This window comes from Bos javanicus, chromosome 14 (assembly GCF_032452875.1).
Source record: "Bos javanicus breed banteng chromosome 14, ARS-OSU_banteng_1.0, whole genome shotgun sequence".
Classification (NCBI taxonomy): Eukaryota; Metazoa; Chordata; class Mammalia; order Artiodactyla; family Bovidae; genus Bos; species Bos javanicus.
Window position 1 is genome coordinate 21,468,039 of NC_083881.1, and position 72,089 is coordinate 21,540,127.

At 43.1% G+C, this 72,089-nt stretch overlaps 1 pseudogene; it reads right to left on the minus strand.

The window, feature by feature from the left end:
- Nucleotides 1-14,670: 14,670 nt before the first annotated feature.
- Nucleotides 14,671-28,731, minus strand: LOC133260414 (S-phase kinase-associated protein 2-like; annotated as a pseudogene).
- Between the last annotated feature and the right edge of the window lie 43,358 nt (nucleotides 28,732-72,089).

The following is a 72,089-nucleotide window of genomic DNA, read 5'->3' on the forward strand; positions in this document are numbered from 1 at the left end:
ATTTGCCTGCAAGCTTCATCCTTTTCTGCCAAATGCAGAGATGACCTTGAACATCATGCAATGAAGATGGCAGAGCTCCAGTCAGTCTGAGCCCTGAATGACTGCATGGACCAAAACCCCCAACTCCTCTTAAAAAACAAGAGCTTTTGAGCCTATTTACATGATCAAAATTAAACTATTCTTGTATTTGTGCTATTGTACATTTTTGTGTGGATTTCTTAGACAGCTAGAGTTAGCCTAATAAAGACATCCTCTGCTTAGAAACCTCTTTGATCTGCAGGACTAAGTCCAGCTGTCTCAGTACTATTAGGGTTTCTCAGTTTGACCCCACTTTGCCTCTTCAGCTATTTTAAGTGTTTCTCTTTACACAGAGTCTCCACAGGTAGCTCCTCACCATTTCTGGAAATGTCATGCTCCTTCCTGCCCAGGGATAACTTAATTTAATCTCCAGCATCATTTGTAAGAGACAATGGTAATCACATTACAGTGATACAAAAGTATCAACCTTGTAATGTAAATGTATACATTTATCAAATTAACACATTGTATACTTTAAATTCATATAATGTTATATGCCGGATATGGGCTTCCCAGGTGGTTCAGGGGTAAAGAATCCGCCTGCCAAGTAGGAAACATGGGTTAGATCCCTAGGAGGGGCAGATCCTCTGGAGGAGGAAATGGCAACCCACTCCAGTATTCTTGCCTGGGAAATCCCATGGGCAGAGGAGCCTGGTGGGCTACAGGGCATGGGGCTGCAAAGAGTCGGACACGACAGAGCACAGCACCATGTACCGTATGTCAAATATATTTTAGTTTCAACAAAGAGGCACTAAAAGTGATTCCACTTCCTGGAAGACTCTTCTCAAAAGGGACCCAAACTTTTCTCACTGCTGTCCTCAGAGTAAGACACTGCTTGTGGTTTTTTTCCAGAAATCCAAATATCTGGAGCAAAACTGAGGTCTTGGTGCTTCTCGGAAGGGCTTCTTCTACCTTTGTCGTCACTCTTCACTGTGCAGGCTAAGTCACTTGTCCTTCTCACTGTCTGTTCCTGTCTGAGCCTTTGCGACCTGGACTATAGCCCTCCAGTCTCCTATGTCCCTTGTATTCTCCAGGCAAGAATACTGCAGTGGGTTGCCGTGCCCTTCTCCAGGGGATCTTCCTGACCCAGGGATCGAACCCGTGTCTCTTATGTCTCCTGCATTGGCAGGCGGGTTCTTTACCACTAGTGCCACCTGGGAAGTCTGAGTTCTTCACTGTGGTGAGGTGAGGAACTAAGGGTTTAGGGAGTTAGTGTGGTTTCTGCTTTCTGTACACATTCCCACTGGGGAAATGACAGGGGACAAGAGTGTTGTGATTTGGGTAACTGGATTCTTCCATCTCTTGTGGGGAAGAAGTGTCATTTCTGTCTCTTCTCCTCCATCTAAATCAGCCCCTAGGCAGACCTATAGATGGCTCTGAAATACTTTAATCTTTGCAGAGAAAAAAGCTAAACAAATAAAGCCCAAAGTGTTAAGATAGACCTGTAAACCACTAATGTTAGAAGATATTGCAGTTAATTCTACAAGCATCTGGTTTATGGAGGTTATATTGAGATGTTGTTATTGTCGTTGTTTAGCTGCTAAGTCATGTCTGACTCTTTTGAGATCTCATAGACTGTATCCTGCCAAGCTCCTCTGTCCATGGGATTTCCCAGGCAAGAATACTGGAGTGGGTTGCCATTCCATTCTCTGGGGAATTTTTCTGACCCAGGATCACACCCGCATCTCTTATGTCTCCTGTATTGCAGGCAGATTCTTTACCACTTCGCCACCAGGGAAGCCCTAGAGTGCGACACCTGTTTTTAAACTTTATGGATGCAAATACTTGACGAGTACTTGTCAAGTCTCTGCACTCACGCCCAGTGGAGGATGAGACCAGAAGTTCCCATCTGATCCTGTTATTTAGTAGTTAAGGAGTGCTGGGGTTGGGAAGGCAGAGACTCCATGAAGTCAGGTTTTCCAGCCCTGCTAGGGTGCCTGGGCGCAGGCACAGAGCTGAGGAGGATGCTGTAGGCTGGTGAGTGCAGGAGGGTGCAGGTGGGGCAAAGGAGGGCTGCCACAGTGCGTAAGGATGGGCTGTGGCACCTGCATTGTACAAGAGAGAAAACAGTCAGGAGACAGGGTGCTTACAATACCCACTCTGCCAGGTGGTAGCTACTGGTGATGACAAGGTCATGAGTGTCACGTAGGGGGTTGAATGGACCCTGAGGGGGTTAGAGGGAAAGATCACTGAAGGTGGGGAGGACAAGGAATCAAGGGGCCAGTACAGAGATGGTGACCGTGACACCAAGAGCAGCCTGAGGAGTGAGGTGAAGAGGAAGCAGTGTGGGGGGCTGGAACTTCTGTGAACATGCAGGGACCACAAGGAGCAGTAATGGGTGGTGAGGATCATGTCAACGTCACAAAAACTGGAATTTTCAAAATTTGAAGGAGAAATTAGTGGGAATTAGCCATGGGGCCAAGGCTACTAAGTCTCCCTCAAACTCAGAGGTGAATGGGAAACCCCACAACCTCCCCAGAAGGATTCAGGGAAGATGATGGACCAGAAGGCCCTCGTCCTCCAGGGCTTCTTGGTCTAGTGGGAAGATACAAAGCATCAACTCATCAAACACACAGCAGAGTGGTTACCACACAGCTCATATTGAAGACAAGTGTCTATATGCTCTGTGCCCCTACAGATTGTAAGCCCCCTCCACCTGGAATACAAGGAGCACAGGCTGTCAACCTCTGTGGCGAAGAGCAGAGACATCCTCTGCTGCTGCCCCGAGTGGATCTCGGATGCATCCTCCCTGGGATTCCCTCAACTGCTGTCTCGCTCCTACCTTTCATCTCAACATACAATTCATCTTGGCACTGACAGTTGAGATCAGAGTGAGATGAAGAAGAAGCAGGTATGAAAATATTCAAAACGAGCCTAGCGCACCCCGATGTAGAAATTTATGGTTGCTTCTTCATCTCATTTGCAAGTTCCCTTTGGACAGAAGAGAGTGAGCTAATGACCCTTCACTCTGTATTCAGAGTGATTATGACAAAATTCAAATATTGGGGAAGAGCAGAGAGCATGTGGGTCCAGTGTGAACGTGTCTGTCCATGAAGAATGTATCCCCAGCCCTCTTCATCTCCAAACATCAAGTGTCAATTGGGATAGAAACCACAATTGGGATAGCAACCCTCCTGAGACTCCTGAGTCAACTTTTTACTGTCTCACCTACTTCACAAAGTACTAAGATAGAGACCAGTTCCTTCCTTGAAAAAAAGTGAAAGTGAAAGTCGCTCAGTCACGTCCAACTCTTTGCAACCCCATGGACTATACAGTCCATGGAATTCTCCAGGCCAGAATACTGGAGTGGGTTGCCATTCCCTTCTCCAAGGGATCTTCCCAACCCAAGGATCAAACCCAGGTCTCCTGCATTGAAGGTGGATTCTTCACCAGCTGAGCCATAAGAGAAGCCCAAGAATACTGGAGTGGGTGGCCTATCCCTTCTCCAGGGGATCTTCCTGACCCAGGAATCAAACTAGGGTCTCCTGCATTGAAGATGGATTCTTTACCAACTGAGCTATCAGGGAAGCCTTCCATGGGGTTGCAAAGAGTCGGACATGACTGAACGATTTCCTTCTTTGGCTGGCCCCCAACTCTGGAGCAGACTAAGGATATGCATGAGGCTAGAGGCACCTCTGAGCATCTCCCCCACACCTCCAGATCACTGGGTAACCAGGCTGGAGCACAGAAGACTGCCAGTCTATTTTGTTATTGTTTAGTCGCTGAGTCGTGTCCAACTCTTTGTGTCCCCATGGACTGCAGCACACCAGGCTTCCCTGTCCTTCACTATCTCCTGGAGTTTGCTCAAACTCATGTCCACTGAGTCGGTGATGCCATCCAACCATCTCATCCTCCGTTGCCCACTTCTTCTCTTGCCCTCAATCTTTCCTATAATTAGAGTGTTTTTCTAATCAGTCAGCTCTTTTCAACAGTTGACCAAAATATTGGAGCTTCAGCTTCAGCATCAGTTCTTCCAATGAATACTCAGGGTTGATTTCCTCTAGGATTAACTCGTTTGATCTCATTGCTGTTCAAAGGACTCCAAGAGTCTTCTCCATCACCACATTTGGAAAGCATCAATTCTTTGGTGCTCAGCCTTCTTTATAGTCCAACTCTCACATCCATACATGGCTACTAGAAAAATCATAGCTTTGACTATACAGACCTTTATTGGCCAAGATGATGTCTCTACTTTTTAATACACTGTCTAGGTTTGTCGTAGAGTTTCTTCAAAGGAGCAAGTGTGATCTATTTACTTACTTGCTAGTGTGATGTGTGATGCTTGTTACAGAAGGAACTTAAAGCAGCATATAAGAACTCACAAAAGGCAAGACTGTCATAATAAATCTAACGGAGGAGTAAAGGAAGGAGAAGCCAAGCTGCAGAATATAGAAGGAGGCAGGGAGATGGCTGAAGGAAGCAGAACAGAAAGCCCTGTGCCCTCACTGTGCATGTGGCAGGGACCCTGGGCAGCAGTGCATGGTCTGCAGTACCTGAAACCTCACAACAGACCCCTGCCCTGAGAAGTGCAGCCACCACCAGTGCTGAGGCCAGCTGGACTGGAGCTCCATCAGGAAGAATCTTCATCCCGGATGCACACTGCACTCAGCCACATCCTCCCTGACACACACAGGCTTCACGCCGTCACTCAGGACAGGCTGATGACATCAACCTATAGACTCATGGACTCCAAGCTGGATGGAAGCTCCATCCAGCTGTAACTGTAACTGCTGCTGTAACTCAGTCTAGGAATATACTTTAGAATATCTAAAATATCCTTTAGTGACCTTCATCATATATCATTCCTAGGAGGGAGGATTTAGACCATGGCTGGCGGCATTGCTCTCATGATCCTCCCTCCTGGAGCGCAGCCCTGTAACATCATCAAGGCAAATAGAGACCCCCCTCTGGGAAAACCCATGCCCCTAACCAGGGCTGGACACTGTCAAGGCAATCCTTTAACCTCTATTTATAGATGGACTGGGGGGTTATTCCCAGGAAACCTATAGGTTGAACTACAACACACAGGTGAACAGGTGAATGCATTCTACAAAGCACAACTGATGATCTTCTCCAGGAAAATAGCTTAATTCCATCAAACTGAATTCCATCAAATATCTGTCCTGTGGATAGCTGTCTTCCCCCACTGCGTGACAGGAGTGTTATCTGTTTCTCCATTATAAACAATGCTGTGGTGAACATCCTTATTTGGAAGTATTTTTTTTCCCCTATTAGGGTTTTTTTTTTTTTCAGAGAAGATTCTCAAAGATGAAAATGCTTCACTAAATTGTCTAGATATGTTTAAAGGATTTGATCACCTTCCAGATGGCATTCCCCTGCAGTGACACTGGTGTACTGTCACCTATCACTACTGATGCAGAAGTGTTCTTGTCTATCCTCCGATCCTGAGTCAGTAATTGGCAAAACACTTCTCCTTAAGGTGCTGTTCCCTATGCACTCACTGCTGCTGCTGCTACTAAGTCGATTCAGTCGTGTCTGACTCTATGCGACCCCATAGATGGCAGCCCACCAGGCTCCCCCATCCCTGGGATTCCCCAGGCAAGAACACTGAAGTGGGTTGCCATTTCCTTCTCCAATGCATGAAAGTGAAAAGTGAAAGTGAAGTTGCTCAGTTGTGTCTGACTCTTCATGATCCCATGGACTGCAGCCCACCAGGCTCCCCCATCCATGGGATTTTCCAGGCACTCCCCACTGGAGTGGGGTGCCATCGCCTTCTCCAAGGGGCTTATCAATGGACACTCAACATCACTTTATGTCTTTTCCCCCAACCCACTCATCCCCCTAAAGTCCATTGATTCATGACATCAGAGGTTTTTTCTGTTTTTAATTTTACTTTTTTAAACAACACTTTATTAAATGAATAGAGAAAAGAATTCTATGAGCTCAAATACAACATGCATAAGAGCAGTGGGATAACTATCCATCAAAGAGAACTTAAAAAAAAAAAAAGGTCCTCAAAATTATAATGCAATCTTAAATCTAGCAAATAAATAAAGATGGATAGAAATGTCACATATAATAGCACATGGAATTCTGCTCAATGTCATGTGGCAGCCTGGATGGGAGGGGAGTTTGGGAGAGAATGGATATATGTATATGTATGGCTGAGTCCCTTTGCTGTTTACCTGAAACCATGACAACATTGTTAATTCGCTATAAGTAGTAGTGTGCCTGCTCAGTCATGTCCAAATCTTATGTGACTCCATGGACTGTAGCCCACCAGGCTCCTCTGTCCATGGGATTTTCCAGGCCAGAGTACTAGAGCAGGTTGCCATTTCTTACTCTAGAGGATCTTCCCGACACAGGGATCAAACCCAGGTCTCCTGTATTGGCAAGCAGACTTTTTACCACTGTGCCACATGGGAGAAGGCAATGGCATCCTACTCCAGTACTTTTGCGTGGAAAATCCCATGCACAGAGGAGCCTGGTGGGCTACAGTCCATGGGGTCGCAAAGAGTCAGACACGACTGAGCAACTTCACTTTCAACTTTTCACTTTCATGCATTGGAGAAGGAAATGGCAACCCACTCCAGTGTTCTTGCCTGGAGAATCCCAGGGATGGCAGAGCCTGGTGGGCTGCCGTCTATGGGGTCACACAGAGTCGGACACGACTGACGTGACTTAGCAGCAGCAGCAGCAGCAACATGGGAAGATCCCAGTACAAAATAAAAAGCTTAAAAACAAAAAAGAAAAAGAAAAAAGAAGTGTCACACATAAACATATAGATGTGACACTGACTTTTTAAACCACAGCAGTAGGGACATCCCTGGTGGTCCACTGGCTAAGACTGTGCTCCCAATGCAGAGGGTCTAGGTTTGATCCTTGGTCAGGGAACTAGAACCCACATTCTTCACCTAAAACCATTGTAGCCCCCCCCCCAAAAAAACTATGGCAGTATCCACAGATGACGCAGTGAAAACTGAACATGATGCGATACATTTTTATGGAAGGACAAGAACATCTCAAGACTTTGTTTGAAAAGGTTGTGAAATTGACATGGGAGGTTTTGCAGGAAATGGATCCTACCTAAGTTATGTGAGTGAGTCTCTCTGTCATTCACAACAAGCATTTTCCTTTTGAGCTCTCTGTTCTCCACTCATGTGCTGTGACTACCTCCAACACCACTCAGCCCCCTGTAGCTATCTTTTCCCCCCTCCCGAATTTACTCCCTGCTGACTCATCCTCTTTCCTGAGAGCAGAAAGCATCTTCCACACAACCCAGCACATACAACAGCATAGAACATCCAGCCAGAGATACCCCACAAACATGTGGAACACACACAAATGAAGGACAATTGCTTTCTTGGCAATGTTGCAGGTAATTTTCAAACAAACTTCTGGTCTTTAACTTCTTAAATGCTAAATTTGACTTTCAGTTCAGTTCAGTTGCTCAGTTGTGTCCGACTCTTTTCGACCCCATGAATCGAAGCACACCAGGCCTCCCTGTCCATCACCAACTCCCAGAGTTCACCCAGACTCACATCCATCGAGTCAGTGATGCCATCCAGCCATCTCATCCTCTGTTGTCCCCTTTTCCTCCTGCCCTCAATCTCTCCCAGCATCAGAGTCTTTTCCAATGAGTCAACTCTTCAAATGAGGTGGCCAAAGGACTGGAGTTTCAGCTTTAGCATCATTCCTTCCAAAGAACACCCAGGGCTGATCTCCTTTAGTATAGACTGGTTGGATCTCCTTGCAGTCCAAGGGACTCTCAAGAGTCTTCTCCAACACCACAGTTCAAAAGCATCAATTCTTCGGCGCTCAGCTTTCTTCACAGTCCAACTCTCACATCCATACATGATTACTGGAAAAACCATAGCCTTGACTAGATGGACCTTTGTTGGCAAAGTAATGTCTCTGCTTTTCAATATGCTATCTAGGTTGGTCATAACCTTCCTTCCAAGGAGTAAGCGTCTTTTAATTTCATGGCTGCAGTCACCATCTGCAGTGACTTTGGAGCCCCCAAAAATAAAGTCTGACACTGTTTCCACTGTTTCCCCATCTATTTCCCATGAAGTGATGGGACTGGATGCCATGATCTCCGTTTTCTGAATGTTGAGCTTTAAGCCAACTTTTTCACTCTCCACTTTCACTTTCATCAAGAGGCTTTTTAGTTCTTCTTCACTTTCTGCCATAAGGGTGGTGTCATCTGCGTATCTGAGGTTATTGAAATGTAGTTATTGAACAAAAGAGAGAAAAGATAAAATACCTAAATTATTTGCAAATTCAAGCAGAGAAGAGTTCACTGTATGTTTGAATATATGACCTAAAATACTCTCCGAAGAATCTCAGTATGAGAGAAAATCTACAAAAGTTGTAAATGCCTAAAAACAGAAGATTATCAGGAAAAGCATTTTGAGCCTGGCACTCAGTCCCCCAGCTGTCGAAACAGCGTAATAAACAGCATTTCTACAACACAGTGCAATGAGTTAAGTGAAAATATTCCATGATTCCTGGTGTCTAAGAGTTTTGGTTCAACTCTAACACTGTCTGCCTAGAGTTTTTAAGCTTAAAAGGATATAAGGTTCTGCCAACAGAAGCCCTTTATTTCTTACAACAAGAGAATGTTGCTTACAATGTGACACCAGCTGCTCGGACAAAATCGGTTCTATCAGAACTAATTTAATTTTACGTAAGTTGATCTATTTGCATCCTGAGTCCTGGGTTAGATGACTAGATACTACTTTAAAGACTAATCTTGTTTCCAGCTCCAGTGTGTGGACAATGCTTAATCAGTGTGTACATCAGATAATACACATAATCATCAAGTACACTAATTAAGCCTAGAACTGTTGAAACACACATACTGTGTATGGATTAACAAGGCAATTCATTAAAAATCTTAATGACAAATCCTTTATTTCTCATATATTTTATTCCACAATGCTTCAGAGGAGTTCAGCACTTCTGTAACCCATTGACATGCCTCTCTTCAGTGAATTTCTTTTGAATCATCACACATCTGGGTACCCTCTCAACACTGATGGCCTCTGTAGAAATAATACTTCTCACCTTAAACCAGACAACTTGACATCTTTCCTGACAGCAGCTAAAGAAGGATAAATCAACCACTAGCAGAAGCATCAAAAGTAATTAAAATTAAAAGACGGAAACATATCAAATGCAATCATCACAAAGCAGTATTCCACTTCTACATATTCATCCTTGAAATGTGATAATGGATGTTTATGTGCTGGTCAGGTTGCCTTTAGAAGAAAATACATCAAAAAAGGTTAAAATCATATATGTATGTAGGTAAAACATTCGTATCTATATATACATGTATGTATATACTACATAAATGTGTATGTTAAATATATTAAAATATATGTATGTGAAATATGTATGCCCTTTACCTCCAAACTTAGTTTTCAGAAACCAGCATTTCTCAAGCAAGATTTTGTTCATGAATGTAACAAAAAATAGACGGAAAAAAAGAGTTGCATGATATTTCTGTGATACAACCTATTTTTCTGCCATAAAACAGATAATTTTCAATAATGTACAATAAGTAAGGGGAGAAGGTGGGAGGTGAACCCTGTTCACTTCATCTTGTTAAACACCTAACCATAAACACAGAAATGGAAAGCAGAAAACCCTGGTTTCATGGCAACACATTACATCCTAATGGCACATAGCTTTGATACGTAAGAAATCAATTTCCAAAAAGCCATCGAACTAACAAATAACAACCCAATTTTTAAACAGATGTACACTCATACTTTGAAGTCTGTAAAAACACCATCCAGTTAATTTCATAGTTTAATAAGTGGTGCATTATTTTCTCTTCTCCCAACTTTTTGAATTCATAGGAAGCTATTTATTTATTAATAAGAGAATGAAATTTTACTTAAATTTGACATATTTACTTGTCTAAATATGTCAAATAAACAGAGAAAAGTTTTTTATCTTAAGCCAAACCATATACAGTTTTATAACATTTAAATCCTGATATTCTTTTACTAAAAACATTACTTATTTCGCCAGGTCAAATACCACCAGTATTGGCAGGTTTGGTTTCTCTATGATGTTTAGTCAAAATCCTAGATACTAACTGATATAAAATTTAAATTAGAATACTTAAAAATAATTGGAGGGGTACTTCTATGTCTTTTTTTTTACTACAAGTAAAATCTTAAGATACACCCAATGAACTTGGAAAAGGGGAAACTACATAGGTGAATAAAAGCTTTTTAACCTTGTGAATAGAAAATTGCACACCATCTTCTACTATCTAGATTATAATATTGTCTATTATGTCCTTTTAAAAAATAAATTATAACTGAGATGATGACTTTTGTTAAAGTTCACTTCAAGTTGAAATTCATTTGTTTCAGTTTATCAACTTGGAAGCAATTTCGTCTCAGTGCATTTGGTGTGTCATATCATCAAGCTTTGCCAAATCCAATCCATCACAGTTGAAGGGCCAAACAGTCATAGTTTCTTCATTACTGAAACGTAAGGACAGCGCAAGCGGATGTTTATCAGTGGTAAATTATCATCCTTCTAACTAAAAAGTTGGCGGAATCATAGAAAAGGTGCCCTGAATTCTAGCAACTAAGCAGACTGATCTGTAAGGCAGGCTGTTATAATATATCATTTAATATGTTTTTAGGAAGAAGGTATCAAAAACCGTTTTGTGAAGGTGATAAAAGCTGTGGTCCCTATTGCTGGGCAAATCACACGCAGTTATAAACACGAGATTTTTCATAGCACCAGAGCACGATGCTCTCACCCATTGACCACAGAAGCTAGATGAAAGAGAGGCTGGAAGTTCATAAATTTGGAAGGTCAGAGCCCACCAATGGGGCAAGAGACCAACACCAGATGCTCTTCTCCAGGGAGTCATAATTCTGGAAGAAACACACACACACGTATCTGAACAGGATGTCCTCCAAGAAGCCCAGAAAGATTTTCCCAGTTCTTGTAGATAAACTCTGATTGACATCTGGGACCCTGTATTTCCCTTCTCCAGGTCCTGACTCGGAATCTGCACCCAGAACCCCCACCATCCCCCAACAACCGGCTCTATCACTGTTCCCTAGACCAAGTCCAGCCCTTCTAACTCCACAGGGACTAATCTACTTTGAAAGTCAAAAACAAGAAATTATTTGTCCAAATTATGTTCAAAGCTAAGAAACGCCTTATGTTTCAGCTGTGTTTGAAACTTCAGATTATCTGAGGATGGATGAGGGCAGAAGGCAGTTTGTGAGCAAGCCTGCTCAGAGTGGCTAACACTTTCCCATGTGAAGGGGGCCAGGGTCTGACACACTCAATTTTTTCCCTGCTCATCGTGAGCCCTATTTCTTAATGGGTCACCTTACATCCTCTCCTGCTTCAAGTCCCTGAAATCATGAAAATCATGAATATCTGTTTAATATTAAAATAATACTCAAAACAGCAGAATTTAGTACTTTCCTCCACTGCAACATTTAGTACTTTCCTCCTCCTTGGTTTGAGATTTCAAACCAAGGGAAGGAGTTCCCATCTCTTGATGTTCTTAGACCTCAGAAGAAAGATATTCAGTCTGTGTGTGACTTTGATTATATAGGCTATGCCTTGTCCCAAAGAGAATTTAAAGTAAGAATACATATGCTTTTTAAAACATGTTAAACATGTAAACTAGTGTACTTACCGTCAAGGTTAATGCTAGCAAATTGCAACTTTAAGAGTAGAATCCAGGACTTCCTTCGTGGTCCAGTGGGTAAGAATCTGCCCGCCAATGCAGGGGCACAGTTTCAGTCCCTGGTCAGGGAAGATCCCACATGCTGTGGAGCAACTATGCCAGTGAACCACAACTGCTGAGCCCACTCTTTCTGCAACTACTGAGCCCGAGAGCCTAGAGCCTGAGTTCAACAAGAGAAGCAAGGAGACACCCAAGCACCACAACAAACAATAGTCCCCTCCCTCCAACTAGAGATCGTAGAATCTGCCTGCAATGCAGGAGACCCGGGTTCGATCCCTGGGTTGGGAAGATGCCCTGGAGAAAGGACTGGCTACCCACTCCAATATTCTTACTGAAGAACCCCCTGGACAGAGGATCCTGGTGGGCTACCGTCCATGGGGTCACAAAGAGTTGGACACAACTGAGTGATTAACACTCTCACTTTCACTACAACTAGAGAAAGCCAGCTGCAGCAATAAAGACCCAGGGCAACCAAAAATAAATACAGGAATTAATTCATTTTAAAAAGATAGAATCAGAACTAATAGGTTATTAACCCTACTACTAGCAATACTTAGAAAGTGTTAACTAACAAAAGCATTTTAAGGTCATCTCTGAACTCCAGGATTCCTTTTAAAATTCCTATTACGGTTTTCAGGCTTTGTTGCGGGCATGAATTTATTTCCCTATGAGGAAGCGGTGATCTTTTGTGACCATTTGTATCTCATAACCCTTAACTTTCTCTGTTTCCAGGACAACCACATAGACTTGACAGCAATCCCATTATTGAAGTGAACATGACACACTGTCACCTCTTGCACAATCTTATAAAAATTCATAAAATACTGTAAAAATTACTTATTTTGCAAAGATACACTAGGTAGATAGCATTTCCAAGCCAATACCAGCAATACCACATCTGCTAATGACGGTGACAGCCACGAATTTTCGATTGCTTATGGATTTTGATCTAAACGTTGCCACTATCCTACTAACTGATCTCCAGCCAGAAATGAGCATAATAATTGTCCCCTGGCATCAGAAATTCAGAAAACGAGGCTTTTTCATAGAGAAGAGGCATTGTGTAGTTTTCATTTGCTGGCAATATTTAGAGTCAATTGTGTAATTAAAAAAAAAACTTTCCATGAAAAATAAAAATACAGAATGTTTTTAAACATAAACAAAATGATGAAAGAAAGAACATTAATCTATGAGAAAGACAACCAGGGACATCTGCCCATCCCTGGTTCCCAGGAGCTTTGGTTTTAGTTAGTTCCGCAGAAATACGACAGAGAACCTCTGGCTGTACAACTCAGAGAGGTGACTTACCAATATTACACCCGCCTCAAACCATTAGCAAAGCCTGGACCAACAGATAGAAACACCCTAAATGAAAAGATTAGTAAAAATATACCTCATCAAGGCCGTGTGTGTGTGTGTGTGTGTGTGTGTGTGTGTGTGTGCTCAGTTGCTCAGTCCCTCAGTCATGTCCAGCTCTTTGCGACTCTATGAACTGTAGCCCGCCAAGCTCCTCTGTCCATGGGGATTCTCCAGGCAAGAATACTGGAGTGGGTTGCTATGCTCTTCTCCAAGGGATCTTCCCAACCCAGGGATCAAACCCAGGTCTCCTGCACTGGCAGGTATAATGGGAGTGAACTCCACTGCTCTGGGCCTGACTCTGAGTGAAGGTGGGAGGAAGCCACCAATCTGACATCCCTGGTGAGCACTCCCTCCTCCAACAAGGAGGAATGAGGATAAGCAATAGTAAGTCCCTCAAGGCAATGGCACCCCACTCCAGTACTCTTGCCTGGAAAATCCCATGGACGGAGGAGCCTGCTAGGCTGCCATCCATGGGGTCGCTAAGAGTCGGACATGACTGAGCAACTTCACTTTCCCTTTTCACTTTCATGCATTGGAGAAGGAAATGGCAACCCACTCCAGTGTTCTTGCCTGGAGAATCCCAAGGACGGCGGAGCCTGGTGGGCTGCCGTCTATGGGGTCTCACGGGGTCAGACACAACTGACGCGACTTAGCAGCAGCAGCAGCAGCACGTGGGTTTGGTACATGAATCCCCCCACCAAATCCAAGTGAAGACTTTACAGCGGTCTGGTTTGCTGCCTGGGGGAAACAAACACAACTTTTCCTAAAGGAACAGATCTTTAGTCAAACCTGAACTATAATTACATACAAGATTTAAAATTAAAGTGTAAAATATTTTCAAAAATGAAAGTCTGACATGCAAAAGGATTAATGAATTAAGAAGAGGGTAAATATACAAGCAAACTAAATAAACACTGACTTTATAAAGCAGTAATAATAACATCTAATGTGGGGAAGCTCCACTTTGAAGTCAGGAGGAGAGGGTTTGATTTAAAGAAGCCTGTAGCTATATTATCCGAGAGGATGGTAAGGGTACTGATTAATTTTAAATGTATTATGTAAAACATGTATATGAACATTTCTAGGGTAACCAATAAGAGAAAGAAGTATTGATTGAGGGAAAAAAATTATCAGCTTAAAATAAGGCAAGAAAAAATAAACAAAAATCATATAACTTGCCATTATATGACAAAAAGTCAGTTTATCAGGAACACACACCACTTCTAGTCTTGCAAGCATCTAATAACACAGCCTCAAAATATATAAAGCAGAAATTTAGAGAACTCTAATATGAATCAACAAAGCTCTTATCATGATGTAGACTTTAATTTCCCCAGTAAGTGACTGATAACACAAAGATCAGTAAGGCTGTAGATAATTAAAAATACACAAACCTGAGCTAACAGACATATATAGAACCCAATTTTTAAAAAAACATACATAGAATATTATGAAAATGACAATATACTGAAAATAAATACCAAAGAATTAACATCATAAGACCATGTTTTTTAAGCATAAGGTAGTTAAGGTAGAAATCAATAAGAAAGAATAATTTGAAAGACAAATATTAGAAAACTAAAATTTACAATGTGTTTAAATCACTCACTGAGTACATGGCAATTGAAAACAACATCATTACAGAAAGATAACAAAAATACAAAGTCTTAAAACCTATGGGATATGAAAAACATTATCCACTGAGGCCTTAAATGTAGTAGACTTTACATGAAAAGGAAAAGCAGTGAGTATACAAGTATACAGCCAGTTTAAGAAGTTAGAAAAATAAACAGAATAATCATAAAGAAAAGAAAGCAACTAATAAATAGCAGTTATTAATGCAATAAAAATAAAGATAAAATTGAGAGGCTCAACAGAGTCAAAGCTGCCTTAAAAAGCTTCTCTAAAAAGGGAAACATCAGGTAACAATAATGAACAAGAAAAATCTTGCAAATAAACAATACTCAAAATGGGAATTACTCATAGAAGCATTAAGAATGTAAATAATAGAAGCAACTTTATGCCTATACATTCGAAGATTAGTTAAACAAGCAGATTCCTCTAAAGATGTAAATATTCAGCCTGACTCAGAATTATCTAGATGTCTAATGGTCTCATAGCATTAACTAAATTGAGATGCTACATAAAATTCTCCCCTGAAAAGCAAACCAACAGTTCCAGAAGGTTTAACAAATGAATTTCACCAGAGCATTAACAAACAGATGATTCCAATCATATGCAAACGCATGTAGAGAACAGAAAAAGAGGGCACACTCTCCAATTAGCTTTATGAGGTTAAGTAGAATCACGATATCAAAACCAGGGGAAAAAACAGTGGGAGGAATAAAATTCCAGGATAATCTTATGTCTGAACTTAGGCACAAAATCCTAAGCAAAATATTTGTAAACTTATCTCATAAAACACCAAAAAAATAATCTGTCATGAGAAAATTGGGTTAATTTCAGTAATACAAGGTTGATTCATATTAAACATTCTAATCATACAATGGCTTAAAATAGGAAAACAAAGTCTATGCTGATGACTGAATTACCACTATGGGCATTTGAGGTTCAACTCCATGGGGGACTCAGAAACACACCTGGGAATGGCCACACCAGGGCGTAAGGAAGCTGGGGTATTGCTCTCCCCATCAGGTGAGGTCCCTCCCGGCACTTCTGATAAGCTCTGTGCAGGCTAAGCCCAGTCCCCCAGCCACAGGACAGCCCTCAAGCAGAGAAACTCAAATGTTTGAGATTTGAATCCCTGGTCTGTACCCGTTGTTGCTGTTCAGTTGCTCTGTCATGTCCAACTCTTTGCGATCCCATGGTCTGCAGCACACCAGCTTTCCCTGTCCTTCACTGTCTCCGAGTTGGCTCAAACTCACATCCATTGAGTCGGTGATGCCATCCAACCATCTCATCCTTTGTCACCCCCTTCTCTTCCTGCCCTCAATCTTTCCCAGCATCAGGGTTTTTTTTCCAATGAGTCAGCACTTTGCATCAGGTGGCCAAAGTATTGGAGCTTCAGCTTCAGCATCAGTCCTTCCAATGAATATTCAGGGTTGATTTCCTTTAGGATTAACTGGTTTCTGAACTAGTTTCCCTGATAGCTCAAACGGTAAAGAATCCGCCTACAATGCAGGAGACCTGGGCTTAATTCCCAGGTCAGGAAGATCCCCAGAAAAGGAAAATCCTCAAAGCTGAGGAGCCCTCAAGTGGCTGGTGGGTAAGGATGCGGCTCTCTCAGCATCTGCTATAGGTGCAGGAGAGCAGCTCACAAGAGCCCCAAAGAAGCGGAGTCCATGGTGCATTCAAGGTTGGGACAGTCTAAGACCTGGTATGTAAGGAATTGGCCTCCACTCCCAAGGAAGCAGAGGATTTTGAGCAGAGAGTGACATCTTATTTGATTTTTTTAAAATGTATGCTCTGGCTACTGTGTCATGAACAGTGTCTGAGAAAACAGGGGTAGAAGCATGAAAACTAGTTAGGAGGCTCTGATCCTGGCAACAAGAGAACTCCACCTGGACCAGAACACCACAAGGAGCAATGAGAAGTGGTCCCGCTCCGGGTATATCTGAAGCTGGAGTTGACGACTTGCTGATGCGTCAGATGTGGAACAGAAGAGGAGAGACCTCAGGGTGGCTCCGAGTGCTTGAGTCAACAGCCTGAAGTCTGGAGCTGCTCTGTACTGAGACAGAGAAGGAGAGGGGAACATGTGGGGCAGGGGGAGACAAGGTCCTGATGACCCAGAACCCTGAGACCCAGGGAACCAGCAACAGGGCCTCAGGAACTGAGGCTGCAGATGGGGACCAAATAGGGAATTTGAAAACTCTCATGGGGATTAGAACGAAGGAGGAATTAGACTCTTCTCCCCACAACCAAAAAAAAAAAAAAAAATCAAATGTCACTTTACTTATGAGTTGGTCTGTTCTCATTTGCAAGTATCTTTAGGAAACTTGGTTATTGTACCTTGAGGTTTTGGGGGTTTTTTTCTCCCATGTTCACATCAGAAGACACAGTTAAAACAATTATTGTTGTTCAGCCACTCAGTCATGTCCAACTCTTTGGGACCCCATGGATTGCAGCACACCAGGTTTCCCTGTCCTTCACAATCTCCTGGAGCTTACTCAAACTCATGTCCATTGAGTCGGTGATGCCATTCAATCATCTCATCCCCTGTCGTCCTCTTTTCCTCCTGCCTTCAATCTTTCCCAGCATCAGAGTCTTTTCTAATGAGTCAGCTCTTCGCATCAGGTGACCAAAATACTGGAGCTTCAGCTTCAGCATCAGGTCTTCCAATGAATATTCAGGACTGATTTATTTTAGGATTGACTGGTTTGATCCCCTTGCTGTCCAAAAGACTCTCAAGAGTCTTCTCCAACACCACAGTTCATAAGCAACAATTCTTTGGTGCTCAGCCATCTTTGTGGTTCAACTCTCACATCCATACATGACTACTGGAAAAACCATAACTTTGGCTAGATGGACCTTTATTGGAAAAATAATGTCTCTGCTTTTTACCATGCTGTCTAGGTTTGTCATAGCTCTTCCTCCAGGGAGCAAACAGCTTTTAATTTCATGGCTGCAGTCACCATCTCCAGTGATTTTGGAGCCCAAGAAAATAAAGTCTGTCACTGTTTCCATCATTTCCCCATCTATTTGCCATGAAGTGACGGGACCAGATGCCATGATCTTAGTTTTTTGAATTGCAATAGATAATAGGTAAAAAGGAAGTACATGGTGACCAGTCATAAGGAAGGACATTCCTAGCGGTCAGACACATTGAAAAATGGAACAAGCTGGTTCATTGCTGGACATGTGGGCAGGAACTGAACGACTGTCTGTGGCAATGTGTCTGAGGAAACTTCCCATGAGGAGAAAACTGGCTGGGACGGCCTCTAAGATCTTTTTCAATTCCAAGATGCTCAGGACTTAGTTTCCATGAGAAAGATGAGCATCTATCCTTGTGTCCATTGTCACTGTAAGGCTGGATTCTGGTGCGACCTTGTTCATCTCCCCCTTTGCAGCCCTTTACTGTCAGAACTAAAGGCTAGAAACATGACTCCTTAAATGTAATAAGGATAGAAAACTTTATCCTGTGTACCCAACACGTCTTTCTAATTTAATCTTCCATTGCACATGGCAACCCACTCCAGTATTCTTGCCTGGAGAATCCCATGGACAGAGGAGCCTGGCAGGCTACAGTCCATGGGTTTGCAAAGAGTCGGACAGGACTGAAGTGATTTAGCATGCTCTCCACATTTCCACAACAGTCACCTTGTCTTTTCCTTCCATCCTTCTCACCTGGCTCCACCCTCTCCTGTGAGAGGGCGAGGTCAGACACCAGTCTCTGGCCCTGACAGATCAGAATGAGGATCGTATGGCAAACACAATGTGTTTCCGGGCCCTTGGTAAATGTGGCTGCTGATGACAAGAAACACATGAATCTTCCAACCTGAGAGAGCAGGGACAAGGTCAACTTTGAAGGCACAAGAGTGGGGGATGAGGAGCCCAGGGCCATCACCCAGCACGACTGGCTCCCCAACTGGGGAATGTCCAATCTCTGCTGCTCTTCCCGTGGGTCCTCACCAGCTCTTTCCCTCAAGAAGTATGCTTTCCCCTTCGTATGTTCATGTACAAATCAAAATGATGCCACCTCTGGGCCTCTTTGTTAACCCCAACAATGTAAAGAATCATATATAACTGAATGCTCCTTCATGTGAAGCTAGTTTTAGTCAATTTCAAAATGCACACACTTAAAAATAGAAACCTGTGAGTACTAGGCAGGGTCTGAAGCCTTCACAATGTCAGAGTGCCCCCCACCCACCCATCTTCTCTTTCCATCTGAGCAGCCAGCTGCCTTCAACACAGCATCCATCTTTGCACTGCCTACCTCATCTCCTCCCCCAACAGTGTAAGCTCTGAAAGATCAGAGGTGCCTTCCCAGTGCTGAGCACCCAGTTTCTGTTATTTAGTTTCTCAGTCGTGTCTGACTCTTTGCAACCCGGCGGACTGTAGCCCGCCAGGCTCCTCTGTCCATGGGATTTCCCAGGTAAGGGTACTGGAGTGGGTTGCCATTTCCTCCTCCAGAGGATCTTCCCCACCCAGGGGTCAAACCCATGTCTCCTGCATTGGCAGGTGGATTCTTTATCTCTGAGCCACCAAGGAAGCCCTGAACACTTAGCAGGTGACACCAAACATCTGCCAAATAAATGCAATGTTCTGGCAGATGCCATCTTCCCGGCAGGCAGGTCACACGTGCTGTCTCCTTGCTCTGCACCCACGGTGGCTGGTAAGACCTGGAACCTCTTACGAGCTCACTGACTGCGCTGGGATCCTGAATTATTGTTGTTAATGATTGTTGTTGTTGCTGTTATTTGCTTTAGAAAAGCAGAATTGATCTGCCACCACCTTTAGCTTAAGCTCATATCAGGAAAGTTTTAGATTGTTGGAAATTGTGAGTAGAGTAGTATTAGTCTCAGTTGTATCTGGCTTTTTGCAACCCCATGGACTGTAGCCCACCAGGCTCCTCTGTCCATGGGATTCTCTAGGCAAAAATACTGGAGTGGGTTGCCATTTCCTCCTGCAGGGGACCTTCCCAACTGTACATAAAGGAGACTTCATCAATGTGCATTAGAGGATACCCCAGGTTAACCTGTTATAGAAAACTGTCTTTTGAGTCTTTAAATTCTATACCAATTCTATACCTCTGGTTGGCAGAGTGTTTGTTTCTTTATTTAGGTATTAAGGTGAATGACCTGGGGCTATTTGTTTCCATCAACCTGACTGCGAATCTAAAGGCACAGTTGAAATGTCTATTTTTCTTGCTATCCTCAGAAGAGATTGCTGCAAATCTACTCTATGATTCTCGTTCTTTTTAGCTTACAATACAAATAGCTTATTATTTTTTGCAACCTATGTCTTATAATAAAGCAGTGCTGAAAAATTAAATAGAAGAAAGTTCAGTTGCCATATAGGCCACGAAAATGATTTGCTGGTAGTGATTTTTAAGCTTGATTCTAAATAGATTTACGAAGAATGGCAACTTGGAAGACATGGTTCAAATTTTGCTATATAAGGTACCTTGAAATTATAGGCTCACTCTCCCTAAAATTTCAAAAAGCGTAGAGCTTAGACTCTTAAAGGTATAGCAGTGATAAAAGCTTTCACAGTCATTTCTAAAAAGCAACACTTCATAGTTTTCTCTCTTCAGTGGTTCTCTAATATACTTGTAGAAGGAAGGCAATGGAAAGCCAAGAATAAAGATAGCTGAGCTCTCCACAACTGGGCTTCCTGCCTACTTTCCCTGCCCAAAGAAAAGAGGAGACACCATCTTGCAACAGAGGCTTCATATATAACTGGGCAAGTCCAGTGACAGCATTTGATGCCCCATATCTCTTGGTTCTTCTTGTTGCCAATGGTTGGTCTGGTGATGGTGGTGAAATGGGAGCAATTAATCTGTAGATGAGGGAGGGCTTCCTTTAACAGTTGAAGGGTACTGTCTGGCATGATTCCAAAGACTTGTAGTGTTTTTAATGTGGGAATTTCTGCAAGTTCAAGTAAAGTTTCAGGTATTATGTCATACTGCTACTGCTAAGTCACTTCAGTCGTGTCCGACTCTGTGCAATCCCATAGACGGCAGCCCACCAGGCTCCCCCGTCCCCGGAATTCTCCAGGCAAGAACACTGGAGTGGGCTGCCATTTCCTTCTCCAATGCAGGAAAGTGAAAAGTGAAAGTGAAGTCGCTTAGTCGTGTCCGACTCTCAGCGACCCCATGAACTACAGCCCACCAGGCTCCTCCGTCCATGGGATTTTCCAGGCAAGAGTACTGGAGTGGGGTGCCATTCATAGCACCAACTGAATGATAGGTGTTAGAGGTAGTTGAGTTGGTAAAATTCTGGAAAGCAGTCATTTTTCAGCATGACACTACCGCTTAAGTCTAGGTGGGCAAGATTGGGACATCTTCCAGCTAAGGTAGAGACATCCGATCTCTGCAGGTTCTTTCAGTACCCGGTGAGGTTCAGCTGGGTGACGGTCTCTGACACAGTGTGCAACAGCCACCTGTACGTGTTTTTCAGGGAAGTCATAGCACCAAGAGAGGTTCAGCTCATCCAATCTGGAACAGCTGTTCAGCAAAGTCTTCAGGGCAGATTCAGAGAATCCAGAACACCCAGAAAGGTTTAGTTGCAGTAAATCTGTGTTCTGAGCAAGATTATTGACAATGGGATCTGAAAGCCGGAGGCCTTCCAAGGCTGAGATTCTGCAACTTGGAGCAGTGAGACAGAAGGCTGTGCAGGGTAGACACATCGATCACAGAGTTTGACAGGTCCAGGTGCTGTAGACGAAAAGGGCTGAAATGTTCAACTAACGGTTGGTCCATAAATGATCATGGACAGCAGAAGGCAACCACCCCTCGGGACAGCAGCCAACCAACCACGATCTGGGTAGAGGTTTCTGCCCACAAGGTCTACAGTTTGCCAGAGAAACTCATCAAACACTAGATGATATCATCTCTTACAAACACTGGAGACTTTCAGGAGTTCAGGGAGGCACAGACAGGAAAAGATTCCTAATAGCAGCTCATCTAGAAGGGAGTCCCAAGAAACACCTGGAAAGTTCTCTCAGTTTAGCTTAGGTCTGCAGACAATCACAACGTCCTTGTAATTCACTTTGCTTTTCAGCCATTTTCGTGGGGAACTCTGTGGGTGGCTCAGGTTTGAAAGCAGTTCCTGGGGGATGTTCTCACTGTCCACCTCCTCCTTCTCCAGGGCTGAGACCCCCATGCCTGAAAGCATTTCAGAAGTCTTGCTAGAACCCCATCCCCATGTGAAACTGGCAGTAACGTTGCTACTCTGGTCAGGTATCTCCTGGAGGTGTTTCCTGTGAATGGCATCTGCAGGTTCAGGAGTTTTAAATGCGTGCATTAATTGCAGAGGTGCCTGCCTCCCAGATTCCCACTTTGGTGTGCAGTGAAATTGTGAAGTTGAAAGCTGCTGCTGCTGCTGCTGCTAAGTTGCTTCAGTTGTGTCCAACTCTGTGCGGCCCCATAGACGGCAGCCCACCAGGCACCCCCGTCCCTGAGATTCTCCAGGCAAGAACACTGGAGTGGGTTGCCATTTCCTTCTCCAATGCATGAAAAGGGAAAATGAAGTCGCTCGGTTGTGTCCGACTCTTCTCGACCCCATGGACTACAGCCTACCAGGCTCCTCCATCCATGGGATTTTCCAGGCAAGAGTACTGGAGTGGGGTGCCATCGCCTTCTCTCAGTTGAAAACTAAAGTGATCTTAAATGCTTCTCTTCTACTTTATCATTATAACAACACAGCAATGAAGACTTTACCTTAACTATACTCCCAGATGGATTTAGCCACATTTAAGAGCCACAATGGCTCCGTTTTGTTCAAAATAGATCCATATGTTTTCATGTCTGGGTTTACTAATAGCCCTTGTTATATACAGCATCTCCTATCTCACCTTTCATTTTCATTAATAGGTATATTTCCCACTCTTTCACACAATATTCATACAGAATATGTACAGAAACTTGACTATTATTTGCTGAAAATCACTAAAATAGATGTTATTAACGTCTCTCAGGAAATTTTACTTGCAAAATTTAGAAATCACTCGTGCCACTTCCAGCCCTTCATGCATTAATGTGAGGGAAAAAAAACATTTATTTTTGCACTGGGCTGAAGAACCACGTGTTTATATGCTTTAATAAAGTAGTGTCACCTCACTTACAGGCAGAAATGCACCGAGGTAAGATGCCTGAGTTCGGGAGCCAGACGGTTCCACATCAGATGATGAGAGCACCGAGGCAGAGAGAGCGGCGACACTGTGATCACGTGTGTGTCTCAATGGAAGAAACGTCTGATTAAATATATTCCTTGAGCCTGAAGTATCTGCTCGGAGACTTGATGGCCACAGAAGACACCCATCTAATGCCTTAAGCAGCCTCAGGTGTGTGTCTATCTCACAGACCCTTCTCACTCTGGACCCTAACATGCTATTAACATAAAATGAATAAACTCCAACAGGGTGTCCTGTGGGGACCCCTCTTGTCTGCATACCCTTGCAGCCATCTCTGGGAATATGAGGAAGGCATTTAACTCCTGTGTGTGTCTACTGAGTTTAATCGTTTTTACTTTTATTCAGATTGACAACTGAGTGTTTTTAAATGATGGGGCTCATTGACAAAACCTCATTCCACAGGCAGATCAGCACAAAGCCTTGGTTTTGTAATTCTGAGACACTAAGACTTAGAAATTAAGTTGTCAATCAACTCTGTCTCTTCTCTTCAAATAAAGGAGGAAAATCTCTGATATGGGATCTGTGTATAATGAAGTTATTCTGGCCCCTTTCCTAGGAAAAGCAGGTACACAGAACTCATCAAATTAAATATCATCCTACAACAGCCCAGATGATGTCTGTGGAAGGTAGAAGATCAGAAGAAATCCATGAGTTGCCTCTTGAGCTTGACTTGTGTGTGTGAGGATTTCTGCATCCATACAGACCCCAGGAAATGTGGTTTTGCTACATGTGTGAAGTAGCAGAAGCCTCAATCCTTGCAACATCATAGATGAAGATTTTCAGTTCTTCATCTCAGTGTAAGGGCAGAGTCAGAAGGCAGGCTTAACTTGGTTCTGCAGGCTCTTGGGTAACATAGAGGCTTGGACCAGAGCATGGACCGGAGCTGGCCATGTAGATCACCTCAAGGCAAAAACGTCAAGCCAGGGCAACATGATACACACACAGGACGCACACCACTTGTGGCCAGTAACTTACCGAGCATGTACAGCGTCGTACCTGCCCAGTGGTAACACTACTTCCTTTACTCCATGTTCAAAGACAAAGACAGGAGCTTTTGGCCCCAATTTCCAAACATTGGGTCAGCTGCCATGGCTGCATTTGTCACAGCACTTTGGTCCTCATTTCTTGAGAATATGATTTTTGATGAATTCTTTACATGGAAAAAGAACTTTTCCTTTTTTTTGATGACATGACTTTATTTTATTTTGTCTATAAAATTTGATTAAACTAATTAGAGACTCAGTTTCCTTACTAAGTGGCAATAACATCTTCCTCATTATTAACAAGTAAGAGATTGTTTTTAAACTATAATGCACCACACAAATGTTAGCAATCTTTTGAGTGGAACTCCAAAATCATATCAATCATTTCCTGTCCTGGAGTGGAATCTGAAGCTTTTTCTCAAAGTGAAAAGGGGCTGTTTCCTTTAAGATCGGATTTAAGTAGCATTGCAAGCTGACCTGGGTCTGGCCAGTGGTCCAGAGCCTGGCGTCTCTGCATGTTTGCCCATGGCTGCCTCCTCACTGCACACAGGTGTGTGTGACTGTGACCATCCACATGAACTTGCCTGCGACATCACCAGGGGCTCCAGCCCTGCTACAGCTTCCCTGGCCTTTAGAGAAGGACCTTTCCACATGGTAAAAGTGTGATAACTTTAAACAAATTTGCTATAAATGAAGAAGGAAGCATCACTTACCCCAAATGAAGCCAATCTGAGATCCTTCATTTGCTTCTGACCCTGAACCAGAAAGGAACTGAAAAATGGACCGGTTGGACTCCCTGAAACAAACGATGCTTGAGTGGTTTCATGCATACTAACTGCCTTTGATGTAAATGGGGCCATCCGTCAGCAGCCACTGGCACAGCAGTGACCTCCCTCACTGCTGCCAGCCCCACACGAGAGGACCAAAGCCCATCCAGGTGCCAGGAGGCCAGCAGACTCCCTCCACCCGGAGACACTCTCTTCAGAGAGGATTCCGGTGGGGACTCGAGGAAGCTGGTAGGCAGGAGTCTGGCAGGGGACTCTCTGAACATATTATTAGGGAATTTGAAGTCTTAGCTATTGTGGGCCCACTCCCTGCTCCTACAAAGAAAGAAAACTAAATATAGAACTGCCACATGATCCAGCAATCCCACTCCTACACGTTTATCTGGAGAAAATCATAATTTGAAAAGAAGCATGTCCCCCTATATTCATAGCAGTACTATTTACAATAGCCAGGACATGGAAGCAACCTCAGCATCCATCAACAGAGGAATGGATAAAGATGTACCACAGACACACACACACAGGAATAGTACTCAGCTATAAAAAAGAACGAAGTAATACCATCTGCAGCACCATGTATGGGTCTACAGATGATCACACTAAATGAAGTAAGTCAGACAGAGGAAGACAAACACCATATGATACCACTTATATGTGGAAGCCAATTCAAAAATGAGAGAAATGAACTTCTTTACAAGACAGAGACAGACTCACAGATCTCAAAATCAAATTTATGGTTACCAAAGGGGAAAGGTGGAGGGAAGTGATAAATTAGGAGACTGGGATTAACATGTACACATTACTATATATAAGATAGATAACCAACAAGGATTTACTATAGAGCACAGGGAACTCTACTCAATACTCTGTAATAACCTAAATAGGAAAAGAATCTGAAAAAGTATGGATACATGCATATATATAATTGATTCACTTTGCTGAACACCTGAAATTAACACAGCATAATACAATACCAATTTTTTAAAAAAAGAGTAAATTAGGTGCCATCTTCATCAAACCCAAGGACAGGTGATGCCTCCCAACACCATTCTCAGAGGTAAAACTAGGGGAAGGCATCCCTGGCCTCCATCCTCCCATGCACCGGGTTGGTGCCCAACTTCACATCTGTGTCAGGACTCAGCCCTCCCATCCCTGTACCTGGCATGTGGTTCTTGACAGGGCAGGGCCCCCACGTGTGGACTCCATCCTGGACTCAAAGCTCCTGTGCAGAAGGAAGGGAAAGGCCCCCTCCCACAGATTAACAAGTTGCTGCATGCTGTTGCCCTTTGTTTCTTTTAAAACAAATATATGCTTATAGACTTGCGATCTGTGTGATGAACTTAGCATGCAAATAAAAGGAGATGGATTGGAGTCATTTTCAGACAAGATGCACCTCGAAGGAGCCCGCAAATGGCCATTCATTTCCTCACCTCTAGGCTGACAGAACACTGACATTCAAGTCAAAGGCATGTCCTAATCGTCACGCATGTAACCACTTTTTTCTTTTTTTCACATTTGTATGCTAATCACGAGAAGCAAAAATAGACTTAGATTGGAAATCAAAGATGGGCTGTACACAGGTAATAGAGTGCTGGAGCACTTTATTTAAAGATAGAAGGCTCTCGGACCAGGCTTTATTATTGAACTAAGACTATCTATCCGTTTTGACACTTTTTAAATTAAGTTCTTCCTCTAATTTATGTTTTTGTCAGCTTTCTTCCCTTACCTGGTTTTAAACTGGCTTTTTTCCCCCTCTCTCTCAAAGTAATAAACTACTCCAGAGCAGAGGGAAAAAAATTTTAATGACCCTAGAAATTCAGATTAACAAAATGGATCATTTGTACACAGCCACAGAATTATGAATCCTTCTGAAATATTGGTGAGGAAATTCCGCCTGATGCAAAATTTCATTTTCTTGCTCTCTGACATCTGACTCCCCCGCCCCTTTTCAAACGGAATGGTTATGGAACCTTTTTATTAAGGTCAAATCCTAAAAAGTAGAAGGGCTTGGGGGATCATTTTGGGGCACAAGGAAAAAAGCTTTTTTACTTTTCTTTTGAATGAAAGTCGACAAGCTCCAGCAGCATATTAACACAGCAAACAGAAAATAGCTTGAAGAAGCTGGACTTCACCCCCATCCATCCTGCCTCCTCCCCGGATGTCAACCCAACCCCCTATCATTGTGATGCCTGCCTTCCTCCCAGGATGTCCTGCGTGCAACTGAATTCACAGAGTTCAGGGAGCTGGAGTCAAACAGAACAGGGAGCAGCTGCACGACCACGCATGTGGCAGTCAGATCATCTACTCTGATGCCTTGTTGGAATAAACTGGGGACAACATAATCAATCTCCCCAACTTAACACAACTCCTACCTGGAAAACGCAAGCCAGACCTAATATGCAAATCCTTCTGCTGCTTGGCACCATTTTTGTTGTAACATTGTCTGTACAGACAGAAAAATATATATATGTACTGCAATGCTAAGTGGAATTTTTAATTGCTTAGACTTGATAAAGAATGCTTAATCTAAACTCAGTTTCAAAATAGCAATGACTGGTTTGTAGCATATTCACCCCCCCTCCCAAAACTATGTGATTTCTCAACAGAATCTCCACAAACAGCTTGTTTCTGCTTTTCCCACATGAAGCAAGTTGTTTCTTCTGTGGAGACCAAATCCATGCCTCCTTGCAGCCTACCTGGATTCTACCACCCATCCAGTGGGTGGAGACCACAGGCCTCTGCAGGAACTTCAAATACCACCCATCTCTCACCATCTAACACTCCAGTCATTGGGGACCGAGTAGCATAGTAAACACCAAATGTGTGGCAGGGCCAGCCGGCTCTCAGCTGGCCTGTGTTCCTACCCTGCCAGGCTGTGTGACCTCTCCTGGCCTCAGCTTCCCCACCTGTAAAATGGGGTAGTAATCACTCCTGCCTAACCCAGATGTCCTGTGCATTAGAACAAAGCCTGGCATGTAGCAGGAGCTGTTACAGTGTTACTATGTATAGGTGCTACATAAACTAAACTCAACCCATGTGATCCATTTGAAAAGAATTAAATCACACTTTTATTGAATGGCCACTAGAAATCACAGTGTAGGTGCTACAGGTAAATATCCTTGTCTTAGGACTTCTTTGGTGGTCCAATGGCTAAGACTCCATACTCCCAATGCAGAGGGCTCAGGTTCAATTCCTGGTCAGGGGACTAGATCCCACATGCTGCAACTAAGACCTGGTACAGCCAAAAAAAAAAAAAAGTTATTAAAAATATATCCCTTGTCTTAAAACATTGCTGTCTAGTACAAGATCTAAGACAAGTGTGCAAAGAAGTAATCAATAAAACAGAATGAATGTTAAACTTTTTCCTAGAATGAATTCCAAAAGAAAATATCAGTATTAAATGAAGTTCAAAGAAAGATGAAGCTGCAAGTCATTGAGGAAAGCTAAAAGCTAATGTAGAATGGCATTTAATATGATTTTTTGAGAATTACTAAAATTTTAATAATGAGATAATAATGCATGAGTCAGAGAGATCAATAGAACAGAACTGATAGCCACGATGAGACCTTAAATTCCTATAGGAATCTGTGTACAATGAGGAGTGTCCCCTCCACTCTATGCATGCCCCCAACACCTGCATGAACACAGTACTGCCAGCACATATATAGCACCCAGGCTGCAGGCTTGCGGGTGTGGAGTTGGCCAGCTTGGGTGCAAACCAGGGTCACCAGTTCTGAGCTCCATCATCATAATACTTAAGGCTCCTCAGCCCCCTCTGCATCTCTAAACTAGGACACTGATAACAGTACTCTCTTCCTACATCGTTGCAAGGATTAAATTAAGCTGTTAGCACTTGTTCAAAAAGCACAAGACAAATGGCACAATTAAGTTTTCGTTTACTACAATTATTTTTTTTAATTTTATTTTATTTTTAAACTTTACATAATTGTATTAGTTTTGCCAAATATCAAAATGAATCCGCCACAGGTATACATGTGTTCCCCATCCTGAACCCTCCTCCCTCCTCCCTCCCCATACCATCCCTCTGGGTCGCCCCAGTGCACTAGCCGCAAGCATCCAGTATCGTGCATCAAACCTGGACTGGCAACTCGTTTCATACACGATATTTTACATGTTTCAATGCCATTCTCCCAAATCTTCCCACCCTCTCCCTCTCCCATAGAGTCCATAAGATATATATATATATCAGTATATATGTATATATCATATGCAAATATATATAATAACTTCTCATTTTGTGTCCCAGCAACCCTGGTTTTTTCCCCCATTTTTTTGTTTCTCCTTTGGCTGCATTTTGGGTGATGCTTTTAGTCTGTCTTCTATTCATGGATTCAATTATGTCTTTGGTTTTGTCTATTTTGCTCTTTACCAGTAGTGCTGAAATTTTTTACCATATTTTTCATTTTCAGTTGTTCCATTTCGTTCTTTTTCAAATTTTCGATGTCAGTTTTCAATACCATGCTTCATTCTTATATTTTCGAGCCTCTCTTTTCTCTATTAAAACATATTAAACCTACTTAGTTTATATTCTAAATCTGATCAGTATACTTCCCAATTCTGTTCAGGCTGAGTTTTGCTTTATTTCTGTTCTTTCCTTTGGAGGCTTTTAAATGGTGAGTTCACGTGTCTTGCAGATATTTTTCTTTTCAGATCTACCTGAAGTAGCATCACTTCCATCACCTGCAGACATTATCAACCTGAGACCACTTTACAGGAAATTCTCAAAGTCAGCTTTTCAACCCCATGGTGTGAATTCAGGCGACAAGCAGAGTGACAGCTCCTCAGGGTTACAAATGGTCGTCAGTCCAGCCCAAGTCATGCAGCTTTAATCCCGTTTCCACCCTTCCCAAGGTGGGGGGAACCCCAAGGCCCCCAGCTCTTTGTTCCAGACACGGTGGGAGCCTGCCTCCTGTCCCATGTTCCCTTAGGAACCACAGCACAAGTTCTGGGTCTCGAAGAGCTGGCAGCTAACCCTCTGAGAGCCAAAGCTACTGTGACACTATTTAATCTGGCCTGTGAGGTCCCTGATTTTAAATTGTTTTCAGCCTTCTGCTGACTCCTTCTGTCTATCCAGCTCAGCGATATATTTCAAAACAATTAATCCAGCTTTTTTTTTTTTTAATGGTTTCCATTGGAAGGGTATGAAAGTTAGCTTGTCCACCAGGCTGCCAAGCATAGAAGTGCTTTTCTCTCTTTGTAATCTCTTCCTTATTAAGAATGGTAATGAGGATACGGTTGTTATACTATTATACAGACTGCTGTATACTTAAACATTCATGAAAAATAGTAAAAGGAAACCTAAACATTAAACTCAAGAAGATAGTAAAAATAAATACTAAAACAGTAGATGGAAGGGATGACTAAATTCTTAAAATGTTAAGTAATTTAAAGAACAAAAAATTAGCTATCGATATAATAAACAAAGTTAAGTGTTTTTTTGTTTGTTTCATCTTTGACCAAATCTGTAAAATTGACGAGAGGTTGGAAAACCATGGCCTGCAGGCCAGATCCTGCCTGCCACCTGTTTTTGTATGATACTCGAGTTCAAATGGTTTTTAGATTTTTAAATAGTTATGGGAAAATGAAGGATAATATTTTGTGACACATGAAAATTAAATGAAATTCAAATTTCAGTGGCCATAATAAAGTTCCATTGGAACTGAGTCACATTCATTTATTTATGTCTCTGGCTACTTCGCTGCTACAAGTGCAAAGCTGAAGAGCTGTGATTGAGACGGAATGGCTCACTCAGCCTATATATTCACTCCCTGGTCCTTTACAGATAAATGTGCTGAGCCTCAAAATAAACCTCAGGTAAAATGGCCAAAGAGAGAGAGATACAAGAGAGAGAAAAAATAGAAACATGTAGCACACATTAAAAAGGCAACGTAAACACAAATACAGAGGAGATGTTAAACTTTATAGTTCCCTTTGAAAGTGAACTTGAAAATGTTGATTAAACATATTATTTCTAGAAAGACGCCCATTACTGGCATGTTATCAGGATGAAGTAGAATGCCTGAGTAGCTGGCTGATGATGGAAGAAGTGTTTAACCTTGTCATGGAGATAAATCTCCTTTTCTTCAAACTGGCCTTATGTGCTAATGTTTTACAAGGCAGTTACCTCAAATCCAATAATTTCTATTTTATTTCACTCTTTTGAATCATAAATTAGAACAGAAATTTTAACATATGGACACCAAGGGGTGAAGGAAGGCATAAATTGGGAGGCTGGGAATGACATGTATATACCACTATATATCAAGCATCACTACGAACACAGCTAGTGGAGGTGATGTAATTCCAGCTGAGCTATTTCAAATCCTGAAAGATGATGCTGTTAAAGTGCTGCACTCAATATGCCAGAAAATTTGGAAAGCTCAGCAGTGACCACAGGACTGGAAAAGGTCAGTTTTCATTCCAATCCCAAAGAAAGGCAATGCCAAAGAATACTCAAACTACTGCACAATTGCACTCATCTCACACGTTAGTAAAGTAAAGCTCAAAATTCTCCAAGCCAGGCTTCAGCAATACATGAACCATGAACTTCCAGATGTTCAAGCTGGTTTTAGAAAAGGCAGAGGAACCAGAGATCAAATTGCCAACATCCACTGGATCATGGAAAAAGCAAGACTGTTCCAGAAAAACATCTATTTCTGCTTTATTGACTATGCCAAAGCCTTTGACTGTGTGGATCACAATAAACTGTGGAAAATTCTTCAAGAGATGGGAATACCAGACCACCTGACCTGCCTCTTGGGAAACCTATACGCAGGTCAGGAAGCAACAGTTAGAACTGGACATGTAACAACAGACTGGTTCCAAATAGGAAAAGGAGTACGTCAAGGCTATATATTGTCACTCTGCTTATTTAACTTATATGCAGAGTACATCATGAGAAACGCTGGGCTGGAAGAAGCACAAGCTGGAATCAAGATTGCCAGGAGAAATATCAATAACTTCAGATATGCAGATGACACCACCCTTATGGCAAAAAGTGAAGAGGAACTAAAAAGCCTCTTGATGAAAGTGAAAGAGGAGAGTGAAAAAGTTGGCTTAAAGCTCAACATTCAGAAAACGAAGATCATGGCATCTGGTCCCATCACTTCATGGGAAATAGATGGGGAAACAGTGGAAACAGTGTCAGATTTTATTTTTTTGGGCTCCAAAATCACTGCAGATGGTGACTGCAGCCATGAAATTAAAAGACACTTACTCCTTGGAAGGAAAGTTATGACCAACCTAGATACATATTGAAAAGCAGAGATATTACTTTGCCAACAAAGGTCCGTCTAGTCAAGGCTATGGTTTTTCCTGTGGTCATGTATGGATGTGAGAGTTGGACTGTGAAGAAAGCTGAGTGCCGAAGAATTGATGCATTTGAACTGAGGTGTTGGAGAAGACTCTTGAGAGTCCCTTGGACTGCAAGGAGATCCAACCAGTCCATTCTGAAGGAGATCAGCCCTGGGATTTCTTTGGAAGGAATGATGCTAAAGCTGAAACTCCAGTCCTTTGGCCACCTCATGCGAAGAGTTGACTCAATGGAAAAGACCCTGATGCTGGGAGGGATTGGGGGCAGGAGGAGAAGGGGATGACAGAGGATGAGATGGCTGGATGGCATCACTGACTCAATGGACATGAGTTTGAGTGAACTCCGGGAGTTGGTGATGGATAGGGAGGCCTGGCATGCTGCGATTCATAGGTCGCAAAGAGTCGGACACGACTGAGTGACTGAACTGACTGATAAAGTAGATAACTAATCAGAACCTACTGTATAGCACAGGGAACTCTATTCAGGGCTCTGTAGTAAAGAGGGGATATATGTACATGTATGGCTGATTCACTTTGCTGTACAGCTGAAACTAACATAACACTATAAAGCAACTATATTCTAAAAAATTTTTAAATCTTTCCCTGATGCTGGGGAAGACTGAAGGTTGGGGGAGAAGGGGACGACAGAGGATGAGCTGGTTGGATGGCATCACCAACTCGGTGGACATGAGTTTGAGCAAGCTCCAGGAGTTGGTGATGGACAAGGAAGCCTGGCATGCTGCAGTCCATGAGGTTGCAAAGAGTTGGACACAACTGAACTGAACTCCAATAAAAATTAATTTAAAAAATTTATAACAACTGTTTAAAAAAATAAAACTAAATGAAAAATCAAAAAAGGAAATTATTTTGATTTTTTACTTAGTTTTTTATTTTTTAACAAGAACAACAATGGTAATAATTGAGCCAGGAAGCATCAATGGATCCTAAAAACAGGTGAATAAAAGTTTTTAAGGACTTCCTTACTTAATCTCAAAGGACTCCCCAAGGGAAAAAGAAACTTATTTACTATAAAGGGGAAAACTAATTTTATTGTAAAGGAATCTGGCAGACACCACCTTGATTAGTTTTCTGGGACTGCAGACAACAAATTACCACAAACCGAGTGACCTAAAATGACACACGTGTATTCTCTCAAGACACTGGAGCTAGGAGTCCACGTGTTCCCAGAGCCGGGCTCCTCTCTGCAGGTGCTGGGAGAGGGTCCTTCCTGGAACTTCTGGCTTCTGGTGGCGACTGCCAGTCCCCAGTGCCCGTGGCTTGTGGCCGCATCACTCCACTCTCTGCTTCCCTCATCACGTGGCTTCATCCCTCTGTTTGTGTTGTCAGATCTCTCTCCTCTCATAAGGACACCGGTCACTGCATTTGGGCCCTCTCTAATCCATCGTGACCTCAACCTGACTTTATTACATCTGCAAGACCTATTTCCAGATAAGGTCACACTCAGAAAGCAGGGCTTAAGACTTCAACATAAGAAAGACACTCCAACACACAGATACATTTTTTCAAGAGACCAAAGTGGACATCAGCCAAGGGACAACCAGGAGGATGTGCATCACTCCTGGGATGCTCCTACCACTGGTCCATGAACTCAAAGCCATCATGAAGAAGTTGATATTCACATTCACAGGTGATCCATAAAAAAGGTCTGAAAAGACTTGGATTTATTCCAGATTGAGGGAGTTTAAAGAGACATGACACTAGATGCAATGCTTCATCCTGGATTTGACTGTCTTCCAGCTTCCCAGGTGGCTCAGTGGTAAAGAATCTGCCAGCCAATGCAGGAGATGCAAAAAAAACATAGGTTCGATCCCTGGGTTGGGAAGATTCCCTGGAGAAGGAAATGGCAACCCAATCCAATATTCTTGCCTGGAGAATTCCATAGACAGTGGAGCCTGGAGGGCTACAGTCCATAAGCTTGCAAAGAGTCACACAAGACTTAGCCACTGAGCATGCTTGCACACACACTGTAAGAGACATCTTTGCAACAACTGGCAGTTACGGGTCTATGGGTTGCATGGTAGAAACATAATGAGTTAATTTCCTGATTTTGATGGAAATTTACTACATGGCAAACATGTCTTACTTGTAAAAATGACTGAAATGTTTTAGGTGATGGGGCTTATGTGGTGTATAACTGACTTTATATAATAGTTCTGGAGGAAGTTTTGTTTATATTAGTCATGCATCTTTCCTCTAAGTCCAAAATTATTTAAAAATACTCATCACTTTAGCATACAAAAGACAAAGATAAAAATAACTGAGGAATACACAATAAATTCAGCTAAATGAAGAAACATACCATTCTCCTAGACAGAAAAATACATATATGAAAAATTAAATTATCATGTAAATTTTAAGTAATTCCAATTAAAATGCCAGTGAGATTTTTTTCATACCAAGTAAATCTGAAAAAATTCAGTTTGTGAGAACATATTGTGCATATACACATTTATATATTTATAGAAATAAAGTATACTTAATTAAAATACTTAATAAAAAATAGTGAAAGAAACTTAACATCTGAAAATTAAAATATATTATAAACTGCAGTGATTTAAGCAGTTCAATGGAATTTTGCAAATGCTTTGGACCCAGAAATGTTAATTCTAGAAATTCACTTGAAGGAAATTATTTTATATTACTCAAATATATATATATATTTAATATTCAATATATACTCATGAAAATTATATTTATCATACAAAAACTTAGAAACAAATTAAATGAAGTTATACCCATATTGTTGGATTTAGGATTATTTTTTAGCTATGCTTTTTCTTAATTTGTTCAAGCCATTACAGTAAAATATCACAGGCTGGGTGTCTTAAACAACAGAAATTGACTTCTCACAATTCCAGAAGCCAGAAGTACAATACTAAGGCACCAGCAGATTGGTGTGGGGAGGTTCTGCTTTTCCATGTTCCCCTGGTTTCCTCATCTGAGAAGAGCAGGGGAACAGTCCCTATTATATGGGCACTAATCCCATTCAGGAAGGCCCCACCCTCATGACCTCATCACCCCCAAGGCCCCACATCCTAATTCCATCACATCAAGTGTTTGACTTCAACCCATGAATCTGGAAGAGGTGGAGACACAAATATTCAGTCTATAGTATGCTTTATTTGCATTTACTCTTTTTTCTCCAGTGATTAAATGATGACTAGGTAACACACATACTTAAAAATTCAAGAAGTATCTCACAGACTAAAATGTGAGAGAAGATGATTTCTTTTATAAATAAAGCTGGAACACAGGAATTTTTAGAATATGATTCATGGAAGTTGCTAGACCTATTTGGCTCAAGAATAAAATGTATATTAGGTAACATCTTGTCAATATGAATAAAAAGAGTTTACCCCAGAGTAGACTGGTACACTTAACATAGCCCCTCACCCTCCTCTTGGAAAAGAATTTTTGCTTTGGCTGCCTGGAAAACTCACTTTCTCCTAACCTCATGGGCATGGCTGTGTCCTCTCTCTGCTGTCTTCTCCTCAGCAAATGCACAATTATTTTTGGTGGGGTAGGGGGCGAGGTGAGTTGCATGAGGGCCCAATCCTCAGACTTCCTTTTTTTTGTGTTCACTCCTATACTGATATCACAAGGATTGTGGTTTTAAGTGTGGTCTCTGTGAGGGTCTCAGAGTTGTAGCTCCATCTTGAATGTCTCCGCTGCCCTGTAGACCTGCCCTTCCTCTTGGGTGGGAAGCGGACATCTCAAACGTAACACATCCAGTGGTGCCTCCTCCTCCCCCTTTCCCATCCCTGCTCTAGCCTCAGTCTCCTCATTTCAGTGTAAGACAACCCATCCCTCCAGCTGCTCAACACAAAGTCCCAGGAGGTCCCTTGACCTCTCTCACTCCTCGTATCCAGTGCATCGGCAAATCTCTAAGCTCTTTCTTCAAAGCTTAATACCCAGCAAGGCCACTTGTCACCCCCTCCATGATGCCTGTCCCCCACCCTGAGTGAGCAACGTGACCTCTCTGGGAGCTATTGAGACATCTCCTGCCAGGACCCTCACCTCCACCATCACCTCCTGGGTTTTCTCCACATCACAGCCAATGTTCTTTCTAGTGTTTCTCAGATAATTCATGTCTCAAGCCCACTGGAGGCTCGCCAAGGCTCAAAATACTGATAAATAATAGTAAAGTGATACAGAGATATAAAATATTTAGGAAAGTGGTACCCAAATGGCAGATGTCTGGGGCAGGGATGGGGAACTTAACAACCTTCTTCTGCCTTGTTCTCTGGTCTGCAGGTCTCTGCAGTGGGACCACCACTGCTCCATCAGACTCAGACAGGACAGAATGCGTGGTCACCAGTTCGATCCCTTATCAGCGTTCCCCAGCCTTTCTGGCACCAGGGACTGGTTTCAAGGAAGACAATTTTTCCAAGGACGGTGGGTGAGGTGGATGGTTTCGGGATGATTCAAGTGCACTGCATTTACTGAGCACTTTATTTCTAAGCCAGTGCCTCTGCTGATCTGACTGGAGATATCAGTCCATGGCCAGAAGTTGGGGACCCCCGACTATTTTAATTTTCTGCCCAGGACTCAGAAACACAAGTCCTTCAGGTATAAATCTGGATGCTGTTAACACTTTCTTTTTCAACCTGCTCCACATCCTACAGAGTAACCCTAATGCATATTGTATACAGGGCTTCCCTGATAACTCAGCTGGTTAAGAATCCCCCTGCAATGCAGGAGACCCTGGTTTGACTCTTGGGTCAGGAAGATCCACTGGAGAAGGGATAGGCTACCCACTCCAGTATTCTTGAGCTTCCCTTGCTGCTCAGCTGGTAAAGAATCTGCCCGAAATGTGGGAGACCTGGGTTTGATCCCTGGGTTGGGAAGATCCCCTGGAGAAGGGAAAGGTTACCCACTCAAATATTCTGGCCTGGAGAATTCCATGGTCTGTAGAGTCCATGGGGTCGCAAAGAGTTGCACATGACTGAGCAACTTTCACATCACATGCTCTATGCAGGGATGAGAGAAAGACAAAACTCATGATTGTTCTGCATCCTGAATTCACAGGGACCACTGGTCTGCATGCTCAGTCACTTAAAACCTCGCTTGGAGTTTAGTTCATATATATTCTCAACTACACCTTGTGGCATGTTCCACACCCATGCCACTATGATGTTTAAGATGCAGATGAGAGAGAAAAAAAGAGACCTCATTTTTCTTATACACCATTTACTGGACTTGGTGCTGGCTCAGCAATTACATACCATGGTTGCTACAGATATTCCCATGTTAGGAACAGAGAGAAGACAGATGAAGCAACCGGAACTCTAGACCATGTCTGTTTATGATAACAAAACAGCAACAACTCCACAGTCGAGTTCTCCACACACCTACACACACTATGCACATCATGGGGCTGTGTGCCTAGCATGACCTTCATTCTCGCTAACGGAGGGCAATATTTCCTCTAGAAAGTCTGGCTTCCATGGCAGTTTGATTTTGTGTTTTAATTTTATAGCACAGGGAACTCTACTCATTACTCTGTGGTGACCTAAATGGGATGGAAATCCAAAAAAAGAGGGGATATTTGTATACATACAGCTGATTCACTTTGCTATACAGCAGAAACACAACATTGTAAAGCAATTCTACTCCAATACTGAAGGCCCAATACTTTGGCCACCTGATGAGAAGAGCCTACTCATTGGAAACGACCATGATGCTGGGAAAGATTGAGGGCAGGAGAAGAAGGGAACAGAGGATGAGCTGGTTGGATGGCATCACCGACTCAATGGACATGAGTTTGAGCAAATTCCAGGAGACGGTGAAGAACAGGAAAGCCTACCGTGCTGCAATCCATGAGGTCCCAAAGAGTCAGACATGACCGAGTGACTGAACAACAACTCCAATGAAAACTAATTTTTAAAGTAAAAATCAATTGGAATTATATAGAAATTGTGAGCCAGCCAGGTGAAGGGGGACTGTTAGTCTTACTCTATACTTGGCTTTGATAGAAAAAAAAAATTGTTGAAGAAAGAAATCAAGTCTGAAGGAGAATGAAGGGAAATTCGAAAAGTCAACTCCTTTTTTCCTACCGTATTCCCCAATATAGTCCCTGATAGCTTAGTTGGTAAAGAATCCGCCTGCAATGCAGGAGACTCCGGTTCAATTCCTGGGTCGGGAGGATCCCCTGGAGAAGGGATAGGCTACCCACTCCAGTATTTCTGGGCTTCCCTGGTGGCTCAGCTGGTAAAGAATCTGCCTGCCATGTGGGGTACCTGGGTTGGATCCCTGGGTTGGGAAGATCCCCTGGAGAAGGGAAGGGATACCAGTATTCTGGCCTGGAGAATTCCATGGTCTGTATTGTCCATGGGGTTGCAAAGAGTCAGACATGACTGAGGGACTTTCACTTCCCCACCATGAGTTCCCTGTTTCCAGGACACTGCAGTGTGACTCCTGTTGCCCCCTCCCTGCCCCCTGTCTTTCTCACTCGCCCATTACACGGCCTCCAGTTTAATCACAGGTGTGCAGGTGGGCAGCTGTGCAGGTGGACAGGTGGACCCTAATCGGGAGCTTGGATTTCAGTCCAGGGCCAGCAGGGAGCCTGGGGGCAGTGAGCAGGGGAGTGCTGTGACCAAATCCTACTTGAAGAGTCCCCACAGCTCTGAGCACATGAGTGAGTGGGCGGCCATGGGGGCTGGAGCCAAGGGGAGGAGCGTAAGCTGGCAGCTAGCACTGTCTTCCTCAGATCTGGGCTCCACAGATCATACCTGGTGGCCACGCTGCTCCTTCCACTGTGACCATTTCCCACATACAGAGGATGCCTGTTACTTCAGACCTGCTGGCCAACCATGGCCACTACCATGCTCCTGTCCCAGATCAGATCAGTCGCTCAGTCATGTCCGACTCTTTGTGATCCCATGAATCGCAGCACGCCAGGCCTCTCTGTCCAACACCAACTCTCGGAGTTCACTGAGTCTCACATCCATCGAGTCAGGTCACCTAAAATCCCCCAGCATCTCAGCCCCAGAGGCACAGCACTCGCCCGCCATGGACCCCTGTCTGCACCTTCCCTCCCACCCTCTGTGGGAGTGTCGTTCCTCTTCCTGGACTCCCCACCCTGAGCCATTATATTCACCCCACAGAGAGAAGCTGATCCCTGAAAAAACCAACCATCCCTGATGTCAAAGCAAGTGGGTCTCATTGAGAGATGGAGACCACCTTTTCTGAGCAGCTTGAAGCTGGAGAGGAAGGCAGGGGGAGGGGTGCACCCCATCTCCCCCACACTGGTGATAACATGGAGGTGCTGAGGGGAAGCCTCAGAGCACCCTTCATGACACTGAGATGTTGGCAGGGTCTCTACCATGCAGACTCATCAGCGTTCCCCCTTCATAGATGGCCAACTGACTCTTCATTGCTTGTCTACACAGAAAACAGACTAAAACGGTCAGAGCAGTGTTGGATTGAATCATATTCTACTTCACCCTTGTAGGAAAATAAAATGGGTTCTATTCGATAAGGGAATTAGTGAGGCTTTACCATACTTCAGTGGCGACACTCTGCTCTGATGTGGTTTTCAGAACTTAAGAGGCTCCATTATGAAGACAATGCATTTTAAACACCCATGACACTCCCTCCTCAAGCCAACCTCAGAAAATGAGTTACATCACTAGCCCCTTCTCCACTTGCACAGCTTCACACACATGTGCCCCCTCCCAGGAGGCCACCCTGGACACTGTACTGAAAACTGCACCCCGTGACAGGCCCTGGGGTAGAGTGTTTTTTGGCCATGCTGGGTCTTCATTATGGTATGCAGGCTTCTCTCATACCTGAATGGTCTAGTGGTTTTCCCTACTTTCTTCAATTTAAGTCTGAATTTGGCAATAAGAAGTTCATGATCTGAGCCACAGTCAGCTCCTATTCTTGTTTTTGCTGACTGTATAGAGCTTCTCCATCTTCAGCTGCAAAGAATATAACCAATCTGATTTAGGTATACGTCCGTGTATAGAGTCATCTCTTGTGTTGTTGGAAGAGGGTGTTTGGAAAGCCCCAAATAAGGATAAAGAAGAAGAAACCCTCCTCTTAAAAAACATCACAGATAATACCAACATCTGGCATCACTCTGAGTCTGCGAGGAGGTTGAGGTGTATCCCTCCACTGCCTGCTCTACTTATTCACACACCCAGAGACAGGCCCAATAAGAAGGATTCATGTTGATACTTGGCAGAAAACAACACAATTCTGTAAAGCAATTATCCTTCAATTAAAAAATAAACAAATTAAAAAAAAGAAGAATCTTGATGTTTGGTTTTTTTTTATTTTTTAACTTTACAATATTGTATTGGTTTTGCCATATATCAACATGAATCGACCACAGGTACACACGTGTTCCCCATTCTGAACCCTCCTCCCTCCTCCCTCCCTGTACCATCCCTCTGGGTCGTCCCAGTGCACCAGCCCCAAGCATCCAGTATCATACATCGAACCTGGACTGGCGACTCATTTCATATATGATATTATACATGTTTCAATGCCATTCTCCCAAATCATCCCACCCTCTCCCTCTCCCACAGAGTCCAAAAGAAGAATCTTGATGTTTGTTTTTTTAATATAAATTTATTTATTTTAACTGGAGGCTAATTACTTTACAATATTGTATTGGTTTTGCCATACACATCAACATGAATCCGCCACGGGTATACACGTGTTCCCCATCCTGAACTAAGTGAAAGGAATCAGACTGCACATAGTCTGCAACTTAAATGTCTCAAGCAGGGTATACATTTTAGGTCACACAGGCAAACTTTAAACTGCCAATTAGACTCTCATCATGTGAACATACTACCATTTATTTTTTAGTCATTGCCTTCTTGATGGGCTTTCCTGGTGGCTCAAATGGTAAAGAGTCTGCCTGCAATGCAGGAGACCCAGGTTTGATCCCTGGGTCAAGAAGATCCCCTGGAGAAGGGAACAGCAACTCACCCCAGTATTCTAGCCTGGGAAACCCCATGGACAGAGGAGCCTGGCAGGCTACACAACTAAGCAACTAACACTTTCATGATGGGCATTCAAGCTTGTCTGGACATCATTGACTATGGCTTCCTTGGTTCCTGTGCAAATTTTTTAAAACTAAACCCCTTTCCTTTATTTTCCTTCTCCCAGTTCTACTGAGATATAACTGACATCCAGCACTGTGTAGGTTTAAGGTGTGCAGCATAAAGATTTGACCTATATATACTGTGAAATAATGATCACAATAAGTTTAGTGAACTTCTATCACATTATAAAGATACAAAAGAAAAGGAAAAAAAATAATTTCCTTGTGATGAGCACTCTTGGGATTTACTATCTGAACAATTTTCATATATAGATAAGATGCACTGCGGTGTCATCACACGCTTGTTCATTACATCCCTATCCATCTTGTAAGTGGAAGATTGTACATTTCAACCACCTTCATCCAATTTCCCCTCCACTCACTGCCTGTGAGAACCACAAATCTGCTCTCTTTTTCTATGAGCTTATGTGGTTGTTGTTTGAAGTATAACTGCACATGCAAATATTTCCTAAGTATAAATACCGTGTAGTGGAATTCACAGTAATGGGATATATATATACTTTACATTCAAGCAATTTCTGCCAAAATGCTGTCCAGGTGCCCCTGCTGGCTTAGCCTCCCCTCAGCAGCACATGGCAGACCTGTGCCCAGACTCTCACCTATGCTTGACTTTCACAAGCTTTATAGTTTGTGTAAAACTTGTTATAATTTGAGTAGAATGGACAGTTTTATAACATACAGACTTCCCATGAATGGAATATAGCTCTACATTCATTTAAGTTTTATTTTATGGGCTTCATTAATTTTTTATAGATATCTCCATAAAGACTATGGTTATTTTGGTTAGGTGTTATTGTAGACACTTTATATTTGCTGTTACTAGTTTTAGCATCATCTTTTCCTTCTGTTACAGTTACTAAGTCACTATTGCCCATCTACAAAAAAAGCTAATCATTTTTCCTTGCTTATGTCTAAAGGCAATCAACCCTGAATATTCACTGGAAGGATCAATGCTGAAGCTAAAGCTCTAATACTTTGGCTACCTGATGCAAAGAGTCAACTCATTAGAAAAGACCATTATGTTGGGAAAGATTGCAGGCAGGAAGAGAAGGGGGTGCCAGAGGATGAGATGGCTGGATGGCACCACTGACTCAATGAACATGAGTTTGAGCAAACTCCAGGAGATAGTGAAGGACAGGGAAGCCCGGCAGGCTGCAGTTCATGTGGTCACAAGGAGTCAGACATGACTTAGCAACTAAACCACAACAAGAAACTAACACAACACTGTAAAGCAACTGTATTCCAATAACAAAAAAAAAAAAATTTAAAGCTATGTCTCAGGGATCCAGAGTCTCAGAGAGGTGCTAAGAGTACCCCTTATTCATTCCTGGGTTTCCATGTTTAGATTCAAAGGTGAGGCTAAAATTTAGCTTCTGAGAATTCCTCTCTGGGAAAAATTCCTTATGCAGTGAAAGTGGGTCTTCACAATGGTGTCATGATACTGAGCGCATCATTAGAATTACCATTTCACAGAACAGAGAGGATCTTTGTTTCTAGACCTTCATCCACTATGCGGAACATCTCCATCAACTCCCAAGCAACGAAGTTAGAGCCACATTTTTAAAAGTTACTAAACTAGACACACAGCTTTGCCATCACATCCTGTCTTCCTTTCCACCCATATGGTTATCACAGGAGCTACCACTTAGCACAGCATGACACTGCTTTCTTGGCACCAACGATGGGATTAAAAACGGGCCACAAACAAAATTGGGCCTATTAAGACTTTAATCTGAAATTTCTGGGAAAAGATCTTCTGTAAGAGAGATGCCCGAAGTCAGTCCGGTGCAGGAGGGAAAGAAAGTCCCTGCCATATGGGAGGGAGTGAGTGCTTAGGTCCAATTCTTCCTGGAACCCTGTCCACTCAGCGGCTCTACTGTGAGGTCATCAGACAATCCCCAAGGCTCCTTCTCCCCTTTCTATCTACTTGAGTTTGTTCAGATGGAATTCATGTAACTTGTAATAAACAGTAGTAATGAATCTTTCCACCAGGTCTCACGGATTGCAGGTGGGGACCTTCCCGACCCAGCGATTGAACCTGCGTCTCTCGAGTCTCGTGCATTAGCAGGCAGGTTCTTTACCACCAGTGCCACCTGGGAAGCCCCAATAAACAAATATAGAATTATAAAAACTGAAACAATGAATCTGATCAGTTCTTTTCATGAAAACAACTTTAATCAAATAGCAGCTTCAAATAATAATAAGTTAAATGAAGGGACATATGTATACCTATGCCTGATTCATGTTGCTATATGGCAGAAACCAACAAAATTCTGTAAAGCAACTATCCTTCAAATAAATAAATTTAAAAAGAATAAGTTAATTTTTTGTTTCTTTGATAATTAAATTTTTTCACATACTTACCATTTTTTTTGTAATTGGGTATCTAAACCATACCAATATATAAAACAGGAATAATTTAACATAAAGCTAGATGCCATCCCTTCTGGACATGGTTCCGTAAAACGTCATTCAGCCCTCTGTCTCCACTCTGAGGATTAATTACTGCTTCTGCTGATCAGAGTTCAGTGCATTATAAAACATGCCTTGCTCCTTCACCTGAAGGCATTTCTTTCTAGCAGAGCAAACCAAATAGAGCACTAATTATTTTACTATCAAAGAATACAAAAATCACCTTTGTAATCTAATTTACTTTAGTGAAAAAACAGCTGATAAGCAAATTAAGTCATATCCTCAGGCAAAGAAAATACTCATACTCAAGAGTCACTTAGCAGTAGTGCTGCTTACTGCAGCCAGTGATTAGGCTGTGTTCCTGAACATCTTGAAAATCCAGCCTCATCCGTGCCACCAAAGGAGTCAGCAGCTATTGCTAATCCATCAATTGACAGCTACTTATTGAGGCTCCCCTAGTAGCTCGTATGGTAAAGAATCTGCCTGCGATGCAGAGGACCCGGGTTCAATCCCTGGGTTGGGAAGATCCCTTGGAAGAGGGCATGGCAATCCACTCCAGTTTTCTTGCCTGCGAAATCCCGTGGACAGAGGAGCCTGGTAGGCTACAGAATACAGGGTCACAAAGAGTCCGATGCGACTGAGCGACTAACACTTTCACTCTCGAGCATTGACTAGGCACCAGGCAGGGCTCTGGAGCAGGGATATTCATGATCTTCCTGAAAGGCAGCTTCTGGAAAGGACCTCTGGCCAAGAATCACTTTCTAGAAGACGGTAATGAGGCAGTAACTCTACAGATAAGGGGAAGAGCTGGATCTAGACACCAAAGCAACGTGTCCAGAATAACACTTTTTAAAAATATTCATATGAAGCCAGGAGAGGCCAGTAGGAGTCTCAGCTCCCACCCTTACCTTTACCACAGACGCCCTATTTGATCTGGGCCTTATATCACACTTCACCATGTATCAATTTTATTGCATAAAACAAGCTATATTACCTCTTTTTCTACAGCACTAACTGTTGAGACAACACACCCTGTTCTAAGTGGTAAAACTGATTGTGACAAAACTAGACAACACCCAAAGATGTAGGATTCAAAAGAGAAATCTAGACCTCTTTTGTGAAAGCACCCAAAATAAGTTTGCAAAGTTAAGGCAGGAAATAAGTTTGGAAAGTTAGGCAGGCATAAATTTTTTTTAAGTTTTGAATTCCAGGACATAGGACCTAATTCTTAAGCAATAGGGAGACAACAGAAATTGTAGATTATTAGAATGACTGATGTTACTTGATGGCAATTAACCAGCCTGAAAAGCACAGAACAAATTGTGAGACAAGGAAACTGTGAGAGAGGCTGAGAAATAAGTAGGAAACCATCACAACAGCAGAGATCCAAGGTGAGGAGGGAAATAATGTAAAAAGAAAGAGGAAAGGAAAATATGATAAAGATGAGTAAAAAGAAATCACAGTAACACTTAGTGAACAATCTGAAGAAGTTCCAATCCTGAGTAACCAGGAGATGACAGGACCATGGATAGAAACAGGATGGGGAGAAGGTTGCACCCCAGCCTAGCATGTCTCTAAGGGCTGGCTCCGTACACTTAAGACAGAACAGAGAGGAGTTTGTGTGCACTGAACCTCACTTGAGTGCCTAAGTTCTCATCTTACCATCTCTAAAAATAAGGTAGTCTCCATAAGTACTATAGGTAAGCATCCTGAATGCTTAATTACATCATGATGTCTTTGCAGGCTACAATCCACAGAGTCACAAAGAGTCAGACATGACTGAGACACACACACATTAATTTATCAGTGTGTTGTGATAACAATTATGATAACATACAGACGTGCTCAGTGACTTCAGTCATGTCTGACTCTTTGTGACCCCATGGACTGTAGCCCACTAGGCTCCTCTGTCCATGGAATTTCCCAGGTAAGAATACTAAAGCAGATTGCCATTTCCTTCTCCAGGGGATCTTCCTGACCCAGGGATCGAATCCGTGTCTCTTGCATCTCCTGCATTGGCAGGCGGATTCTTTACCATGGCACCACCTGGGAAGCCCAGTAGATTAATACCAGTGTGATTTTCAAAAAGGAGACAGTGAAAAGAGCACAGAGAATAATGCCCTTGTGTTTGGATCTTAGGGAACTTTTTCTTGTCTTCAGTACCTTTAACTTCCAATTCAAATACAAAACTCTCTGGTTCTGTAGTTTCCCTATTCCCAGACACCATGAGCCAGCAATCTTCTCCCAGACTAGTTCCAGACAGGATTTTGCACTCATGGCTCCCTTTTCTGTTCTGTTCCTTCCTCACTGAGGAATAACTGAGGGTCTCCAAAGCAAAACTCCACATGGGCCACTCCACTTCCCAAATAAATGAAATATGCACAAGTCACAGCTAGCCAATGTAATATTTATTTGTTGGAATTCTCAGCAAGCCGTAAACTTCTCTCCAGTATTCCTTTTCAATACATCAGGACAGCAGCACTAACCTTCTGAAATAGTATACAGAACGCCTGATCATTCTGTCATAAAAGCCGTAGGTTAAATCCTAACCAGACTTCACGCTCTCATACTTAGTTATCTAGGGTCATGCACACATAAACACAAACCACAAACAAAATTTCAGAAGCCCCTATACTTCTCAAAATGCAGCAGACATATTTCCAACAGTTTACGCTTCTAACGGTACAGCATAAATTAAAAAAAAAAAAAACTAAAATTTGATGAGCAAATCTCAACCTTTCTACTATTCCCATTTCCACAGTGGTGGCAACCAGATTCAGTATACAGCAGTAGGGGGGTGGATCAAGGGGTTTATAGAAATGAGAATTTACTGCAGACACAGGCACAGAACGCTACAAGCCAGACTATTCTGGCAATGCCAGGTGCCACCGTGTAGAAAACACTCATTGGTGTGACCTTTGGTTTAGTGTGTGGTTTATAGGATTGGGTAGAACCATGGGATTCTCATTTGCAGTCATGAAAGATGCATAGCTATGAAATTCACTTTGCATTAACATGGACATTAGTGAGCCGTGTATTTAGTCAGGTGAGGCTATAGACATATTGCAAATTCAAAACATCACGCCAAATCGATGGCATGGCCTTTGTCCCAATAACAACGCATAAAGATGGAGATTTTTAAGCTGGAAAGAGATAATCATGGAAAATTTATGGGAGGGGTATCTGAAAGGCAGCGTAAAGGCCCAGAAGCCATAGGGAGCCACAGGATTTCATAAATACTGAAAAAGAATGATTGCAAACCTCCCACCAAGCCCATTACATGTGTCAGAACTCGGGAAATTTGAGGAAAGTGATTTAACGCCTGAGATGATGACTGCCAAGGATGAACATGTCTCCGTGTCCCCCAGGAGCTGGGAGCTGACACAGGGCTGGTGGCCATCCATCGGCGGCCTGGGTATGGCCCCACGGCCCAGGCCAAGGCCGGCACTGCTCCTGGGGAAGCCAGTGCGGCGGCCCGTGTGCTCCCCAGGGCCTGGCAGTGCAGCCGCCTGGCCCACAGCCGCCTGCATCCTCCAGGAGCCACATCACTCACGGCCAACGGAGGACACAGGGCGAGAGCAGCACCCCGTCCGGGGACCCACAAACATCAGAGCACCTCCCGCCCCTCCCCACGTTCAAGTCGACCAGCATGTGCTCTTGAGCATCCTGTCCTGAGAATGTTCCCGCATGCAGTCGGGAGTCTGAATTCTTCCAGACCAGTCGGATGCAGTGACACTCTCTGCTGGTTCTTCCTAGTTCTTGGCTTGGCTCATATGGTGAAACTGACCAACACTGCTCCTCCCTGAATTCTGTCTGGCCATCTCCACTCACCAAGAAAGCATATGCGTGTAGAACCCACTGGACCTTATTCTGCCTGCCTTAGGAGAGGAAATATCACCATGACGAGTTTTTTTTTTAAGTTAAATCTTCTTGCATTCAGGAATAGGTGACTCATATTTCCATAATCTCCAGTGACTCTGATCTGCCCAGCGAGTTGGTGGAGGACCACCGCTTCGCGTCTCCCAGGCAGCATTTTCCTCCGTATTGTTTTAGACACAGTGCCATTACAATCATTCACAATTGACCAGTAATTGTTGCATGAGCTGGGCTCCCCTGCCAGGGCCACCCAGTGGCTGGACTGCACCCAGCTGAGAGCAGGAAGTTCCAGAATGCAATCAAAGAGAAGCCACATCAGCATCCAGGTTTCTCTTTATGAAGTTGCGCCAACACTTGCTTCAATGTGGTGCCTCCCGCACACAGAGCAAACACAAAGGCACTCGGTTTCAGTTGCAATTCAGCCCCTAAAATGCCTCTGTAGGAAAACTCTGGGGTGGGGGGTAGCGGTGAGGGGGTGGGTGGTCAACCGTGATCATTCATCCACAATCAGAGATCTTGCTTTGGCGATCGGCTCCTTAGCTATAGTGATAGGTGCATACCCATATCTCATTCGGAAAATGGGAATAATAGCATTTTCTTTCAGGGACGTGAGGATAATCTTAACGCAAAAAACAAAGCTCAAGTGTGTTTTAGAGTCTCAGCAAGGTGAGACACCCTCCCCAAGGATGAAAACTGTCTCTTAGGCTTCACGTGACTTTGGGGGTTTTGATTAAATTTGAGTCATATGTGGAAAGTTCGGACACAAACCCTGCACTAATCAGGCCTCAACAATTCTCCTGTCTTCCAAGCTGTCCGATAATGGGCAGCCCAGAATAATAGGAACAGATCAAGAACCACTGAACAGGGTGAGCTTGACCAGTGGCTTAAGCTGGTCTATGTAAAATGGCATTAACAGGACAGGCCCCCTCATCGCCTGACTGTGAGGTGTGGACAGAGCAGGTGCTCAGTACAGGTTTGCTCCCCCTCCATCTACCGACAACGTTGGTTATATTAACAACCAACACTTCTTGATGACTTTGGGACATGAACTGTGTGGCAGCTGATGTCGATGCTGTGGGACACAGTACTGACCCCTACAGAACTTACAAAATCCCTGAGGACTGTAACTGGCAACATGAGCTCCCTGTCTCCGAGCTCTGGGGAAGCCAGGCCTACAGCTTCTGCTCGCTGGCACCAAGGCCTCCAGCCCACTGGATATGATGTGGTCCTGGGCATGCACGTGACTTCAAGCATTTCTGAAAACAAGACTCCAGCCAGGGGACAGACAGTGGGCACAGGGGTGCCAGCCTGGCTGCTGATGAACAGGAGTCTGGGTCCTGCTGAGTGAAGCCACATCACACCATCCCGTGCATTACAAGACTGTGTAGTAAAACAGAACCTTCTTCCCTCCACTGCCTCTTCAGTGTTGCCCTTCGTACCCTATTTACTAATTTACTTCAGTTCATTTTCTCCCTTTTGGTATGAATTTTGCTTTCTTCCTCTTAAGTCCATGTATGCTAAGTTGTCTCAGTCATGTCTGACTCTTTGCAATCCCATGGACTGTAGCCCACCAGGCTCTTCTGTCCATGGAATTCTCCAAGCAAGAATTCTAGCCATTCCCTTCTCCAGAGGGTCTTCCCGACCCAGGGGTCGAACGCAGGTCTCCTGCATTGGCAGGTGGATTCTCTACCATGGAGTCACCTGGGAAGCCTTTCTCTCACGGAGCACATCCCAGTGACTGAAACACTGGGAGGATCTGTGTAGAGATGCTCTGCGTTTCTGTGTAGCATGTACACGTGTTTGTGTTTGTGTGGAATGGTAAATAATGACTGACCTGGCCTTTCAGAGCTAAAGGGGTTAACAGCTCCCACTGGGGATGGTGCAGGCCTGCCAGAGGTACCCCACAGCCTGACCAGATCTAAATATAGGCATTCGTGCTGGGGCAGGCCTTCCTTAGGGATGCTCTTGGTCTGTGGCATTCTGAACTCTCCCGTTTCGATGGGCTGCCCCCAGATGCTCAGTGGGGTCTGGCACTTGGCCCTTGCTTCCCCACGTCTGGAGGGTGAACAGCAGGCTGTTTTACTAGCGAGTGTTTTGGTGGGGCTGTGAGGTGTTGCTTTGTCCTGCGGGTCTGCCTGTATTCAGATACGTGTGCCTCAGAGCCCTGCTCAACTCCAGACTCTTGTTGAATTATGGACAATGAATGTTTAAACCGATCTTAAAGTAAGCATTTGTCTGAAGATCCAGAAGGAATTTGACATCATTTTCTTTATGTGTCTACTAGATTAATATTTCCTTTATGTTAATATGCAAGTTTATTATTCTTGTTATCTTCATTTAATGTCCTAAGGAACCAGGTGAGACAATTCTGCGATTTTAATGATCCCTGGCAGAAAGTACACATGAGGGTCACTCAGGACATGCCATCCCTTTCAAGGCATTTTGCCAAAAGGGCCTGGAGTTAATTAATTAATACTGGGAAATCCCCTGCCGGTCCAGCTTTGAGAGGCAAAAAAAAAAAAAGAAAAGGAGGCTACTAGGCTGTAGGCCAACACACCTCTGCTGTAAAAATTAAAATCCCAGAGTTCTCATTTCCACATCTTTTTCAAAGAGTAGCTAATACAGAATTTGCAATATGGGATAAAGTTAAAATGAAAGGCAGGCCAGTCCCTTTCTGGTACAATACATGGCATCTCTATCAGTCTTGCTCATAAATCAAATCACTTCAGTGGTTATGTTGGAGTCTGTGTTGATTCAACGCAGTTTCCAGGGATCATGATGTCACATTTGGGTGGGCCCTGTGCTCACCTGTCAGGTAACACCTGGAGAGGAAGAGAGCATCCTGACTTGACCTTCAGATACATAAGCTCAGGGTCAGGTCATGGGCAAAGATCTAGGGAAGGACTGAACAGTGAAGGGTCCTTTATTTCTCCCACCAACCACTGTGAGTTGTACATCTCAGACCAAGACAGACAGATAAGGAGAGAGTCAGGAGGGGAGGCAGAAAGAGCCAGAACTGGAGTGGGGAAGGAGCAGGGGCTGCTGGTTAACTCAGTCCCGCTCCACTGGCTGCTGCTTGAGAACTGTTTCCCTGGATGCGGTTGCCGTGCAACTGCTTCCGGCAATGAGCGGACCGCATTTTCTTCATCTGTTCCTCCCCCTGCATTAACCTCCTGCTTGCCGAACTGTCCGAGGAGCCACTATGTTGGCTGGAGAAGAGTGCACCCAGTGCACCGGGCATCATGCCCTCTGGTCCACTTGAGGCTCTGGGATAGAGACAAATAAGTATATATATTCACAGTCTATGTGAGTGTGTGTGTGTGCTCAGTAGTGTCCGACTCCTTTGCTACTCCAACCCCATGGACTATAGCCCGCCAGGCTCCTCTGCCCATGGGATTTTCCAGGCAAGCATACTTGAATGGGTTGCCATTTCCTCCTTCAGGGGATCTTCCCGACCCAGATCGAACCCACATCTCTTGCATCTCCTGAACTGGCAAGCATTCTTTACCACTAGCATCACCTGGGAAGCCCACTTATAATAAATCTTATCGTATGTTTATTTATATTTGTGTATCATATTTATGTTGTATAATACACATGCATCTCCTAAGTCTCTCTAAGGCCCAAATGAGTAAACACGGATTTATGAAGAGGCCATGCCCTGAGCACTGTGCACATCTCCGCACAGGTATGTATACACACATATACACAAGCAACAACATGCTGACACATCTGACCGCCAGCACAAGGAGAAACAAAGTGGGAGGAACCACAGTATCTAGGTAAGGTGCTTACATCTATGTGTATAAAATCCAGCAAAATGGCTGAAAAGCTGTAGCTTCACAGCACAAGTAGTGAGCGAATGAATGATAACAACACACAGTTACACTGACAACTTCAACCAGATGGTCTAACCACTCCTTCATAGGAGACGAGTGTCCACTGTGCAGTTGCAAAGGCCCAGGAAACACAGATCTGGGGTCACGACTTATGTATTGGGTAAGCAATTGGCTTAGTCCATAATTTCAGTTCTAAGAGTCACCATAGGCAAACTTCTGTATACACGGCCAGCACTCAGTAAATATTTGGGGGAGAGGGGGGTTCCTTCTCTCACATTCTGAAACCATCGGAAAAGAGTTTTGATAAATAATTCTATGTTAAAAACTGTGTGTATATATATATATATATTTGTGTCACATAAAGTATGTAACAAATACATGTGATGAATATAATGCAATGTTTTCCACTATAAAATACAGTTACTCATTGTTATACATTAAAAATACATATATATTTGATATTATGTTAAGCAACATAAATAGTAATCACAAGAGATTTAATACTGTGGAGAAATATTTCCCCATAAGGCAGAACTATTTGATTGATCGACTTAATTTTGATTGTGGTCCAATCTATACTTTTTTTTTTAATTTCTTCATTTATATTGGAGCACAGTTGCTTTACACTGCTGTGTTAGTTCCTACTGGACAGCAAAGTGAATCAGCTATATGTATACATATATCCCCTCTTTTTTGGACTTCTTTGCCATTTAGGTCACCACAGAGAACTGGATAGAGTTCCCTGTGCTATATAGTAGGTTCTCAATGTTGTTGTTCAGTCGCTTAGCTGTGTCCGACTCTTTGCAACCCGATGGACTGCAGCACACTAGGCTTCCCTGTCCTTCACCATCTCCCGGAGTTTGCTCAAACTCAAGTTCATTGAGTCAATGATGCCATCCAACCATCTCATCCTGTCACCCCCTTCTCCTCCTAGGACATCCAAAATGTTTCTCAAGGGGAAGTTTTTCCGCATTTTCTTGTGTAACTAATAATTCTACCAGAAAAAGACTCACTTGGCATTTTCTATTAAGAAAAAGAAAAAAAAAAACAACATTACATAGAAAAGACAAGTGGCTGAGAAGACCCCACTGAGAATCCTTTAAAGAAAGCCACTGCACAACAGGAGCTACCATATTAGCCAATTAGTCACACTCATTTCTCAGCGAGGAGCCACTAGGCTGAATGAACAGGTCATAGTTTTGGTTAAAAGCAGACAGGAGAAGATGATTTGAAAGAAAAGAATGCTGAGAACAGTAGGATTCTTGAAAAGAGCAAAGGACGGAAAAAGATAGTGCCAAAGTGAAGGCAGAGAGAAAAAGCTGGGAAGAAGAGAAAAGAGAAGACATCTTCCAGAAAAGACAGAGGAACCCGTTCTTCCAGTTCCTTCTTCACATTGTTATAAACTTTGAAACTGCGGTAGCTTTCACTGAAAACTACTGTACACAATATGTAAATCCTTCAGTCCCAGGAAAGGACACTCCACTCCAGTACCCTTGCCTGGAAAACCCCATGGATGAAGGAGCCTGGTAGGCTACAGGGCATGGGGTCACAAAGAGTCGGACAAGACTGAGCGCCTTCACTTTCAGCCCCAGGAAAGGACGCTCCTCTTGCTACTAGTGAAATTTGGCCACACCAAACAGAATATCTTGCTTTCAGGTGTATGGATTATTAATAAATGCATTCCTTGTAACTTTCATCACAGCAAGTAGAGAAGTTCCTACAAGGCCTCAGAGGAAGCCGAGGGCCCCCACGTCTGTGAAAGGGAGTTATTTTTGGAGAGGGATCCAAAATGGAATGCAAGCTCCCAATCAAAAAAAAACGTGTTGTTTTTTTTTTAATATTTATTTTCCAAGGTTCTAGGCTCCAGGCAACAGCATAACCATTCCCAAACCCGGGAATCTTCATGACACGTCCCCTCCTGCCACCAGCTTAGTGTCTGTCACCAATCTGGATACGAATTCCTAAACAGCACTACGACCTTGTCACTTTTCTGTCTCCCACCACCTTCTGCTAGGACTTCCCAAATCCTCATGATTGATTAGCCAGAGCTCCCAGGTCTTTTCCTTTAATCCATTCTCCACGCTGAAGCAGCAAGGTGATCTCATGAGCACAAATCTGACTCTGTTAGCCCCCCAAGATTTAAATCTTCCAGGGACCCCCACTGTTTGAATAAGACAATAATCCTTAAGTGGCTGCCAGGACACTTACTTTGACCCTGAGGCCTCTCCTGTACATGTCTCCAGGGTCCTCCGCCTCCAGCCCCTGCTGTCCATGCTTCCCAGATGACACTTTTTTTTTTTTTTTTGCCTTTTTAAAATTTAAATTTATTTGTTTTTTAATTGAAGGATAATCAGTTTACAGAATTTTATTGTTTCCTATCAAACATCAGCATAAATCAGCCACAGGTGTACATATGTCCCTTCCCTCTTGAACTCCCCCCACATCTCCTTCCCCATCTCACCCCTCTAGGTTAATACAGAGGCCCTGTTTGAGTTCCCTGAGACATACAGCAAATTCTCATTAGCTATCTATTTCACATATGGTATGTAAGTTTCCATGTTACTGTCTCCATACATGTCACCACTCCTCCCCTCTCCCCGTGTCCATAAGTCTGATCTCTATGTTTGTTTCTTCATTGCTCCCTTCAAATAAATTCATCAGTATCATCTTTCTAGATTCCATACATACATGTTAGTGTATGATATTTATCTTTGTTTTCCAGACAACACTCTTTCATGTCCTCCTCAACCAGGTTACTCCTACCTCAAATATGCACTGAATGGAATTCCTCATCAACATTATCCTTGCTTGAAACAGAAACCCAGACATAGAGAACAAACGTATGGACATCAAGGGGGATGCTGAGGGGTGGGGGTGGGGGTTGGGATGAACTGGGAGATTGGGATTGACATATATACACTTTTGACACTATGCATAAAATAGATAACTAATGAGAACCTACTGTATAGCACAGGGAACTCTATTCAGTTCTCTGTGATGACCTAAATGGGAAAGAAATCCAAAAAAAAAGGGATATATGTATACATATGGCTGATTCACTTTGCTGTACAGCAGAAACTAACACAGCAGTGTAAAGCAACTATACTCCAATAAAACAAAAAAGTTAGGGGAAAAAATATTATCCTTGCTTTTTAGATTCACAGAGCCCTCTCAGGGGCCAGGTCTGAATTCTTTGCCTTCTATCATCAAAAGGAAATGTAAGATGGACATAAAGATGAGATGACTAAGTTAACTGGAGAAGAGAAGACCTAGGAAAAGTTCTTTGATAAGTTTAGTCTAGTGGAACTCTATTGGGCTTCCCAGGTGGCTCAGTGGTAGAGAATCCACCTGTAATGCAGGGGACACAGGTTTGATCCTTGGGTCAGGAAGATCCCCTGGATAAGGAAATGGCAACCCACTCCAGTATTCTTGCTTGGGAAATCCCATGGACAGAGGAGCCTGATGGGCTACAGTCCATGGGATCACAGAGAATTGGACACGACTGAGTGTCTAATGCGCAACAGTTCTCTATTACACAATACACGTGAAGTGTTCATGAAAGAACATACATAAGCAGTGGGCACTTTCTGACACTCAAAGATTTGGATTTGTTTCTTTTTGCCTAGTCCACAGGACATACTCCTAGGAAATCATCTTGCCTCATTTTAAGCATCTGCCCTTACGTAGTCTCTGTCACAATCTGCAGTCACGTATAAGACATTTTTCCTGCTTTTAAAAATACCTTCATTTTATAGCATTTTGACCTAAAAGCAATGCAGCCAGTTTGTAACAGGTCAGAATAACACACTTTGATGGGTTCAGTCCATTGAACTACGGGGAAGTCATTTTCCGAAATTCCTTCATTGCAAACCTTTCAAAACCAAGTAAAGATGTTTGTTTTTCAAAAGGTTGCTTAATGATCATTCTTTTTGACATTACATGATGGAAAGTCAACAGTGTGACATTTGCCATAAGAAAAACAGAAAGATGGAGCCGAGAAATACAATAACAAGAGCTGCCACCGCAACAGCCAGGAAGTCTGGGCTGAGTTCTCGGTGCAATTTGTTTCTTTTAGTCTGGCAAAGGTTTTGGCTTCAGTTTCATGTTCTTTGATGATTATTATGCCTGTCTACTAGTGGAAACTGCAAGTACTCTTTCTGTCTCTCCATCCTGGGAAAGCGGAGAGAAGAAACACGCCAGATCGGCTTTGAACGTGGCTTTAGAAGAAAACAACCCCAGGAGAAGATCCAGAGATCCAGGGGGCTCTCAACCCACCTCACCTCACTCACTACCCCATTGCCCCATGACTGACTCATCCGCCCGGGCAGGGAAGGCCCCCGTGGGCACCACAAGGGGACAAGGACAGGACCCAGAGACACACCATGTGCTCTGGTGGACCCCATCTATTCAGCGGGAGCCACCCACTTTGTATAAAATAAGCTACAGGGATACATTGTACAACACAGGGACTATAGCCAATATTTTTATAACAACTGTAAATGGAGTATAACCTTTAAACACTATGAATCACTAAATTGTACCTGTAAGTTACATAATAAGTTGCTGGTGGAGTGGGCATTTCCTAGTGATGATACCAAAGCTCCTCTATTTGCAGGGAAGCCCTCAGCAAACTCATCTCGGACTGCCTGGCCTCGGGAACAGTAGGTTACAAACACTGCTCCCCCGAGGTGGTCTCTGATCAACAGCCACATGACCAGGTGGAACCAGCCACCAATAGGTTTCCTTCTGTGGCTCAAGCATTAAGGCCAAACAAACCCACAACTACACTCCATGTCCCTTATATGCAGTGACTGTATTATCACTGTAAGAATGTCAGGATGAATCAGGCAGCCTCTTCCGAAAGAAAATGCCATTCTCAAGGTGAACTTTTTTTTTCCTTTTTTGATGTACAGTGCTATGCAAGTTATAGGTGTACAATACAGCAATTCACAATGTTTAAAGGTTATACTCCATTTACTTGTTGTAAAAATATTGGCTATATTCCGTGTGTTGTACAATGTATCCCTGTAGCTTATTTTATACATAATAGTTTGTAGAAGGTAAACATTTTTAAAATGTAGAGAATATGGTTATATCATTGTTAAGGAATTTTCTTTTTTAATGATACAACTTCTGGTGATTCTTAATGCACAATTAAAATGTATAACTTGTACTTAAAACTATCTCATGAATTAGAGCACAGTGGCGCTCAGGAAAGAGAAGGAGTTTCATGAACTACATTACTGAAATATTTCTGTATGCAATTAGCCTAGAGAGACCACTCATTTTCCATGCCTGAGACTAGACTGACAGATCACAACAACCTCAGTGGCCCCCACATGCAGAAGGGCTCACAGTTCTTTGGTTCAGAAATTCACAGAGTAGACACTGGGTCTCCACTTAGCGTCTCAGATGAGCAAAACACAGGCACTTGTGAGACCGGGACTCTGGGGCTGAGGTAGCCTCCAGGCTCAGTCACCTGGTGGCAGGATCAAGTCCTTAGGCTGCAGAACTGGGTCCCTGGTCTCTTGCTGACTGTCAGCTCCTATCAGCCATTCTCAGTTCTGGTCCCGGGCCTCCACCAACTGCAAAATCAACAGCAGGTCTCACCTGAGACATTCTCCTGCTGCTCTGACCTCTTGTTCTTGTTTAGTCACTCAGTTGTGTCCAACTCTTTTGCAACCCCGTGGACTACAGCCCCCCAGGCCCCTCCGTCCTTGGAATTTCCCGGATAAGAGTACTGGAGTGGGTTACCATGGTCTTCTCCAGGGGATCTTCCTGACCCAGGAATCAAACCCACATCTCCTGCATCTCCAAAATTCTTTACCACTGAGCCACAGGAAAGCCCTGCTCTGACCTCTAGACCCAGGTTTAAAGGTCTCAAGGGATCAGCTCAGACCCACGGAAGATCACTCTCTCAAGGTCCCCTGGGCCACAGGATAGAACCTGGTCACAGGCCCAGGACTGTGGACCATTTGGTGTCACACTTTCATGTGGAGACAGGCTTCTATCTCTCAAGAAACGCCCATGGTCATAGATTCACCCGTTGGCTTTCCCCCCCTGGTGTCTGAACTCCAGCACATCGCAGTGGAGGGTGAAGGACAGAAGGCTGAAGTCTGAGGCCCGGGGAAAGGCCGGCTCCCTCTGTATCACCGAAGCACCCACTGGCCAGCTCAGGGTGGGCAGGCCACTGGCTGAGGCCACGTGAGGCTGTGCTCAGGGCTGGCATCTCCCTCCTCTGCCACCTCTTCCCTGGTACTATTTTAGCTGCTCGGATGTTACTCATTCGTGTGGATCTTTTGACACCTTTAATTGCTCTGCTCTTCCCACGCCTATTAAGTTTTCTCACCCTTTGATATTGGCATTAGGAACATTTTAAATAATTTGCCAAATAATGTTTCCCCACTGCTGTTTTCTGTACATTGCCTCACTTTGCCTTTAACCCTGTATTATTCCTGCTGTCAACTGTCAGAGCAGACACTTTTAATTCTGCATGGAGTGAGGTCATTTTACACATAAGATCGGAGGCCTCCTTGGATCTGAAGTCTCATTTCTTCTGATGGCTATTGAGTCAAAGAAGAGGCAATTGATATTGAAAGTTGCTTTGAGATTCAAAATTGATTTCAAAAATGGTTCTATCTTCTGGCACCCAGCCAGGCTGTGCCTACCCCTGGACTCTAGGCACCAATTCTTGGAAGGTTAGAACATTTTTGCAACATTGAGATTCTCTCAAATTGTCTGTGAAGTTGAAACACAGAATTCTGATCATCAACACTGGAACTACCAAGTCTTCAAATCCAGCACATTTCACTGGCGTCCTTTTGAGATGTTCCGAGGTGTGGATCTGTATCTGACTCCTGTGAATAAATAGAGATGCTCACGCTTTGTCTGGTCCTCATCTCCTGCGGGCACAGCTCCCGCACCCGAAGAGCAGAGACCAGATGCAGCTCTGGGACAGCAAAAGAGTGGACAGAGCAGGTGTGCACGGTCCAGAGAGGCTGCCCCTGCCTCTTTCATTACATCTGCCACCTTTGGGATCAGCTGGATGGGATCTATTCCTAAGTGGGAGCAGAGAAAACAGACCCCACACAATTTCTACAGTGTGACCTGCTTTTCATCTTAAGAAAAGCACTCTGGTGCTCTCTACATGGGGAAGAAGGATGTTATGTGCTCTCTGCTCTGAATCAAAGCACAACTTTGGACTCAATTGAGAAAACAAAGAGCAAAGTGTCCTAGAGGAAACCTTAAAGACATCAAAGAGCGCTTCTGGACCGCTTTCCTGCATTTAAAGAGGTGCAACTGAAAACAAGATTCCCTGGAGTCCTGTGACCAAACGTTTAAGCATAAAGCATGCATTAGACAGGCAGGTGCCCCAATCTTCTCTCTCTACCCTCAATCTAACTTCACTCCACAGCACACAGGGCAAGGTGTGGTTTAAACAGACGGCTCAGATTTATGATTTATATACAAATGAATTGCAATCCACTACCCGCCAAATAGGAAAAGGAGTACGTCAAGGCTATATATTGTCACCCTGCTTATTTAACTTATATGCAGAGTACATCATGAGAAACACTGGACTGGAAGAAGCACAAGCTGGAATCAAGATTGCCAGGAGAAATATCAATAACCTCAGATAAGCAAAAAAACCTCTTGATGAAAGTGAAAGAGGAGAGTGAAAAAGTTGGCTTAAAGCTCAACATTCAGAAAACGAAGATCATGGCATCTGGTCCCATCACTTCATGGGAAATAGATGGGGAAACAGTGGAAACAGTGTCAGACTTTATTTTTTTGGGCTCCAAAATCACTGCAGATGGTGACTGCAGCCATGAAATTAAAAGACGCTTACTCCTTGGCAGGAAAGTTATGACCAACCTAGATAGCATATTCAAAAGCAGAGACATTACTTTGCCAACAAAGGTCCATCTAGTCAAGGCTATAGTTTTTCCTGTGGTCATGTATGGATGTGAGAGTTGGACTGTGAAGAAGGCTGAGCGCCGAAGAATTGATGCTTTTGAACTGTGGTGTTGGAGAAGACTCTTGAGAGTCCCTTGGACTGCAAGGAGATCCAACCAGTCCATTCTGAAGGAGATCAGCCCTGGGATTTCTTTGGAAGGAATGATGCTAAAGCTGAAAGTCCAGTCCTTTGGCCACCTCATGCAAAGAGTTGACTCACTGGAAAAGACTCTGATGCTGGAAGGGATTGGGGGCAGGAGGAGAAGGGGACGACAGAGGATGAGATAGCTGGATGGCATCACTGACTCGATGGACGTGAGTCTGGGTGAACTCCAGGAGTTGGTGATGGACAGGGAGGCCTGGTGTGCTGTGATTCATGGGGTCACAAAGAGTCGGACACAACTGAGCGACTGAATTGAACTGAACCCGCCAAAAGTGTGGTTTTCGTTTTTACTTTGTAGACAGACAGTAAGAATCAAAGCCTTTTCATCTGTCAAATCACCAGTACCAACTATTTGACCACAAGCTGAAAAGGATGCAAATAATAAGGTTTGGCATTTTAGAAAACCAAAGGATATGACCTAAAAATACCTGAAAGTTTGCCAAGACTTTTGAGATATTTTCTTCTCCTCATTGAGGTGGGCAGAATAACGGCCTCCTAAGGATTGTTGCTATTGTCTAGTCACCAAGTCATGTCTGACTTTTAGCAGCCCCATGGACTGTAGCCCACCAGGCTCCTCTGTCCATGGGGATTCTCCAGGCTAGAATACTGGAGTAGGTTGCCATGCCCTCCTCCAGAGGATCTTCTCAACCAAGGGATCAAACCCAGATCTCTTGTCTCTTATGTTTCCTGCATTGACAGATGGGTTCTTTACCACTAGCACCAGCTGGGAAGCCTGCAATATGGGGTGAAAGTGAAAGCTGCTCAGTCCTGTCCAACTCTTTGCGACCCCTTGGAATTCTCCAGGCCAGAATACTGGAGTGGATAGCCTTTCCCTTCTCCAGGGATAGCCTTTCCCTTCTCCTTCTTCCCAACCCAGGTCTCCCGTATTGCAGGTGGATTCTTTACCAGCTGACCATTCAGAGCCAAAACCAATGGTATTCATGAGAGGAATCCAGAATAAAAATGAAGCCGGGAGAGAGAGACTTACTCTCACAAGAGGATCTTGTACAGGATTTTATATGACTCTCATACCCCCAAAAGAGTACAAAACAGTCTGGGAGACCTATGGCTGTTGTGAAAGGGCAATTTAAACCTTTGCTCATTCATTTGACAAGCATCCACGGAGTGCTCATGAGATTCCAAGCCACTAGAAGGATAAGAATGCGAGTTTTATTATATTTCATTATAAAACCTCTTGGAAGTGACATTTCCACAACTCAGGTGGCTCTGGCCAGGCACTGAGACCCCAGTAGGTGCGGCTGCCAGGCAGGCTCTGAGGCCCCAGCCCCTGCGCCTCCCAGAGGCCCTGGGACATGGATGCTGCTGGCCCAGGAACTACATCTTGAACAGTAAAGAGCTGGGACTCAGAACTCAGGACCTGTTCCATCCACCTCATTTCACAACTCTTCCAAGATCATTCTTAACATTCCTGAGATGGGCTATTTCCCCAGTCACTCCTGTAGGACCACACTGCACAAGGCGATCCTGTTTCTTGATGCTAACCTTTTAAGTGTCATGGAAAGGGACTGAAAAACTCGAGAATAAGGTGTGTTTTCACTTGTGTATGAGGGAAAGATACACGGATGAAGGGGGGGTGTCTAGAAACATGGCATCTACACTCATCAAAGTATAATGACTCACAATGCCCGTGGCCTCAAAGCTCTCGAACGGACTAAGTGAGCAGCTAGTCTCTTTCAGCAGGACATGGAAAGGTACCCGTCAGAAACCAGGGCCAGAAGGTTGGAATTGACTCTCAGTGTAGCAGAGCTCTCCGGCCAGGGCAGAGGCAGGAGGGCAGAGCAGAGGAAATAAACCAGGCCCGTAACTGACCCACCAGACAATAAAAGTTCAAGAGCCCTGGGCTTTATGACCACATTTGACAAAGCACGGTGCCTGGAAGGGCTCCCAGGTGTGCAGTTCAGGATCAGGCTCCTGTCTCCCCCCACTCTTTATATGAGGCGATCATATCTTTTACTCACAGAGCTGGGAGAGATGTCCTTGAATGTACCAACTGCAGACGCTTCTATCATTAAAGCTTGATTATAAAATCTCCCCGAAGAACAAACGGGAAGGACCGGCTGGCTTTATAAAAGTTCACTGAGTCCAGAGAGCAAAGTCACCAGGAAACCCAAATCCCAAACACACCTGGAATCGTCACTAACCGTGGAGGATGGAGTGGTTGTGACCTTTCATCCTGAGTCATTTGTTAGTGAATTAAAGTATTGCAAAGGATTAAAATTATGGCTGGGAACTGACAATTTCAGATAGACCAATATTGCTCCACAAGCTGGGAACTTGAGTAAAAGGAGCAGAGAGATTACCTGTTTACGTACAGATCTGCAAAACATTTTTTAAATCCTAACTCCGTATCCCCAAAATACTTTTAAGTGTATCTTAAGTAGTCAATTATCTTTTCACTTGAAAGTGCTATTTCATTTAAAACACAAAAGGAAATATATCCTTTTGAGAAGGTGGTCTCCTCTTAGCTAGCATAAATACACAGTATGGATATGCTAATAAAGTATTTTCAAGGAGCAAAAAAAATTACCATTTTATGCAGATGATAATGTAATGTTTAACCAGTAAAATAATTCCCTCATTTATTACAATAGCTGTAATTATAATAGCTGTATTATCATTAATAGCTATGTAATAGCTATACAGCTATTAATACTAAGGCACAAAATCAATTTAAATGTAGTCAGAACTTTTGTTATTATCAAAAAGTTATTAGGGCTCCTTTTATGTATAATTTTAATTGCCCCCAAAGCATCCTAAATAGTTGAGCCAATTACAAAGGAGTAGATATCGTAAAAGAAACCTTATTATATTTTTTCCCCAAAGCTAATACAGGGTTTATTCAACAAAGTGTCAGAGTTTTATCTTATTTTAAAATGTAGAGAAGTGTTAAAACAATTTAATTTTAAACAAGACCCTTAGAGACTATCTTCTGTCTCTGATGAAATATTTTAAATCTGATTAAAATCCAATAAAATAACTGTCACTTCTAATGAAAGATGATTTTACTATTTCCATTCACAAATGAGAAGCCCAAAATGCTAAAATGTGGCAGTTACAGAATTTGAACCTAAATCACTGACTCCATTGCTAACCAATAGAAAACGTGAATGCGTTACTCTGACTTCTTAAGTGCAGGTCACTCAAAGGTACACCTACGGAACCTGACCCGAAGCACAGGGAAGGGGCAGGTGGAACAGGGTGGAGGGTAGCTTTGGAGGGACAATAGCCACCCCACCCTCTGAAGACAACCGGAAACCATGAGTGTATGCTTTACAACATCTATTGAGGTTCTAACATAACAAATTCATAAACTTACAAAAGTAACTTATTCGGCTTGAAGCCATTACTGGAGGTTTCAGTCATCACAGTCCACCCTAGTCTAGACTTTGTCTAGGCACCACAGTGTTTTCTGAAAACCCCGGGGAGCGAATGTCTGTGCTCATTCTGTTTGACCTTGAGACGAACTAGTCTGGTGACATCGTGGGGAAGAATATGCAGCGTGGATGCAGAGAATGGACAGAGACCCACACGGCAAGAGGACTGGGCATCATGCTGACCTCAAAGGGAACGTGTTACATCACCATTTTAATGTGAAGTCATGCTTAATTTGCAAAACGTGACAGTCACAAACCAAATGTAGTCATTTTCTAAGTCTCGGAAATTCATTTCAGGTTTCTGAGCTAGACTGTAGCCAACCCTACGTGTGCCCAGGTGGCCTAGGGAGGTGGCAGTGACACCAGGCCTTCTGACACCTCCTTCCATTGAAACTTACTCATAACCTGACCCTCATTACCCATCACAGTGTCTGATCTATTTCCTTCCCACATGCTGCCCCCAGGAAAGGTTATAGTGTCTTAATAACAGGAAATATGTCTTGGTATCTTCTAGTACATGCTCAACAACTGTTCGTTAAATAAATAAATATCAAAATACATTCATTTTCTGAGCTATCACTTGGTATTAGGCTAACTTGGCACAAAAAGGATGAATCAGAGCAATTGTGTCACTCCCAAGTGTGTCCACACTGATAGAAAACCAAACTCTCACTTCAAGAGATGCTTTCTCCAAGAAGCCTTCCATAGCTAGTTAGAAGTGCTGTCTCTGCTGAATCTCTAGGGTATGTTGACTTGCCTTTCACATCTTTCAATAACTTTTCCCACACACAACTTACTTCTCACACTACGTGATTATTAAGAGACATCTTGAAAACAACAGATTAATTGCATGTTCTTTGAGTTCATGAAAGTACAATAAATACCAATCAGTGAGACTGAGATATACTAGGATCCTTGTATATAAAACATCTTTTCTAACTGCCATCTTTGACTTCTTTTCATATAATTTCTGTGTAATCTTGGAAGCAAACAGGCTGAATTGCCCTGTCAAATGAAACTAACGCTACTTAGATCGCCTACCTTCAGTGAAAGAGGGAACAAGATTTTAAAAACTCAGATGTGCTTTTCAAATATTTATCATGTTATTTATGTGTATTGAAATGAATGGAGATTTTGGGCCTACTTCTTTAAACTCCAAATTAGAATTCCACTGATCTAGGTTTGATTTATTCCAAGGAAGAACAGAAGAACTTTCTGTGTGATCCACCACAAAGAATAGGACTTGAAATCTAGAATCTAAAAGGTGTGGAGAAAAGCAGATAATGTTTCCATGTCATACTGAGCCTGAGAAAGGAAATGCAATCACTGGTCTAAACAGATGTTAAAGAGTGGATTCAGTGTTATAGGATCCAAAACAATGTATGCGAGAAGCTGTGATGAAAATTCAGAAAAACAATGTACCTGTGCCTTTGATGAAAACCCAGACCTGCGGAGCTCACAGAGTTGGAAACAGGATGGATAGAGGTGCCAGAAATGCAAAATGCAGTCGGCTTGGCCAGTTCAGATGCCAGACGGAGCACCTGCCCCCACCTCTTTGTGCACCCATACATTCTGGCACGGTTTGTCTCGTCTGCGGAGGGCAACTCTTAAGAGGAGACATTATGGAGAGACCGTGGCAAGTAAGTCAGCCTGAACCGGGCTCAGGTCAGCGAGGCTTGAGAGTGACAGAGTGAGCACAAAGCAAGCCAGCATCTTCAAGGGAGCACATATAAATAAATAAATATATATATATATATATATATAAAATAAGCACAAACTTGGTCAGGCTTCCCTGCTGGCTCAGCGGTAAAGCTTCTGCCTGCCAATGCAGGAGACATGGGTTCTATCTCTGAGTTGGGAAGATTTCCTGGAGAAGGAAATGGCAATCCACTCCAGTATTCTTGCCTGGGAAATCCCAAGGACAGAGGAGCCTGGTGAGCTACAGTCCATGGGTCGCAAAGAGTCTGACATGACCTGGCAACTAAACCACCAAACATGGCCATGAAACCCAGACAGAGTCAGGGATTTTAAAGACCCACGAAGCTCATTACTCCCAGAATTAACATGGTATCCCCCTTCTATAGTTTTAAGACTCTAAGTAAAAGGACCTGAATGGACCTCCAGAGAAGACTAGATTATTTTCCAGGGGAAGGTGGACATAAGATGTGTGAGAGGGTTGGATCAGCTGAATTAAGGAACATCTCCGTATGCCAGGATGTGAAGAGGACACGGTGAAAGACACACAGTCCCCATGCCCCAGGGGGACAAATAAATACACCTGGTGTTGGCTCAGTCTGCATTTAGTGAGGCCCTAATGAGGTCAAAGCGCTGGACAGGGAGACACTTCAAGGGCCCTGGGAGAAGAGGGGATGACAGCTGAGACGCCAGCATCAGACAGCATTGGGCTCATCCTAAGGACCTTACAGGCCCTCACAAGTACGCTGAGAATTAGGCAAATTTTACACTATTTTACAAATGGCGAACTGAAGCTATGGGTGAGCCAAGCAACCAAGCCATGATGGTGGATTCAGGGGCAGCCAGTGCAATCTGATTATGGACTCCTGTTCCTTCCTCTGCTCCATGCTGTCACCCACAGAGACACACACTACAGACACAGACACACACACAGACACAGACACACACACACATACACAGAGACACAGACACACACACAGACATACACACATACACTCACAGACACATACACAGAGGCACAGGCACACACAGACATACACACACACACACAAAGATACACAGATACACACAGACACATACACACACAGACACAGATACACACACACAGACACACACACACACACACACAGAGACACAGAGACACAGACACACACACAGGCATACACAAAGACACATACACAGAGGCACAGGCACACACAGACATATACACACACATACAAAGATACACAGATACACACAGACACATACACACACAGACACAGATATACACACACACACACACAACAAATAGCCCAAGGGGCCTGTCAGGGACTGAAGCGAACAAGACATGCACACAAACAACCTTATCATGAGACAGAATTACGTGCCCAAGGCCACTTGAATGTGCTAATATGGGCCAGTTCTCAGATTATAATAACGGTAACACCATTTACTGAGGACTTAATAATACACCCAGCACTTTTCTAACATTGTACATGTTTAAGTCTACATTTCTAAAAGTATAAAATAAGTATAATCCTTCTTAGATGCCTTATTGTATATAAGTTATTCTGAAGGCACGATAAATAATGTAGTGTCCTGTTTCAAATAATATTTTTAAGCCACTAAAAGTCGATGGGGAACAACAAATAACGGTATTCAACGCTGAGAGGGCATAAAGAAGAAATAGAAAAGATCGCGTTTGCTGCTGCAAAGTTCCTAGTCTAAGCAGAAACACACTCATAGAGACACACGACGAGAGCAGGAGCTGCTAGGAATTAACACGTAAAAACTATTTGCATAAATATTAATGGGAAGCAAATTGAAGGTATTCTGATGGAAATAAGAGTTTTGATCAGGTGTTTTAAAGCATTTGCCAGAGAAGAATGGAAAGATAATTACAGGTAAGGGAAATGGACTAAAACTGTAAACAAATAAGAGGAGAAAGGATAGACTGTAATAAAATAATCAGTGTAAGTCACCTAGCATGGTTCCAGCCAAAAGGCAGCGCTCGGGGGGGTCAGTTCCCACTCGAGTGATGACTCCTGATCGCAGGACAGAGACAGCTCCGTCCATCTGCCTTAAGCCAAGCAGGTGACTCACTGGCCTGTGATGCACCTGCGGAGACAGAGGACACCTTGCCGCCTCTCCGCCTCCTCCTCCTCCGGGTCTCCTCTCGGGCATGTCCACGCCACATCGAGACCCCCACCCTCCCAGAACCATGGCCAGCACCAGCATCATCTCATTGGTTAACCTTTGGTGATCCATCCTTTCAAAAGTCTGAACAACTGTCATCAGCTTGGTTCTCACGGAGGAGAACTAGGTTTACACTCAGCCACTAACCACCAAAAGGGCTTTTGCTTTTACTGTAAATGAAGCAGGAGCCGTGTGAGGTTCTGAGAATAGGAATCCTATGACCAGAGGTAATTTGACAAGCATCCCTCTTGTCCGGAGTGGGCCAGGTAAGAAGTCCAGTCAGAGCTGCAGAGCACCTGGGGAGCCAGGTGGTACCCTGGACCAGGGCCATGGTGGGGGCTGTGAGGAGTAGTCAGATCAGATACAGCATTTTGAAGGCAGGGCTCAGCTACTTTCTGGAAGGACTAGAGGTGATGCACAAGGGAAGGGAAGAGTCAAGGATAATATTTTATGCCTGACAACCTGGAAGGATGGACTGTCCTTAACTGGGATGGATGCATCTACTGGAGGAAGTTGAGATGTGTACTAGGCATCTTTACTTAAAGAAAAGATCTCAGAGAAGATGAGTAACTTACTGGGCTTCCTTGGTGGCTCAGCCATAAAGAATCTGCCTGCCAATTCTGGAGACACAGGTTTGCTCCCTGGGTCAGAAAGATCTCCTGGAAAAAGAAATGGCAACCTACTCCAGTATTCCTGCCTGGGTAATTCCATAGACAGAGGAGCCTGGCTGGCTACAGTCCAGGGGTCTCAAGAGTTAGACATAACTTAGAGACTAAACAACAACAAGTAACCTGCTATTTTGCCCCGGAGTTTATACCTCAGTCCTCTAAGTTTCAAACTGTCAGGTTTTCAGCATATTTTACCCATATCTACCCAGATTTACTTATCAGAGTTCGGAGAGTTGGTATGCAAAATAAATTCAAAATTTGTATAAATACTTAGGTTGAACTTTTTACAAGCATATGCACATGGGCATATATACATGTTTAAAATATTTATGTGTATGCTTAATTCAATCTATATAATTAAATATAAATAGATTATGGTACATCTTTTCACATTTCAGCTTTTGCATCTTAACAGAATATTGCAATATTTGGATTTCAAATGTGGCAAAAAAAAAATGCACCTAAACAAACATTTCCTCAAAATATAAAAGGAGATGGTGATGACAAAATAGAAATAGAAATACAAGCTTGGAAAAAGCAAGTGAACGCAGGCAAATTTTAGGCATTATTGAGGTTTTGCTAAAACCCAAATAACTGTTGCTATGCATTTTTCTATTTATTTTACACCCACATGTTATAAGGAAAATATCACCCATATGTTTAATTCAATTTTCCTTAAGCTGAGAGTGATAACAATTGTTGAAGAGCTCGTCAATGTCCGGTAAGTTTTTCGAGTTTCACAAAGCCTTCCTTCTCCCTCTGAACAAGCAAGTGGTGTTTTGCCAGCACAGAACAGAACTTGAACAGGGGGCAGATTGAGTTTGGTTCTAAACTTAGAGCACACAAATTTGAGTGACTGCCAAGCCTGCTGAAATGTGTTTTCTCCCATCTTCTTAAAGTGCACGAGAATTGCAAATGAAAAATTGTAAAGCCTTCCATTGTGAGTTTTCTTTAACCACTGAATAGTTCTTGAATTGAAAAACACATACTGAATATAAGATAGTGATGTGTTTTATCAAGTTCTGGTCTCTGTATGTTTCCCTTCAGTTTATTTTCTCGAGAATGCTCTCCTGCGATATTCTGAAGCCTGTGCAGTTTCCTTCTTATAGATATAGAACCTACTGTTCCAGCCATGATGCTCTTGAAATTAATCTACCTTCAATAATGAAAGGAGAAGCGAGAAATGGATCGGGGGAAATGTAGACAAAAACACAACATATGATCAATAAGGTGCTTAATTTCTGATCATACCAAGGAGTCCAAGATGATTCACTAGTCTTGAAGGGGGAGGGGAAAGTACTAGTGAAATCAACAGATTGATCCAGGCATATGGACGTCCTGGAAGGCGGCTGAGAGTGGGAGAAGGGACATGAAAACAGGGGCCGTGTCGCTCGGTTCACTCACTGCCAAGACACTGAAAAACACGGCTGGAGCATTCACCACGTAAATGGGATGACATTTAAGTGATTCCTTTTGTTCGTGTTTTTGAGACTTCTCTGTAATTCACAGAGCAGTGTGAATTCTTTTGCATCTTTCTATTCCTCTTAAAAACTTTTTTCACCTAATTTCAAGCCTTAGTATTTTGCATAGGAGCTCAGCCATGCTGAGAAGAATGAAGAAGGAGCAAAGAGGATGTTATTCTTAACATCATCAAGAATAAATTCTTTAATGATGCAAAGAAGCCAGCATTTAGGAACATGCTGAGGGGTGGGATATTATTGCAAGACTTCACTTGTTGGTGATCATTTTGAATCATTAAGGATCAGTTCTCAACTTCATCTCTGCAATCCCAGCATCTGTTGCTTTCACAACTCATTTTTTTCCTTTTCCTTTCAAGATGAATCCAACATGGCTGAAGATGATTTTTCTATAGGTTGGGCATCAATCTTAGGTTAATTATATCTATATTCTTACTTGCAATGTTTTCCCAATCAGTTCCAGCCAGCCAGAAGATGCACTGATGGTTATCTTTCAAAAAAAAAAAAAGTGTGACATCATTTCTCAGAAATTTGAGAATTAAATCTCCATATCAGTATGGAAGGTATATCGCATAAATGTAAATAATGAAAGCCACCAAATTTTTAAAGGTGGATAAAATCAGAGTCATTGAGCAAATTTGCCCAAAACCAAGTTAAATCACAAGATACCTGGTTGGCACCCAGCAGTTCTAGGCAACACTTACTCACTGCTGTCAGGATGCTGCAGCTCAAGTGCTGTTCCCATCAATTTGTTTCATTAGGAAAATTTGTCCTCACTTTGCCTAGGTCGCCTGGTGGGCTGCCATCTATGGGGTCGCACAGAGTCAGACATGACTGAAGCAACTTGGCAGCAGCAGCAGCCTCACCTATAAAATTCCACAATCACAATGAAACCCTGACCTAAAAACATAAGATTGTTGTGGGAATTAAATTAGGACAATGCCTGCTACACACAGTAAGAGTCCAATTCTTGGTAGAAGTTATTAGGTGACAAATTTTCCCCAGGGAATTCTGCAAACAATTTTTCAGTGCCCTTCCTCGTGCTTTGCTGAGGACACAAGCAATCCCTGAAGCAAGGCTATTTGCTCTTTATTCAGACTTTAAAGTATTTGGTAGGTTCCACAGCCTGTATGTCCCAACACTTGCAGCCAGCACCCACAGATTATCTTGCAGACTCCTTCTTGCACTGGATGTCTTTGGTACCCAAATCCACCTCCTCCATCCTTCTCTTCCAAAGTCTGCCTCCGGGACCAACCCTGTCTTTCAAGAGATGCGTGTTCAGTCTCCCACAGCGACTGTAGCCTCATCCCTTTCGCCGTCTTTTGCTTCATATATGAGGCTACATAGTTAAGAATGTAGACAGCTAGCATTTTAACATCTTTCTGGTGAATTAGCTCATCTTTGGATTATTTAGGGCTATCTTCCAAGCTATTTCCCTTTAGTCTTTTAAAAATCTCTGTTTCATTTTCAGCCCGTTCATTAATAACAAAACAATTACATCAGGTTGGTTACTATCCCAGGCTCTGTTTGAATTGTATACACCATGAAGGCCTGATGCTATGTATTTTTAAATGTGAAATATATTCCTGGTTGGTGACATTGGCAAAGTATTGTGTTTTTATGGTAATATCAAAGTGGCTTCTAACAGCTCAACAAGAATTGCCTTTTCATTCATGCTTTCAACATGAAGCACATTCCATGCACTAGGCCTCTGCTAGAGAAACACATAAAGACCCCTTCTGGCCCACAGCTTGGTTATAACCAAGTAAAGGAGAAGAAGTCAAGCCTTTTTCTTTTCTAGGGTTACATCATTATTCATTTTGAATATGATCGTGGTGCACAGTACTTGTATATGTGTAGTTTTTCTCTGCTTTTGGAACTTTTATGATAACCATGATCCAGGTGAATAAAAACAGAGCTGGTTCTAATGCTGGGCTTTAGGAACGTCTCTGCAAAGGTATTAATAGCTCTAGGATGTGGGTTATATAGGAGTCCCTGGCAAAAGTCACGGGGCCCAGTCAAGGCACAGGAGAGCTTAGTGTCTTCTTCCAGATTCTCACAAGCCGAAAGCTGATGGAATCAGAGGCGCATTCTTCTCGTGGAGCCCTCATCACAAGTTTACAGTTCTGTGGACATGATGGATTATTCAGACACGTGAAGTTTACAAGCTGTAGTTTCAGATAACTTACCCTCTTCACTAAGCTGGTAAAATACAACCTGAGAAAGTCTTGCTGACAACTAGCTTATAACCACTTGTTATCCGTGGGTCTCTCCACAGATCCATTTCTCACTTCGTGGCTCACCTTTGTTTTCCTCTCTTCTCATGCTCCAGCAGACTGGCCTGTATTTAAAAAATAACACTGAAATGAAAAAATAATAAAATCTTTCACAAGACCAGCTCTGGAAGGAAAAGGACTCTGGTTCCTGGGTGAACTGGAGCCAAGCGTGGGGGTCAACATGTCTTCCTTTTTCTTAATCTTTATTTGATATTGGACTATAGTTGATTTACAATGTGGTGTTAGTGTCAGGTATACGGCACTGTGATTCGGTTATACATTTACATGTATCTAGTCTGTTTTTCACATTCTTTTCCCATATATGTCATTACAGAGTATTGAGTTAAGTTTCCAGTGCTAGATATTAGGTCCTTGCAGGTTATCTATTTTATATGTTGTGGCTGTTCAGTCACTAAGTCATGTCCGACTCTTTGTGACCCCATGGACTGCAGCAAGCCAGGCTTTCCTGTCCTTCAGTATCTCCCAGAGTTTGCTCAAGCTCATGTCCATTGAGTCAGTGATGCCATCCAACCATCTCATCCTCTGTTGCCCGCTTCTCCTCCTGCCTTGAATCTTTCCCAGGATCAGGGGCTTTTCCAGTGAGTTGCATCAGGTGGCCGAAGTATTGGAGCTTCAGCATCAGCCTTTCCAGTGAATATTTTACATGTAGTCATGTGTATATGATGTCTTTCTTACCACATCCCACAATCTTTGAATTCTCTCCTTCCCAGGACTACTTGAGCTCAAATGGGTGTGCTCTGTTCCACACACAGTTGCAGAAAGAAAACCTGGAAATATTTGTGCAGGAGCAGTTCAGACACTGTTTATAAGAAGTAGCAGATGGACTCAGGCAGAGGAAATGAAGACATTTCAAAATGTTCTGTTGTCATTCCAACCAAGTCTACTGACACCAACATGCATTTTCACTCTGTTGAAAGGTATCACAACACATTACGGCTGTGATGTGAGTTTATGACCTTTTTCTTACTCAAAGTTGTGGCA